The 72,089-nt window shown below is 34.6% G+C and overlaps 1 protein-coding gene across 1 annotated transcript; it reads left to right on the forward strand.

Annotated features, from left to right (window-relative positions):
- The first annotated feature begins 10,771 nt into the window (after window positions 1–10,771).
- LOC131801658 (protein Optix-like) lies at window positions 10,772–53,065 on the forward strand. Its single transcript, XM_059120555.1, has 4 exons — window positions 10,772–11,209; window positions 20,477–20,595; window positions 22,774–23,023; window positions 51,669–53,065. Exons 1-4 carry the CDS (start codon window positions 10,890–10,892, stop codon window positions 52,573–52,575), a joined length of 1,596 nt encoding a protein of 531 aa, XP_058976538.1. The 5' UTR covers window positions 10,772–10,889; the 3' UTR covers window positions 52,576–53,065.
- Window positions 53,066–72,089: the final 19,024 nt, after the last annotated feature.

Raw genomic sequence — 72,089 nt, forward strand, 5'->3', positions numbered from 1 at the left:
GTTAGGATATCAGGATATCATATACAGATCGCATTTATGGTCCGATCCTTACGAAATTTTGCATGGGGATAAGATGATAAGAAGCCTACTCTGTTTGGAGATGATCGCCATATATTTAGGGGTTGAAATGGACCAAAAAACTGCAAAATTGTCAGCAGGTCGTAATTATCGCCCGATCCTCAGGTACATTTGTATGGGGTTACCGGACATTGCAAAAGCCAAGCAGTTTTGGATGGCCATCCAAAAATATTCAATGTGTGAAATAGTTTGCCAATTTTTGTAGACAAAATACGAAAATGTCCATTCCAGTGACTTTTTGGAGAATTCACAAATACCGGAAAGACGCACTTCTGACTATTTCGTTAACGCTGATTTAGTTGAAGAATATAGTCAAATGGGTGTATCTCATATAGATGCGTTTCAGTCAAAAACCAATAATAAATGTTAATCTTTTGCCACTTCTGAGAGATTGTGGGTCTTTGGGAAATATTGGTTCCAGATCTAGGAAGACCATTTACGTGCAACATCTACCAATAAATTGGAAATGAGCAAATTAGTTTAAGTTGCTATTATTCGAAAATTAGAGAACGAAACCTGATGGTTTCTTTTATTATTTGTCACAATATCTTGTGGAATTCTTTCGAGTATCTCGCCTATATAAACTGTATCGTTTATTATAGTGTTGTAGGGTATTCAACGGTCGGCCCCGCTCGACTGTAGCCTTTGCTTACTTGTTATTTAGTAGTAACGCCCAAAATGCATGTTTTTCACTCACTTGTCGACTTTAGAAAAATCCTTTTTTTTTCTTGTCCAAAAAGCTCTTTTAACAGATATTTAATGTTTCAATCAGTTGAAAATATGTTATTAATATTAACATAATTGCAAGTCTATTAAAGCCGAAAATGTGTTATTAATTTTAACACAGTTACGAGTCTATTAAATAAGATGTCTCCACTTTTTTTCTCTTAAGAATTCGAATTGGCTTGTCCGTGCTTAAGGTCGTTCGCAGACAAAAATGTAAATTTTTAATCAATTAAATCATCTCTATTTACGGAAATGTTGCGCAAAGATAGCTGACATTTTATTCGAAGCTAATGTAAATTGATTTTTGCATTAAATAATAAAAAAAAAACTATTTATTTGAGTTTAAACATAAGAAAATAAGCAAAGGCTATAGTCGGACGGGTCTGAACAACACTATAATTTGCCGTAAAGTTCCTGCAGATCTGAAACACTTTTGACTGGAATGAAGATTCTCCAAAAGAAACAACCCCATATCTACTACATAATAAAATCAAATGTTGCACCAAATGCTGGAACCAATATTTTCCAAAAACAGACGATTTCTAATTGTATTTTACGAAACAAATGTTCCAAGTACGTCAAAGACCTTAATTTCAGAAAGAACATAATTTTCACATTTTATTTTCATTTCACTGTTGAAATAATATCACATAGTCCTGCCATAGTTTTGTTTTGGCTTTTGACCTATATTTAAAACCTTTGTCGTGTTAATGGGTATTGAAAACAATATTTGCAATTTTAACTCCTCTTTGTAATTTCCTGTGTCTTCGACAGTTGGCTATATTCGTCAAGGAAATAAACATCAATATAAATGTCAGAGGTGCGCCTTTCAACTAGTTATGATTTTGTTATTTTTTGTTAATATTAAATATTATCCGATGACCATCGAAAATGCTTGACTTCAGCGCTGTTCTAAACTCCAACCACATAAGAAATTCCATGCCTATTGATCCTTAGTTAAGAACTTCAAAATCAAAATTTGTAACATGGAGAAGGAAGCGAGATAGACCCATATTTACTTTTGAGGATCTTCATAGAATCACTTTCTGAGTCGATTTATGCATGTCATGTCCGTCTGTCCGTCCGTCCATGTATTCTTGCGAACAAAATGCAGGTCGCATTTATTATCCGATTGAGATGAAATTTTGCAAACAATATTTGTTTGGACCAAGGACATATATCTTCAACCGATTTCGTGTTAATTTTGCACCAAATGGCTAAGAAAAGTCCAAATGACCTGTATTTTGATACATCCCAAAGAATTCATTCTAGAAGCAAGTACATCAAATTTGAAGAAAATCAGTTCAAATATAGCTATAGCTCCGGTATATACATTTCATCCGATTTGGGATTTTAAGTCCCTTTCATGCGTAATATGCAGCCCAGAAGAATCATCTTTGGTAACAGATATCAGATACAGCTCTGAAATAAATGTATCAAATTTTGTCAAGATCGGTTCAGATTTGGATATAGGTCCCATATATATCTTCAAGCAATTTCGGGTAAATTGTGTACCAAATGGCCAATATCTGTCAAAAAGTCCTGAATTTTGGTACATTCGAATTTAGGCAAGTACAACCGAATTCAACCTAGAAGCAAATGCTTAAAATGTGGTGTAAATCGGTTCAGATAAAGATGTAGCTGCCATTCGTAATATACATTCGACAACAATGATATTTGGGACCAGATATCTTATAAAGCTTGGAATACCTTTGCCAAATTTGATCGAGAACGGCTAAGATTTGGATAATGCTTCCATACATATCCTTAATCCGATTTCAGGTTTATTGTGCAAATAATGGCTAATATAAGCCCAAATGGAGCAAATTTCGGTACGTACGTTTCCATTTTATGCAACTCGGCTGCGATACATATTTTTTTAATATAATTCTTCTCCGAGTGATATCATGCACTCTATAACAAACAACAAACAACTGTTCTAAAGCCAAATGTTGATAGATAGTATGATCTACTTGAAATAAATTCTTTTGTTACGGGAGCTCTACTAAATATGCATAGTGGTGTAGGGTATCATTTTCCTTACTGGTTAGGTTTTTGGTCCACCTAAATTGTTCTACATTTTATTCCTTTCTTCCATTCTAAATTTAGCCGTTTTTTGTGTTATAAGCGGTCTAACTAATATCTCCTTCTTTGATATATGAGATTTTTTAAATGTTGCTATATATGCGATATCTTAGATATGAGCATCGATGTAACGGGTAAAATTTAATTTTTCGGGTATTTGTAATTTTGTTGGAATTAAAAATATTCGAGTTTTAATATAAATATTCGTATTTATTTACTTAAAAGTTATGGTATATTTCACCCGATGACTGTCCAAATTAGTAGGCTTCTGCCCAGTCTTGCAAAATTCCGAGTCGATTGATATATAATTGTGACCTCTGACTGCAAAATCTTAAAAAAAATTCTGTTTTTGGTCCATTTAAATATTTTGTGATTATATCTCCCAAAAATAGGCTTCTGTTCTGACCACAACTGCTTCTCCATGCAAAATTTCGTGAGGATCGTGCCATTTTAGGTGCACTTACCTTATATCTTAATTTTTAGTTTAAAGCCGGGCGTCGAAATTAATAGTTTATTTTGGGTTTCGATTAGAGAATTTTCTTGTTAGAAAATAACGAGTTTGGTCAGATTTTTCGTTTAGTAAGATACTTCCCCAGAAAAGGAAACCTTCTTGTTATAAATACGGCTTTGGATTTCTCAAAATTTCTTAAAGTGATTTATATTATATTATAAAGGTCGTGGTGAGGAATAACCATGACCTTCAGGGTAGACTTATGTTTTCTTGGTACTTTTCCCTATGTCACTTTCAAATCGTTACTATATTGATTCTTAAAATTTAAAGTCCAACCACCCACAATGACTACAAACATACATTAAATACATTTTACAATAATAATGAAAATCAATTTTTGCTCAACAATACTGCGAAATTTAATCAGCTCCCCCACAAATCGCAAATAAAAACAGCAGCAATGAAGCCCTCTACTATCCTTCGGTTTTGATCAAATTAACCATGCCAATGAATGAATGAACGAATGTATCCTTTCGCTGATTATTACACAAAAAATGAAATACAACAATCATTATTATCCTCATTCGTTTCACCGACCGTTGAAGTTCTTTTTTTTTTTTTGTAAATTATATAAACACAACACAAATATTATACAGAAAAAGAACCTCCAAACGTCATGATACAACCACTACTATGTCGAGATTTTCTGCTGCTCAGCTGTGTGTGTGTGTGCGGTTGGTACTCTTTACTCCTTCGAATTGCAATGCAGCGACAGAGAGTCACTCTCCAAAGTCATTGAAGCCAGCAATTCAAGCAGTCATCCAATCATCCATACAATTTTAATGGTGGTAACCAAATACACCAACCGACAGACGGGCGAACGGGCAGGCCTACAAACACTCAACAGAACTAGCATGTCAACCACCAACGAGCGACAACGACTACGGCAGCAGGCCTGGCTCTCAACTGCTTGGATTGTGGTCGCGGCAGCTAGTACACGAAGCTTCTCGCTCACACCAATTATGGCCTGGAAAGCGCGTATTATATATCAACGTAATGTATATACTGTTGTACATTCATACACGCACACATATACCTACAAATATGGTTATATATTCTCTACCATATAAATATAGTACGTGATTTTATATTTATGGCTCATCGCATCGATTTTTGAGCCTTCTTTTGCCACTGCCATCATAATATTATAACTGTGCTCATATTTTGGTCATATCAAACGTACATATGTAATATGGAGCGACAAATGCTTGGAGGCAAATAACAACAAAAAAAAAAGAATTTTTAGCCCGTACGGCATCCATGACGCCTTTCCGTTCCATTGCGTGGTGGGGTATGCATCAATTACGTAAAATATGAACAGAAAAACCAAATCCACGCAGGCAAACTTTTTCTACTTTTCCATTCCTTGTATTCTCCTTCCATGACTTTTTTCATAATCCTTAGGCAGTGGAAAGAGGATTGTTGAATCCGTTTGCCACCATAACCGCTGCTATACGACGCTGCATTTGGTCGGATAATGCGCAACGCCTTAATGGCAACGTCAAATTTCTAGTAAAAGAGGGTAACAATACCCCACCGACCACTTACAGCGTGTTAAACATTTCTGTGCACTTTTGATATGGGGTAGTTGTTACAAAAGCCGAAAAAAAATTATTTTTAATAATACAGTGGGGCAAATCTAAAAAAAAGAGAAAATATCGTGTTGCTATTTTCATGGTTGAACTATAGATATATTGCATATATATATAAAACTAGCTACCTACAGAAAACATACACACACATAAAAATACAACAACGGAATGACAAAAAGTAAAGGAGTGCTCGGCAAGACCAGAATCTGCTCGAAGTTTGCTCCCACTCAAAAACGAGGAAAATATGCCCACTACTATTCGAGCCACAACGAAAAATTGAGTTTGCTTGATATTTTGTTCTCCCAGGGCCGCTCCTGCTCGCATTCGGGAGCGTTTTTTGGGAGTTCTGCTAAAGTGCATATATTTCACAGTGATTTTAATAACGAAATGTGCAATGGTAGCCCTTTTTCCTACTGTATATACCGTTTTTTACCTTTCGTACACCTTATAGTACCATTTACAAATCTAAGATCCACATACTCATAATAATCCTAACAAAAAATATTCTTCGCCGCCATTAAATTTATTTAATTTTTATTATTATTTTTTTATTTTTATTTATATTCAAATTTATCTCTAAATATCGTATCTAAACGCTTCACACTCACAGTGATACCCAAACCAATATTCACAACTCCTGCTCTATTTCAACACTCTATATCAAATTAAGTACATTTCGTACACGTTACAATACACATTTCCAAAATCCCATATCTAAATGCTTCGCATTCACAGTAATCCAAATACGAAAATTTATAACTCCAGTTCTATTCCTACACCAAACCCATATTTAGTACAATCTAGTACTTTTCGTACTTTTTAACATGTATTTCCAAAATTACCCCCAAATCTCAGCCGCGCCGCTCATAAAGTGACCATAAAGTCAAATTTCAGATTTCAAGCCCCCTCCGTCTACCAAATACCAAATATAATACCATTAAGTACATTTCGTATACTTGTAGTCGCATGTCCACAACCACTTCTTTATGTCAACCATACCGTAGGGGTATAATTATTAAATTTTCATAAAAAGTATTAAATTGTACTAAATACTTATTAGTACTAAATATGGCATTTGTACTTAAACTATGACATTAGGCTTCACTGGTGCAAAATACCAGATAATGTGAGGTTTTTGGAAATCAATACTTAACGGCACTAAATATTGTAGGTTACATGGCATGAGATTAAGGGGAGTTTTGTTCTAAAAATTATTAAATACTGCACTGTTTGAACTATAATTAAGAAGCTTTCTTTGTAGTTTTTCTGGTCAGTTGAAGTGTTTCCAGAAACATTATTTTTGAAATTGTACTTTTTGGTACAAACAAATTTACGAAAAGTAACACATATCAGTTTCAAACTCGTACTTTATTAGTACTAAAAGTCCTTAAGTACTAAATACTGTAGTTGTGAAATTGTGCTGAAATAAATACCCACTTTGCTGAAAATTGGCGTTGACTTCTTAAATTATTGTGTGACTGATTCATAAAAAACCTAAATCCTTATACTTTCCATACAACTGGTGCATTTTGAACGAAATATGCAGAGAATTGATATTTTCCATTAAGTTTGCGGTTGACTACAGGGGAGAGAGTTTGGTAAAACCTAGAACTGAATTGTGGTCATTCCTCAAGGGAAAGTTCGAGGAAAGGCGGGAATTTGTCAAATTCCCATTATAGATGTATAGACATTTTTAAAAAGTTTTAAATATAGGGTTGTATATAATCTGAGAGGGCTTTTGATAGGTTTGATGAAATTCATACTGAAGAACAAAATTGACATTAAAATATATATTGAGAATATTTATAATATATTATGGAATAAAGGGGTTGTTTTTGGAAATTCACATTGTAAGTATACGAAAAGTACTGAATAGTACTAAATGTGGTGGATTGGTATAACTAAAAAATTCTTGATATGAGTGAAAGGAGCTGGACTCGTGAAATTAGGTGATGTTATGTTTTTTTTTTTTTTTTTTTGTGTTTTAAACCCGTTTACTATCCTGTTTTTCAATTGGGCCCCGGCTGACACGGTGCGTATGGCCGGCCTTTAATTTTAGTGTTTAATGCATATTTTTAAGAACATTATAAGCTTTATATTAAATTGCATAACCCGTATATCTTGCAATTTTATCAAATTTCCGTCTGAATAAAAAAACAACATGCGCTTCGTTAAAAATATCAGCTCTCACCAGCAGTCTTACACATTGATGCAGTCTTTTGAATCCATTCCTCTAAAAGCTCGATATGCATGACATGAATAAATGATTCCGTGAACACCTATATCAAAACTTTTATGTCCATGCTGCAAGGTATCTAGTTTTGTTTACCTCATAAACTTAAAACTTATGGTATATATTGTTACATAATTATAATGATGTGTGTTTTTTTTTTTAAATTTATCCTTTTTGCCAACAGAGCATTCTGGATTGGTGAATTGTATGAAGACAAACTTTAGGTACCGACTGCTACTGCTACATTAAACGTAGGTATTTGCCAACAATACTAGATAAAATTATGACTTGTTAATTTCTCCAAGAAGTTCCTTTGAAATAATAAATTTATTGTCGTATTTCCGACTAGCATCCCACTATGCAAAAACGAGGTATTCTTTATGTATTATTATTACATTTTTTTAGTTTTCATTTGTAAGCCTCTGCTGTATTCGTAATCCATTAATGAATTATCAAAACGAAATAAAGTAAATAGATCTCGGCCCAAGTTGAATGTAATGTGCCAAATATAATACGATGTGTATACACACACATACACAATTGTACGTAAAGGATATACTACCGTTACAAACACAAGAGCAACAACAATAACAATGGAAACATTGAAACATTGGCAACAATTACAGAAATACGACACGACCGAAAAAGATATTCATCACCATCATCAGCTGCTGTTCCAACTGCTTCTGCTGTTGTTGTTATTATTGTCTCACTGTAGGTTGCCACTGACTAAACGACTGTCAAACAAGATTGCAGGATGGTTGGCTTGCATAGCTCATGAATACAATGAAAGAGGGCAAGGAGAGCTGTGAAGTATTGAAACTAACTCTGGCAAAGTTAAATGGATATAAAATACGGGAAGGCACACTCACACTGCAGTGGCAGCAACAACAACAAGAGCAACGAACATTTTCAGTTGGTATATTTCTCAACAAAACGAAGAAAAAAGAAAACGTTGTTAGTCATATCATTGTATTTAATAATAGCCGAACACATTCAATGGCACACACACCATTGTGTTTTCTAAGAGAAAAGATGGAAACAACAACAAATGTAACAGGAGTCAACTAACTGTGTGCTCACAACGCATTGGGGTTGTAACATAGATGCCCAATGTAATAGTATTGGTGAGAGCGACGAAATAACACTGGAAGAAAATATTTTTCTATTCATTTTATTTAGTCGTCAAAGCACATGTGTGGCGGGTGTCGTAATTTTTTGTTTTTTCTGGGAAATGTAAAATTAATGAATGTACAGGGATCGCCGGGTTATACTATTGCGGGACAAAGGTAATTTTTTAATAAAATTATTGTTAAAATTAAGTTTTTCAAAAACTTGACACAACATATTTCTGACAAACGGCCCATCTGAAAATGGCCTTCCCTTTTTTATAATATATAAACTTATTAAGTTAGATAAACCCATTTTTAAATTCTCCTCCACCATATCTTCATCATTATCTCTATATTGATTTACCCATTCCTTCAACTTTTTTATAAAAATTTTCTTATACATTTTAAATCGTTTTTCGTTTTCTTCCCCCTGCAAACAATTCATGTCTTTATGAACAGTTTCAAAATGTTTTTTTATTATATTTCTTATTTTTTTAAATGTCTTATAACATATAACACATTGCATATCATCAAAAGCATTTTGTAGCATAAAATGCTTTTGAAATGACATCATTGACATATCGCAACAATTTTCAGTTTATGTGTTCACTAACAGCAGTCTCGATTACGATTAAATGTAAATATTACACAGAATTTCTGCCTGTGTAGCTTGTCTCTCCCAGTCATATTTCTGCTTTCCTATTGGTTGATTGGCGATCAAACAAAGGAGCGTAAGAATACGTGTGAGTTGAAATTGCTGAAATCAGCCACTACTGGGCATCTATGGGTTGTAATGAGATTCGTTTTGCTTTGCCTTCATAGAGAGTATGAGGAAAAGAAAGAGATAGTGGCGTTCATGAGTAGTCGAATTTGTGCAATAAAGAGAGAGATAGATAGAATTTTCTTAATTCTAATAGGAAAGAGCCCGGTTTCAAAAGAGTTCTTGTTTACAAATGGCGTTGGGAGTAAAAAGGAGAACTGTATGTGTGAAAGAGATCCAAAGCTGTTGGCTATAGTAAAGAGGAAAATTGGCTACGCCTTTTTGTTTGCTGTTGTTGTTGCTACTGCGTGTGAGTGTTTGAGGTGTGCATGATGATGATATGATGTTGTTTCTTTTTCTGGTTTCACTTGCATCTCCATTTAACAATATTTCAGATTGTATCTGCCATTGGAACGGTGATGAGTTAATTTTAAAATTGAGCGCATCGCTGACACGTCTCTGTTGTGTTTTTTGTGTTCTTTCTTGGCTCCTTCAAAGCAATTTGTTTTATTTTTTTGTGTGGTGTATGAAAGTATATTTCGCCGCGTATAGCGTCGTAGTAGACGAGGTTGTTTATGTGTCTGTGCATCTGGGAATCTACCACAGCCTGGTCCTGTACATAACGGCTGTTCATGATACTCGCCTCGTTTATTGTTGCGAGAAGATACCGCGAACCGTGGTTGTTGGATCACTGAGTGTGTGTTTGTGTTGATGCTGTTTTTTTGTTTTTGGTGGAAGAATATCTGTGTGGTGTTATTATAACGCAAAGGCAACGACGTATCGTATCTTCCGTTCGGTTCATTGTGGCATTTCATATTTAAAACGGTAGTGCGAGCAAGTAGTGGTAGTGGTGGTTGTTGTTATTCTTCCCATATCAATGTGCATGAGTGTGTGTGTACGTAGCTATGTATGTGTCCGTGTTTTGTTGGGAATGATACTCGCTCAATATGGAATAAGCTGCTATACATAACAACATTACAATACGCTACCTACAAAAATAACCGGCAGCTGAATTAGTGACAGTAGCAGTAGCCCCGCTTCAGCGTTTCAACATTTATCCATTGGAGGTTCAGTCGGAGAAGTTAAATTGGCGACGGCGTATAACAAATAACAATAAGAAAAAAGTGAATTTATAATAAAAGAAATATTGTGTTTGTTTTTTACTTGTGGGCTGACTACTTGATTGGATGATATACATACATACCTACCCCCATCTCCCCTGCATCAACATTCGAACACAAAGTTCCCGAATATAGATTTCAAAATATCCGTTTCGCCTGGTGTTGTTCATTGGTAGTTAGCCACTTGAAGCTAGTTTGTGATTATATACGGTGCAATAAAGAAATCACAGCATATTTATTTACGTTTGCGGACCAAAATTGCTAGGAACTCCCGATGGTATTAATGCCTACACTAACCAAAGAAGTAGCTACTTGGTAATAGTGAAAAATAAAAGATATAATGAGTGCAAAACCCAATATGGTATTCCCATGAAATAAATCAATCCACAGTAATGATCAGTGAAAACCAGTTCGAAACAAATGGACAAAGCTCAAGCCAATAAGTCCATAAACGCGAGTGCTTTCAATAAAAGAGAGAAAATAAATAAGGAAGTTCAAACAAGTTCAAAAAAGGAAAAAACAAATTAACTTATTTTTGTTAAATTTTTTCAAACGAAAAACGTACCTCCATTTGTGTGCTCCACCCGATTACACAAACGCCACCAAAATTATTCACATCATCGCTGCAAGTATAGTATGCAAAGTTGTTCACAGTGGATTCAACGAATAAAATGGCCGTTGGACCGACGGAGGGTAAACAACCTCAACCTCCTCAAGAAAATTTCTCACCAGCACCCGCCACCGTACCCATTGTTGCTGCTGCCCATCAAATCATAGCACCCAGTCCCATTTTGGCCATACCGACGCTTGCCTTTTCAGCCGCCCAAGTGGAGATTGTCTGCAAAACACTGGAAGATTCCGGCGATATAGAACGTTTAGCCAGATTTCTCTGGAGTTTGCCGGTAGCGCTGCCCAATATGCACGAAATATTGAATTGTGAAGCGGTATTGAGGGCACGGGCCGTGGTGGCATATCATGTTGGAAATTTCAGGTAAGTTGAGAAGTTCAATTGGAAATGGAAGAATTTTAAATTGGAAATCAAGAATTTTTTTATTTATTTTTTTTGAATTAGAAATATTTTGAATAGGTGGCTTTGTTTATTGATAGCATTGAACTTTTATATACATCACAGTTTTTTTCTGCATTTTTTTCATTCAAACAGTAACTGGCAAATATGCTACAATTTCTTACTCGGTCAAATTCGTATAGTTAAAATAGTAAAGAGAACACCATATTTGTATGTGCTTTCTTTATTTTGACAGTAAATGTTACTGAGTTTTCTGGAACGCAACTCATGTTCTTATATCATCCGTTTGAAACGGGAATTATTTCATGGCCAGCAATCGAAACCTTCTTTCGTTTCCATCTCGAAAGAAAACGAACCTAATTCAAATATCACTTTTTTAAAGCTGCATCCATAATTAAAAAAAAAATTGTTCACCCTTCAAAATTATTCTCTTTCGACAATTCAAAATAATACAATAGTCGTAATCATCTATTTTGAGCATTTTGTGTAATTTGTAAAAATAGACTTTCACTTTAATAGAACACCGAAAGCTATGAGTTTAGACACACCCAATTTAACTCGACTTCAAGACTTTCATTTTTTAGTTTTCATTTTTGATTTCCTTAATTGATTCCAAGCTCTAAAAAAGCATCAGTATTTGACAGAGCTGATGTCGACGTCTATTTGTCCTTAGAGAACTGATCGTCATTAGCCATGCAAAATTTCGAGTAGATCGGACAATAATTGCGACCTGAATATTATATCCCAACACATAGTGTTGTAAGGCGACAAATATTACAAAATGTACCTTTCAATATCGCAAAGTCAAAAAATCTTATTCTTCAAAAAATATGATTAAAAAATTTTGCAAAATATTACAGAAAAACGTTCACATATTAATTTGCATTTTTATGCGATTTTTAAATGTTTAATTCTTTCCTGCCAAAAGGCAATTCTGAAATGGTGAGAATTGTCACCATTTTGTTATATATGCGATACCTTGGATATCAGCATCAATGTAACAGTCAGAAGTGACTTTTTCGGGAATTTGTGATTTCACCGTTAAGTGGAAATTTTCGGATTATTTTTTACATAAAAGTTATGGTCTTTTTCACCCGCTAAATAGTATTTGATGACTATCCAAATTCGTGGGCTTCTGCAAGCCCTAAACTCTCCGCACAGAGTCCACTCTCCGATTTGTAGATTAGTTTTTAGAGCATTTTTTAGAGCATCTAATGGCCTTCTGTTATAATGTTAACCCCACCTCCGTGGAAAATTTCGTGACGATCGTGACGATGACATAATTGTGACCTTTAGAGTGTTTACATTTTGAAATGGACAGACGGTCAGACGGACGGTCGGACATACATAGCTATATCGACTCAGCGACATAACTAGATGGGCGAGTTATTAAGATCCATATATAGTTCCCTATGTCTTGGACCAATATTTCGAGGTGTTATATAATTTTTGGTCCAATCAAACTTATAATAGTCCCAACACATGGTGTTGTAGGCTATAAATATTAAAAAAACTTCGTGTATTTTATAGTTCTTCTTATATTTCGTGAAATACTGAAATAATGTACAATTAGGCGCTAATTTTGTTACCGTGTAACGAATTTTAGTTTTAACTATTTTACAATTAATGACAGTAAAATAGTTATCCTAAAATTGAGAAAGAAAGTTTTGGATAAAACTTTTTTATTGCGTTTTCTACAATTTATCGATTAGGAATTACAGTATGTTTTTGTAAAAAAGTTACTTTTACTCGAATCGTTCGTATTCAAACGTATTCGTTTAAATATGTGTTTTTATAAAAATTGTAAAAACTCTGGACCATTAACTAACAACTAACAGCCAATTTATGTTCCAACCGATGGGTCTTCTCTTATCGTTTTTTCTGACATTTTCGTTTGTATTTTTCGTTACAAAAACCAAAAATACAAGGGGGAAAAGCTTTATTGTGTTTGTTACTCACAAAAAGAACATGCACAACAAAAACCCAAAAATATATATATTTTTATCGCAAAAATTCCAAACGAAAGGTAAAATACTGTTACAAAAACAGGCTGTTATAAACAAACCGAATTATTGCATGTTTTAAAATTCCATTCTACAGAATTCCATTTTTCCCATTTACGTTTTGTTTCTTGTTTTTAATTTTAACTTAAATCATGTTCATTGAATGAAAATATATGAAAACCACAATAAATTTAAATAGAAAAAAGTGAATTTCTACTGTTAAAAAAAAATATTTTTGGGGGAAACCCCCTCAACCCGTCTGAATGTCGTTTTGGTCACAAGATCGAAAAGTAATTACAAGAGAATTTGGACCAGACTTATTGATATTCCGATTTGCTAAAACTTCCGTTTTGCTAAAATTGAAAATACCAGCCTCTATTTTGAAAAGAAGAGATCTTCTTAAAAACATTGTTCAGTATGTTTATCCGAATTATTTCATAGTAAAACGTATACCACCCAATTTCAGTTATTTTAAAAACGCGCCTGCGAGTTTAACGTTTTCGCTAAAAAGGAATTTAGCAAAGAGGAACGTTTTAGTAAGCAGCGAATTGAAATAGCCTAACTAAAATTCATTTTTTTGGATACTGTAAAATCTTGATGCGTATTAGATTTTGGTTTTTGAAAATCTTAACCGAATTATCGAATATTGAATTCCCTTTACATATCAGAAATCGCAGTTATTATATATTAGGATGTTTTTATGCTTTTTATTTATAGTCACAAATTCCACAAAATCTATATTCAAACCATACATACATACATATTACCCAAAATTGACATTAATTGGAAGTTAATTTGCTTCAATTCAACTCAGATACCCCACATCACTACTAAATGATCTTAATTATTTTTTAATCACTTTAAATTTAAACTGAAAACAATATATAAAGAAGTAGAACAAGCAGCGACTTATTCACTTCATCCCAATAAAGCAGCCGGATTGTAATATGATCTTTAAATTTAAAAAATTGAACTCTTTAATGAATCTTTCCTGGTTTTTTGTGTGTGTGTTTCGATTGGGACATATTTAAATAAAGAATGGAGGGGGAAAGTGGATTTTGTTTTGCTTATGAGAAGACAATAAGGAACAAAAACGTCGCGGCACTAAAGGAAGACGCTAAACAAATTAATGAAATGATAATGCAAAAAAACAAAAAAACTACCACAAAAAAGCACATGATGATAATAATGAGTATGAGCGTAACATAAACGACAACGACTAAACTAAATTAATAAACAATGTGATTAATTTATAAATTAACATCATGGCATGGCATACCGCAGGCATACAAATAACAATGGTTTTCTTGGCAATTGCGGAATTGTTTTTCAGCAATTAGAAATATAACACCGAGAATTGAAAGGCTGATCTCTTTTTATGGAAATCATACAGTTGTTGTTATTTTTTTAAAACCAGCAGCCACAAAATCGGGCTGAGGTACGGAAAGGCTTCCGTTAACTTGTTTTCTGCAAAAACGCAAAAACTAAAAAAAATAATATCATATCAAATTACAGGAAAGGAATTTATGCATCAACTTCGTCCAAATTACTTCTTTGGGTTTAATAAAAAATTTAGTTTTTATAAAAAAAGCAGTAAACAAAATCAAAATTCTTTATTAATTCAAATGGGGTTTTATATTACCCATATTAAAAAAAAATCAAAACCTACATGAGTATGATTGTTTATATTTGGCCAAATAAAAAATTTGTATTTCTTGGAATTGATTATATTTTGTAAATTTATTAGAAAACTTCTTGACTTGTTTCTCAAGTGCTAATCAAAAATATGTCAGAAACAGAATGGTGCATAAAATTGTGATTGATTTTTATTAACTACCCCCGCAAATAAGGGATGTCTTTCTTTCGTTGTATTTCCCTTTATTTATTTTATTATCCTTGGTCACAAATATAATTGACGGGTGTATTTGTGACTTTTATAAGAAAAGTCTGGTACTATTGAATTTGCATGATCAACGACTATTTGAAAAAATTGTATATCCTGAAGAGGAGATATTTAAGGAGACATTATAGTAGGTAGTGTGTATGTATTTAAAACGAATAGTCGCATAGGCAAGATAAAAAACTGCAACAATGTCAAACGCCATTATTTTTTCCTTTTTATTTTTAAATTTAATTGAATGAGACCAAAAAATGTCGGAAATAGAATCAAATTTTAGAATAAGTTTAGATTTGTTCGAATTGGCCACCTTTGGCACGAATTATAGTCATCAAACGGCCAATGAAACCGTCACACGCTGCCCGAATGTTGCTCTGCGGTATTTTGGCCCATTCCCGGCGAAGCGCTTGCTTGAGGTAATCGACATTTCGGTATTTTTTAGTGCCAACCTTGCTTTCCAAAATACTCCAGACACAATAGTCTAACGGATTGGTATCCGGAGATTTGGGTGGCCATTGTGCGCTAGAAATGAAGCGAGGAACCTCATTTTGTAACCATTCTTGGGTGGCGCGTGCTGAGTGCGATGGTGCTGAGTCCTGTTGGAGTGTCTAAGGTCTGCGGTAAAAATGTTTGCGTGCCCAAGGTTTTAATAAACCATCCAGAATATTTTCGCTATCATATTCGGCATTTATTCTGATGCCACGGTCGATTAATACGAGCGGAGAGCGACCATCGGCTGTTATGGCGGCTCACACCATCACCATGACCCGCGCTTGAGTTTAGGTGGCCAACCGAAGGTGCACATTTTCAGCTGACCTCTTTGGCAATAAAACACGATCATGTTGTTTGTTTACAAACTGCTGGTTGCAGTTTTTTTTATTTCAACCTGTATGTCGACGTCATTATGTAAAAAATGATAAAGAAAATAAAGGAATTAAGTTCGGCAGGAACAATCTGTTAATGTGCCCCGCCAGGAAATATTTAGGTAGTTTGTAGGTAGTATATGAGTAGTTCAATAATTAAATTCATTTCAAAACAAGTAAGCAAAGGCTACAGTTGAGCGGGGCCGACCGTTGAATACCCTACAACACTATAATAAGTCATACAGTTTATATAGGCGAGATACTCGAAAGAATTCCACAAGATATTGTGACAAATAATAAAAGAAAACCATCAGGTTTCGTTCTCTAATTTTCGAATAATAGCAACTTAAACTAATTTGCTCATTTCCATTTTATTGGCAGATGTTGCACGTAAATGGTCTTCCTAGATCTGGAACCAATATTTCCCAAAGACCTATAATCTCTCAGAAGTGGCAAAAGATTAACATTTATTATTGGTTTTTGACTGTAACGCATCTATATGAGATGCAGACATTTGACTGAATTCTTCATCGAAATCAGCGTTAACGAAATAGTCAGAAGTGCGTCTTTCCTGTATTTGTGAACTCTCCAAAAAGTCACTGGAATGGACATTTTCGTATTTTGTCTACAAAAGTTGTGCGTGAGGGTCGGGCGATAATTACGACCTGCTGAAAATTTTACAGTTTTTTGGTTCATTTCAACCCCTAAATATATAGCGATCATCTCCAAAAAGAGTAGGCTTCTATTCTGACCATCATCTTATCCCCATGCAAAATTTCGTAAGGATCGGGCCATAAATGCGATATGTATATGATATACTGATATCCTAACTACTTAGTTTTGTTAGCTATAGAAATATTACCAAATGTTTAATTCAAAATGAAGATATGCCAAAAATATGACAAAACTGAAAAAATATGAGAAAATTTTACAAAATCAATATTTTCATCTTTAGAGAGATATTTTATGCGATTTTTTTAGACGTTTTTTCTTTCCTGCCAAGAGGCCATTTTGAATTAATGAGAACTGTGGAAATCAGTTCAGCCGTTCTCGACATATAACAGATCTTTCAAGCATATCTTCTTTGATAGACATATATATCGCACATATTTTGCTATATATCCGATTTGTTGGATAATAACATCAATGTAAAGATCAGAAGTAACCTTGTCATGGCTTTGTGATTCCGCCGGGATTTAAAATATTCGCGGTTTAATGAAAAATTTGAAAATTTTCAACATAAAAGATATTTTACCCGCTAAATATTATCCGATGACCACCCAAATTGGTAGGCTTCTTCCCTGCCCGAAACTCTAGCTACATGAGAAATTCCGCGTCGATTGGTCTATAATTGCGACCTTTTTTCAGTATTTGGTCCATTTCAACCCCTAAACATTTGGCGATCATCTCCAAAAGAAATAGGCTTCTATTCTGACCCAAACCCCACCTTCGTGCAAAATTTCGTAAGGATCGGGCCATAATTGCGACCTGTAGCGTGATTACAAATTAACATGGACAGACGGACGGACGGACATACATAGCTAGATCGGCTCAGCTCGGCGAGCTAGGAAGATCCATATATACTTTCCTATATGGGAAACCAATATTTCGAGGTGTTACATAATTTTTGGCCCAATCAAACTTATAATATCCCCAACACATAGTGTTGTAGGGTATAGAAACAAGTAAGCAAAGGCTATGGTCGTGCGTGGCCGACCATGTGATACCCTAGAACACTTTATGTTTACATCGGTTTTGGAAGGTTTCGTTTTTGAAATAACGTCCTCCGCTGCGTTGATGTGTATTCGAAATAAATTCAACGAAAGTTGTGGTCAATTTTATTCGCTAAATATAATCCAATTGTTATACAAAATGCTCAACTTCTTCCCTGTCCGATTGGATTTCAATTGTTACCTATAGAGGGACTGCACAATCACTAAAATTTAAGTTTTTTGGTCCATTTGAACCCCAGAATGTACATCTTCGAAAACAATAGGCTTTGAATCCGTTCCTTACTTTAATCCCATGCAATATTTCATGAGGATCAGACGACAATTGCGACCTGTATTTAATACCCTCAGCCCATAGTGTTGTAAGGTGTAAACAAACTTTAGAAAACGTACGACTTAAAATTATAATTCAAGATGAAGAAATCGCATGCGATAAGAATTATGATATCATTAGGTAAAAAAATTTTGCAATTTTCAAAAAAAAAAAAAAAAAAAAAATGAAATCTATTAAAAATTCTGTTAAAATCTTAAAAATACCAAATGTAGCCATTGTATTAGGGTCTATACGACGACGTGGTCCTGCATAGGCAACTTTTGTCATAAGCCATTACAATATTCATAACAGCATAAACATAGGAACTTCCAGTACCAAATATTGGGAGTCATCTCTATATTTATTTTTTATATCTATATTATCATGTCCGACGAAGCCCATTTCACATTGAATGGGACCGTAAATAAGCAAAATTGCCGTTTTTACGCCACTGAAAATCCTCAGGAGATTCAAGAAGTGCCTCTTCATGACGAAAAAGTCACAGTTTGGTGCGTCGTTAGTGCGAAAACGGTCATTGGGCCGTTTTTCTTCCAAAATGAAAATGGCCATGCTGTTACCATCAATCAGGAGCTTTATCGCGACATGATGACCAATTTTGTGATGCCGATTATTCTGGTTTCAACAAGACGGCGCTCTACCGCACACAAGTCGCATAACAATCGATTTTCTGAAGAATTTGTTTCCGGGCCGTTTGATGTCGTAAAGTGGTGATTTGGACTGGCCACCGCGTTCGCCCGATTTGACGCCGCCTGACTTCTTCTTGTGGGGATTTTTGAAGTCAAAGGTTTACGTTAACAAGCCAAGGACCGTAGAAGAGCTCAAGGACAACATTCGTGAAGGAATACCCGCTATTCCGGCCGAAATGTTGGCAAAAACGATGGAAAATGCAGCAAAAAGGGCACAATACGTCATCAACGCCAGAGGTGGCCATTTGAGAGATATCATATTCAAAAATTGATGTAAACAAATCTACTTGGAAAAAATTAATTAATTGCCAACCGCCAAATTTTTATTTTTTTCTTTGATTTAAAAAAAAAAAAAAAAACATGGGTCCGTCGAATATGGGCAACCCTGTATAAATAAATGAAGAATAAATATTCTGGATTAAATTTTATTATGAGGCAGTACAATAAAAAACATAATCAGTTTTTGTGCAAATTCCACCTTCTTCCACACTTTTGGAGATTTTCGGAGTTTCTGCATTTTAGGTATATTGTGTCTACGGCAGTATTGCAGATAAAAATACGAGTAATACTTTCGCAGAAAACCTAAAGCGAGTAAACAAAGGGTTATTTTTGGTTTCATAAGAATATAATTAAGTATTTCCTTCAAACGGGAAGTCAAGTCAAAATATCCCAAAATAATTGTTTGTTACAAAATTCTACTGTAGGTCCTGGAAGACATCAAGAGTGTAAATTTTACCTAAAGGTCAGGAATTCATATATAATAAAAACATATTTTAGGGTTAAAGCCTCACTTTTTGTGGCTTTGTTCAAAAATCTGTAACATAACATAGTGGCATCAACGAAAAAAATATATTATAAATCACAATTCGCCGCGTGTAGAAAAAAAATTTTTTTCAAAAATCGATTTTGGTGTTTAAATTAAATTTTGAGTTTTAAAAATGTATGTTTTCCATTGGCTGGCTATTTCGTAAAAGAACGAAAGAGTGTTAGGTCAATGTTTGTCTATAATTTAACCAAGCCTCCCTAATTATTTTTTGTTTCTTTTTCAAAAAGCCAACCGATGACTTAAGCCAGAAAAAAACTTCTTCCACGATTTCTCACCTTAGATTATAAATAGTTCACCTACATTGAAAATGTTTTTTTAAGAATACAAAAATAAATTTTACGAGCGATGTTATTTTTTGAAATTTTTGGATACATTTACATTTTTTTAAATTTATGTAACAATTTTCAAAAAATAACATCGCTCTAGAAAATAAAGGCAGCATACGATTTAAATGAAATTCCAAATATCAGGCTAAGGGTGGGAATACATAAAGCGCCTATTTGGCTGTTGGTTGGCCTCTTCGTAGAGGAATAAAGGAGTTTTAGGTTGACTTAGTTGGTTTGGGGCCTAGGCTTCTTTGTTAATTTGCGAAGAAGCCAGCCGATGACTTAAGCCAGCCAAATAAGCGCTTTATGTATTCCCACCTTAAGATCTGTTCTGCGATAATTTGATATATAAGTTTGCCTGGTACCTCTTTCCAAACGATCAATATTTATACAAATACCCTAAATCCTAAGTGTAAGTGATAGAAATATCTGTGTATCTGTATTTTGTGCTTAACTTCTCACCGAAAACAACCCTTCATGTTTGCTTTATTGAAATACCAATGTAAAATATATAAAAGTTTTAAATTGTAATCATCTAACTTTTTATTTTTCTTTTTTCGTCGCAGGGAACTTTATGCAATAATTGAAAATCATAAATTTACAAAAGCTTCATATGGAAAATTGCAGGCAATGTGGCTGGAAGCCCATTACATTGAAGCGGAAAAATTACGTGGACGATCGCTGGGTAAGTAAAAATCAGAACAAAAGAAAAATCTTTTAAATTGCAATAAAATTTAATATTTAAAGAAGAAAAAAGTTGTAGAATAGCTCGAAGGGAAAAAGTAACAAGTAAGCAAAGGCTATAGCCGTGCGGGGCCGACGATGTGGTGCCCTACAACACTACTATATGTTGGAAGCGGCCTTATGTCCAAATCCATTTTAGAAGATTTCGTTGTTGAAATAATGTCGTATGGGCCTGCCCTGATGTTGCCCTTAGCTTTTATGACCGGAGGCATTTAGCCAATATTTACGCACTCCGCTGTGTTGTTAGGTTTTCAAAACAAATTCATACGAAGGTTGTGGTCCATTTTACAGCTTAATTTTATCCAATTGTCATCCAAAATACTAGACTTCTTCACTGGTTTTCAATTGTGACCTGTAGAGCGACTGCAAAATTGGGAAAAATTTATTTTTTTTCCATTTAAAGCCCTAAATGTACATCTTCAAACAATAGGCTTCAATTCTGACCCTTACCCTACCCCCATGCAAAATTTCGTGAGATTAAACGATAATTGCAACCTGTATATAATACCCACAACACACAGTGTTGCGGTGTGTAGAAAAACTTTAGAAAATGTACAATTCAAAATTGTAAGTCAAATTGAAAAAATCGCATGCGATAAAAACTATGACGACAATTTAGAAAAAAATATTCACTTTTTTATTGTCATATTTTTACGCGATTTTCTTAAATTTTATAATTTTCTGGCAAGAGACCATTATCAAAGCGGAATATATATAACATATATATTGTACCTATTTTGCTATATCTTGATTATCACCATTACTGTAATGGTCAGAAGTGACCTTTCAATGTCTTTGTGATTTGGCCGGTGTAAAAAATATTCGCGGTTTAGTGGAAATTTTCGTATTTTTTCACATGAATGTTATGGCTTTTTACCCGCTAAATATTGTACAATGACCGTCCAAATCGGTAGGCTTCTGCCAGAGCAACATCAGGAATTTTTTGTTTTTGGTCCACCTCCAAAACAATAGGCTTATATTGTTACCCTAACCCCACCTCCATTTTCAATTTTGTGAGGATCGGGCCATAATTGCGGCCTGTAGCGGGATTAAAAATCACCATGGACAGACGGTGAGATAGGAAGATCCATATATAGTTTCCTATGTTGGGGAGCAATATTTCGAGGTGTTACATAATTTTTGGCCCAATCAAACTTATAATACCCCCAACACATAGTGCATAAAATGGTGTTTTTCAAAATTTCGGTAGGAAAATTTTGCTAAATATTTGCTGTAGTTGAGTTCTCAAAAATGTTTTTTTTTTTTTTTAATAACATCAATTAATAAAATTATTTAAAATTTAATAAAAATTTTTTTTTTTGGTTTTGAAAAAAAAATCAGATGTGATTGCGGTGAATAAAGATATAAAATTTTACTCAACTTTATTCAACAGATTTGAGGCATTTTGAAGAATGAAGCTCAAATATGTTCGATAGCGACAATGGGATTTTGTATTAAATATTTTATTCGGTTTTCACGTACGAATTTCTGTTCCCCACATTCTTAAGTTATAGAACTCTTGTTTCTACAGCTACAACTTTTCTGAATGTAGTTAATGAAAATTCGCATTGGTGTTATTTTGGAACATTTCTAATTTATTGGGGGTTTTTATAAATGGTTATATCATAGAAACAAATGGGAAATGTGTTTCACCAAGATCACAAATATTCTCGCGTAGTTTTTTCGTACGAATAATTATTTTAAAGACCTAAATTCTTTCAAAATTATTACTTTCGAAATAGAACATATGATATATATTCCTTTATTAACCTTATACACATTTTCTTTTTTGCATTAACATAAAATAAAAATGTACATTATGGGGAAAATTTTAAAGGAATATTTATTCGTTATTATCCTGTTTATCTGTATGCTGAAAATGCTTTTTTGGTTAAAGTATGCCGTTTTAGACAGGGGATTCCTTTGCATTAAATTTTATTTTCTTACGTAAGACATAAGCATAAATTTTAAAGGAAATAATGTAAAAAAATCCTTGAATACAAAATAAGGGTAAAGCAGGCCAAATTTAAATTCCTTTGCTAATTTCGTTTATTTGTTTTTGTTTTAAATTTTAAATAATTAATTTCTTGAATTTTTTTGGTTTTATTTCTCGCTATAGGTCCCGTCGACAAATATCGCGTAAGGAAAAAATTTCCCTTACCACCGACAATCTGGGATGGTGAACAGAAAACACATTGTTTCAAGGAACGCACGAGAAGTCTCCTGCGTGAATGGTACCTACAGGATCCATATCCGAATCCAACGAAAAAACGTGAATTAGCCAAAGCGACGGGACTTAATCCCACTCAGGTGGGTAATTGGTTTAAAAATCGTCGTCAACGTGATAGAGCGGCGGCCGCTAAAAATAGGTAAGTGCCAAAGAAAAGCAAATCGAATAATAATAACAATATAAATACAATATTTTCACAAAGAGAAAAATCCATTTTTGCAGAAATATCGGGGATTTTTAATTACAAACAATTTTTATTTTTTAATTTCAACTCTCAAATTTTATCTCTTGTTTTGGACGAGTTCTAAATTGTATATTGTATATGCTCTAAACTATATAACAACATATTTAGTCCTCTTGACATTTTCCACAAATCAAATTGTCTATTTTGCAATGAAATTATTAGAACATTTTCAGCGAATTGGGTAAAAGTTCTAAATTGTTCAAATATGTATGTTCTTAAACAAATATGTATGTTTTTTATACCCTACACCACAAGGTGGTCAGGGTATTATGTCTTTGTGCATTTGTTTGTAACAGGCAAAAGGAAACGAGATAGACCCATAGTTCCTTTTGATCATGTGCATAGAATCACATTCTGAGTCGATTTATGCATGTCCGTCCGTCCGTCTATCCGTCCGTCCGTCCGTCCAACCGTCCGTCTGTCCGTCCGTCTGTCCATGTATTTTTGTAAACAAAGTACAGTTCGCATTTATTGCCCTATCCAGATGAAATTTTGCACAAATCATTTGTTTGGCCCGAGGACGAATCCTATTGAAATTGGAGATAATCGGTCAAAATTTAGATATAGCTCCCATACATATCTTCGTCCGATTTGCCTTTTATTGTGCACCAAACGTGTAACATCAGTCCGAATAGTATGGAATTTGCACGTACGATCAGATTGGACCTCAAAATAAGTATGCCAAATTTGATCGAAATCGGATCAGATATAGCTATAGCTCCCATATGTACTGTTCATCCGATTTGTCATATTTGTTACCCACAGCCGTAATATGCACTCCGTAACAACGATATTCATGATCTAGAATAATTCTTACTGAAGTATAAAGAGGGCTTTTTAGCGGACTGGTTATATTTTAAATTAACAGTAAAAAAGCAAAGACATCATTTGCAATTTTAGTACATAAATGTTGGAATGTAATTTTCATAAAAACTATTGTGCCTAGATATATGGATTATTCCGATATGAATAGTGAAATTTTGAGTAGAATATTTCCTCTTTTGAACCACCTAAAAGGAAATTTTATATTACTTTCAAGCTTCAACTCGAAAAAAGTTCAAGGAAAATTTTTCTACCAAAATATTTTTTGTATAAATGCACGAATTCCGAGGAATCTTTATTCGAAAATTTCCAAAAGTGTGGAAGGGGGGGAACTTGCCATCCCTTCGTTAAGGCTAATTTGCGATGTAAACTTTCAAATTCAAAATACGATGCAGGTTTCTTTTTTTTTAGTTTTACTTTCAAAATTTGCTTGATATTCCCGTACCCAGAATCTCTCCAGAAATCTCCAAATGACTTTTTTCAAAAATGTTCACCAAGAAACATTTAAAAATCAAAAATCGATAAACGAATACATTCAATGAATAATTTGGATTTTGTCGTAGGTAAAAGTCGAAAAGTATAAAAATGCATTTTAGCTCTTAAACGAGTATCCCTTGATACGGGCAATGCGAACACGTGAACCTGTGTAGACAATTTTCTATCATGGAAGGTTATATCCATTACGAACTCCAAACACAAATTTGAAACAATTCTGGTAGTGACACAAATCAAAAATACCAAATATCGTGAGATAGAATTATATTGGGTTTTTAACAAAACTTGGGCATAGGTGTACAGTTTTCTGCAAGGACCCTTTCTTTTGGGAACACAAACTGCTAAAAAATCTGCAACAAAGTCAAACGCCATACTTTTTACATTTTTTTTAATTTATTGAATGAACGCAAAAAATGTCAGAAATAGCATCAAATTTTAGAATAAGTTTAGATTTGTTCGAATTGGTCACCTTTGGCACGAATTATGGTCTTCATGGACGGCCAATGAAACCGTCACACGCTGCTCGAATGTTGTTCTGCGGTATTTTGGCCCATTCCCGGCGAATCTCTTGCTTGTGGTGATCGACACCTTGGTATTTTTTGGTGCCACCATTGCTTTCCAAAATACTTCAGACGTATTGGTATCCGGAGGTTTTGGTGACCATTGTGCGGTGGAAATGAAGCGATGAACCTCATTCTGTAACCATTCTTAGGTGGCGCGTGCTGAGTGCGATGGTGCTGAGTCCTGTTTGAATGTCCAAGGTCTGCGGCCAAAATGCTTGCGTGCCCAAGGCTTTAATACACCCTCCAGAATATTTTCGCTCACACTGGAATAATTGTAACAACTGTTGGATGAGTGGCTTAGAAATGACAGCAGTCAGAAGTTGGTTGCAGTTTTTCATCTCACCCGCTATAACAAACATGGATATATAACCCATTTTCAATGTCAAAGATTATACGGGCCTAAAATGAATTTGAGTGAAAATTTGCCTATCTAATTCACTCCGTTCGGACTCTGATTTCCACAGTCGGACAGACAGATAGAGGGACATGACTAAAACGACTTAGAATCTTATGTTGATCAATAATATAATTTTGTAGGGTGATCAATCCTCCATGTATGATGGAATGTTTGTTATGAAATAACCCAAAAGTACATATTTAAGATTTTGGCAAAATCCGTTCATATTTGGATATAGCCACCATATATATCTTCAACCGAGTTCATGAGATAAATTTGTATATATAAAGCTGAACTCCGCATAGAATTAATCTCTAGAATTTGGTGAAGATCGATTCAGATGTAGCTGTAACTCGTGTATGCATGGTGCTGCCGATTTGAGTTTTAAGCTACAGAAAGCCGTAATATGCTACCGATATCAATGATGTTGGTAGGAGACATCATATAAGTCATAGAAAAATCTCTGAAAATTTATCAGAAAATCTGTTCAGACTCATAATTTAATTTGTTAAGGTATATAATCGGTCCGCCCGACTTTGATCTTTTCCTTACAATTGTTTTCTATTACAAAATGTTTTATATTACCTCTTCCGCTCGTCTAAGTTTTATACTTGTGTGTATTTTATTTTGATATATTACCTGATTAATAACGTTGGAATTTTCATGAAAATGTATAGCATTTCGCTCTGCTATTAATTAACTGCATACGTTATGGCCATTTAACCCACAACGTTGTGTGTTGCACGATTTGCGTTCATATGATCTCGAATTCCGACAACAGCAAAAACAACAACTGAAACAAGTGTTTCTCTTTATTGGGTCCCTAACTCTTCACCATTTCCCAAAACACAAACAAGCGCTACAATGTGAAACCACAATAAAGTTTGTTAGGAATTGTGTGTGGTTTGGGGTTTTGAAAATGTGCTCTTGTTGTTGTTGCTGATATTTCTCATTAAACCCAAACTGAGAACAAACAAAAAAAAAAAAAAAAAAAACTCTATCATCATATTTTTTCACATGTGATATACTTATGATGGATGGATGGATGGCTGTTGGGATTGATGTTCGGCTGGCAGGCAGGCTGGTTGTTTGGGAGAATGTCTCACAGATGATAAAGCCGACAACGTTGGTGGTAGCGACAGCGGCAGTCGCAATTCGCTGTTATTTCTTTTTTTTCTTCTTAATAACCAACACTCATTTCGAGTGGACACAAAAAAAAAAAACACAATTGTGGACGGACATTTTCCCCTTCGACTAGAAAAGCCGGGTATTTATCCAACCTATACGGCGTTGTTATTGTAACCGGATATCATTAACTTGTAGGTAAACTGATACCTTAAGCCAAGTCATTACAACCTCTAAATCAAGTCAAAACGTTTTAAAACATTTGCATTTTGCCCCAACTGCCTGTGGAGGTCCCGTTCCGTTCCGTCCCTCTCTCTGACTTGAGATACATTTCCAAGATCTAGTCTATCTATGCACTTCAATGTGTCAGCTCCCTGTTCCGCCTCTTACTTGTGCTGCCACCACCATGACACGTTTCGTCCGTCGTCGTCGTCATCGTTTCATTTCATTTCGTTCGATCGCCACCACATCTATCTCTACTTAAGTTTTTGAAATCGTACGACATGCCGCCTTGTCGCTGCTGTGATGTGGTGGCAAAGACCCCGTCCGTCCATTGATCGGTTTGTCCGTCTGCTGCTGTTACTGAGATAACTTTTCAAGCTTTTCCGTTTCATTGATCTCAAGCCGCCGCCGCCGTTCACTCGCTCATTATTTATCAAGCCGTGTTGGGTAGGCATATCGACAACCACATCGTCATAGGTTCATTTGCAAAAGTTACTTACACTTACGCTCACTTCAATGAAGTTATCGCACTAGCCAGCCGCCAAGCTATGGATCGGCAATTATTTTTGTTTTTTTTTTTCTTGCTTTTTTGCGAACTGTTCGGATTTACCATAAAAAGGGTTTACAATTACATTAAACATTATGCTGTATTTGCGGTCTATTAGATGCAAAATCTAGCCACATAACGCCGCACACACCGCTGGTAGCCACATTAAATAAAAATGACCGCTTCAATTTTTGTTGAGGTTCTTTAAACTGGCCGGTCGAGATTGTCAGGTCATAGACGGCAAAAGAGAGGATGGGGGAGAAAGGTTTACTTGGAATAAAAGGTAGAATAATTTGCTGTATTTATTAAGAATAAAATTCGACTACATAATTCTAAATCTTATCTAAATGCCACGAATTCATAAATATTAAAAACACATTTTAGGGTTAAAGTCGTATTTCATGTGAGCTTATGCAAAATTCTGCACCTCGTTTTAGAAGGAAGAAGAACCAAAATTGACTATTTTTCATGGTTCATATTATGTACACAAATTTCCTTTGCTCGGACACCAAAATGAAATTTGATCTAGAATCCTTCAGATTTTGGTTTAGAATGGAAACATGTTAAATTAAAAAAACATAATTATTTTAGTTATAATATTTATATTTCAATTGTAGTTTAACCTATTAATCCGAGATAAATCGTTTATTCTGACATATATAGTGAAATTATATGTAGAGTATTTTTCTTTCAATACTTCCTGCATAAAAAACAAGTAAGCAAAGGCTACAGTCGAGCGGGGCCGACCGTTGAATACCCTACAACACTATAATAAACGATACTGTTTATATAGGCGAGATACTCGAAAGAATTCCACAAGATATTGTGACAAATAATAAAAGAAAACCATCAGGTTTCGTTCTCTATTTTTCGAATAATAGCATCTTAAACAAATTTGCTCATTTCCAGTTAATTGGTAGATGTTGCACTTAAATGGTCTTCCAAGATCTGGAACCGATATTTCCCAAAGACCTATAATTTCTCAGAAGTGGCAAATAATTAACATTTATTATTGGTTTTTGACTGAAACGCATCTATATGAGATACAGACACTGGAATGGTCATTTTCGTATTTTGTCTATAAAAGTTGGCAAACTCCTTCACACATTGAATATTTTTGGATGGCCATCCAAAACTGCTTGGCTTTTGCAATGTCCGGTAACCCCCATAATTACGACCTGCTGACAATTTTGCAGTTTTTTTGTCCATTTCAACCCCTAAATATATGGCGATCATCTCCAAAAAGAGTAGGCTTCTATCTGACCCTCATCTTATCCCCATGCAAAATTTCATAAGGATCGGGCCATAAATGCGATCTGTATATGATATCCTGGTATCCTAACTACTTAGTTTTGTTAGCTGTAGAAATATTACCAAATGTTTAATTCAAATGAAAATATGCCAAAAATATGACAAAATTGAAAAAATATGAGAAAATTTTACAAAATCAATATTTTCATCTTTAGAGAGATATTTTTATGCGATTTTTTTAGACGTGTTTTCTTTCCTGCCAAGAGGCTATTCTGAATTAATGAGAACTGTCGAAATCAGTTCAGCCGTTCTCGACATATAAGAGATTTTTCAAGCATATCTTCTTTGATAAACATATATATCGCACATATTTTGCTATATATCCGTTTTGTTGGATGTTAACATCAATGTAAAGATCAGAAGTAACCTTGTCATGTCTTTGTGATTTCGTCGGGATTTAAATATTCGCGGTTTAATGAAAAATTTTGAATTTTTTCAACAAAAAAGATATGGTCTATTTTAGCCGCTAAATATTATCCGATGACCACCCAAATTGGTAGGCTTCTTGCCAGCCCTAAACTCTAGCTACATGCGAAATTCCGCGTCGATTGGTCTATAATTGCGACCTATAGAGCAAGTGCAAAATCAGGAATTTTTACAGTTTTTGGTCCATTTCAACCCCTAATTATTATGCGATCATCACCAAAAGAAATAGAGTTCTATTCTGACCCTAGCCCCACCTCCATTCTAAATTTCGTGAAGATCGGACCATAATTGCGACCTGTAGAGTGATTACAAATTAACATGGACAGACGGACGGACGGACATACATAGCTAGATCGACTCAGCTCGGCGAGATAGGAAGATCCATATATACTTTCCTATGTGGGAAATCAATATTTTGTGGTGTTAAATAATTTTTGGCCCAATATAATACCCCCAACACATAGTGTTGTAGGGTATAAAAATAAATTGGTAAGAAAATTTTTAAAATATTTTGACTTACTACGATGCCATTTTTACCAAAACTTTGTATTGTTATTCGTATTAATAACCAGTAAAGAAAGTCCTAAAGTCGGGCGGGCCGATTTTATGATACCCTGCACCACTTTGCTAATTTAGTTGAGCTCCACTTAATAATTAAAAGTTTTTATGGGAGAATTCAATCATACACGCTATGATTATAATTATAATTTAAAACTCAAAGGGCTAAATATGCCGAAGCATTTGTATCTTTTAAATTCGGACTTGTATTGCCCATTTGGTGCGAAATTAATTTGAAATCGGATAAAAATATATATGGGAACTATATCCAAATCTGAACCGATCTCGATAAAATTTTGTAAAGATATTTCTGAGCTGTATTTGATATATTTCCTTGAATATCGTTGTTACGGAGTGCATATTACGGCTGTGGGTAACAAATACAATAAATCGGATGAACAATATATATGGGAGCTATAACTATATCTGAACCGATCTTCACCAAATTTGGCATACTACCTTCTAGACTAAATTCCATCGCATTTGGACAAATATTAGATGTTTGCTGCACAATAAATGGTAAATCGGACGAAGTTATATATGGGAGCTATATCCAAATCTGAACCGATCTCGATAAAATTTAGCAAAAGTATTTCTGAGCTGCATTTGATATATTTCCCCAAATATTGTTGTTACAGAGTGCATATTACAGCTGCGGAGGACAAAAATAACAAATCGGATGAACAATATATATGGGAGCTATAGCTATATCTGAACCGATTTCGAATTTGGCATACTTATTTTCAGGCCTAATTTGGTTGTATGTGCAAAATTCCATAATATTCGGGCTGATATTACACGTTTGGTGCACAATAAAAGGCAAATCGGACGAAGATATATACATTTTTACCGATTATCTCCAATTTCAATAGGGTTCGTCCTTGGGCCAAACAAATGTTGTTTGCAAAATTTCATCTCAATCGGATAATAAATGCGACCTGCATTTTGTTCACAAGAATACATGGACAGACGGACAGACAGACGGACGGACGGACAGACGGACTGACATGCATAAATCAACTCAGAAAGTGATTCTATGCAGATCATCAAAAGGAACTATGGGTCTATCTCGTGATTCTATGCAGATCATCAAAAGGAACTATTGGTCTATCTCGTTTCCTTTTGCCTGTTACAAACAAATGCACAAAGACATAATACCCTGACCACCTTGTGGTGTAGGTTATAAAAAGTAGTGAAATAACTGATTGACTGATCCAGAATCAATGCCTAGACGAAACGACAGAGGCTAGAATTTTGGAGTGTGGGCATGTGATAAGGCTTTTTTGGAAATTTGTAATAGAGGGGAACGAAAAGTAATAAAATGTACTAAAAATCGGATACTTTGTATTGCACAAACGGAATGAGGTAGACTTCTGAAATTTGGAATGAGAATCGCTGATGGAGTACATGATGAATGTCCCAAAGAGTTTTTGCAAATTCCAACTTAAAGGTTACGAAAAGCTATAGAATAGTACTAAACTTCTAAAATGGTACTGGTAATGGTGTGGACGGATAGAGTCAAAAACTAAAAAGAAGTTTGGTATACGAATCAAGGTTAGAAAGTAAGTTTGAAATATGGAGGTTGTATTGAAAATGTGTACTATGTGTGCGAACTGTACTAAATGGTACAGTTTAGCTTAGGGTGAACGGAAGAAGTTGGAAATTGGCATTGGGGTCCCTATTGGTGGTAGGTTTGTGACTTGTACTTTTCGTGTAAGCGGTAGAAGTGCACGAAAAGTACTAAATAGTACTATATTTGGTATTAGGTGGACTGATAGTGCTTGAAATCTGAAAATTGATATTAGAGCGGCTGTTCATGTGTAGCCTGGACATATGGAGATGGTTTCGGAAATGTTTATTATAATTGTACGAAAGGTGTTGAATTCTAAAATTTGACATTTACATTATGTTTGGGATTTGCCGGTTTGGGATTTGCCAGTGGTTTGGAAATGCTCATTTATACATAAAATACTAAATTTAACTAAATTTAGTATTGGGTATAAGGATAGGGCTGGAATCCCCAAATTTGATATTGAAGTCTCTGTTGGTATTAAGATATGGAGGTGGGCTTGGAAATAGTACACATTTTACGAAAAATACTAACTGTTACTATATTGGGTATTGGGCGAAGGGATGGAGCTAGAATCCTGAAATTCGACACTTTTTGTGTCTGTGGTTGAGAGAAGGAGCTGATTTTGGATTAGCGTACAATAATTCTACTAAATTTGGCTATGAGGGACATTACAGAGCTGAAACTGTGAAATGTGATATTGTCACTGTTGGTTTTAGTGTTTACATATGGAGATGTAGAAATAGTTTTAGACAGAAAAATTTGATTCGGGCCCATTTTGCAATGGTTTTATTAAAATCCCCCTCGACAAACTTCAAAATGAAAGAAATTTAAATAATATATAAAATCTCCAAAGTTTGAAAATTTGGTTAGTTTTGATTAAAAAACGTCAAACTGAAAAATTGTACATTTGAGTACTAAAAAGCGTTAACACGAACTATTGGAACGAATGTAATATTTTTTAGTGAAGTTTTTGCTAACGAAGTAGTGTGCACGTGTAACAACTGAAGACACTTCGGGTAAAAATGTTATCTTAGTCCGAAAGTTTAAAAAAATATGGAAGAGGGTGGCACTTACCCCCTCTAATTAGCGATGGAAATTTAAAGTAAATTATATTAAAATGTTCAATTTCTGTGGAATACATACTTACATCACTTTTGCGGGATATATTATATGTGGACAAACATGTTAATCTTTTAAAAACTTGATTTTCTCTGAAATAAAAGAATAAAATTGAAAAAATTGAACATTTTCAAATGCAATTTTGAAATAGTTTTATTTATTTATTTTTTATACCAATTTTGAAGTAATAATTAATAAATCAATTCGGACTGTAAGAGAAAAGTTAAAAAACGCATAGAATTCTGAAAAATACATGAAATTTTTATTTGAATTGATACTACGGCCCATATAATTTTGACTGCGACTGTGCTTTAAATTGGTCATTCGCTTAATACAATTTTGGTATACTCTTTCCAACACTTCTGGTCTGGTATCTCAAGAATTTATGCTTCAATGTTCTCTTCAAATACGTCAATTGAAGCAGACTCGTTTGCGCACATGTGCTTTACTAATGCCTTACAAAAAATAGTCTAAATGCCTTAAAATCCACGATCTAGGCGGCCAACGTTAAAAAAATGTTCATTGAAATCGCCTCTTGCTTTTTAGCAAAAAAGTTGGATATCATCTCACGGTAGCGCTCACCATTCGTAGTTACGTTACGATTTGCAACATTTTTGAAGAAGAGGATCCCATAAGCCCATAAACCGCGCTAAACTGAGACTTTTTCTGAATGCATTTGTAACTTTTGCAATACTTCTGGCTGATTCAAAATCGAGCCAAAAATGAACTTCGTCGCTCGATAAACTTTATTAACAGAGCACGCATTTTAATAATAAAATTCTATGGTTTCCAAGCATTGTGAGACGATTTTTGGTTAAAATTATAGAACAAACTGAATATGTTTGACAGTGAAACTAAATGCAAACATTCTTCAGATTTTGAACCGGTGTTGCCAAAAAGACAATACATGATATGATTGCATCACGATATCGAGATAGGGACATAAAAAATCATATTTGTGCCATTACCTTTTTTATTAAACGAGCGATGTATATTGCATATTACAAATGTACAGTTAGGGTTTCAAGTTATCTGTTTTTTTTTTTTCAATTTCATCTAAAACAATAGCTTTTACTTTTTATTCCGTTCGCTAGCAACTATCAACAAAAACCTTATTCATTTTTCCAAAGATGATCATGATGAGGCATTTAAGTGTCCGAATGACATGGCAAAATAAGTTTTTGCGCAAGTATCTCTTGGTATCGTTTGCTACTTTTTGCAAACTGTTACCAGACAGTAACCGTGACGATGGGGATGCGTTGTTGTCTGCTGCCACCTTTTTAAAATGCGCACATGCGCAATTATATTAAGCAACACGGCAATTCAAGCCGGGAGAAGTCAACCGAAAACGGGGCAGCCAGTAAACCATTGGCTTTGGTGTTGGAGTGGCATGAAGTGGTCGTGTATGTGAACCATCATCATGATCATCATACAACTATTTACTACTTGATGCTATAATACATTCATCTTGGGATAAACTTAAGTCACAAAAAAAACGTTTCATCAACAGCCGGGAAAAAATGCAGGGAACAGCTGAAAAACATTTAACATTTCACAACCAGTTCAATTTAATGTCTGAGGTGAAATAGTGTTTATTGAGTTAAGAAACATACGTTATTTTTTCGTTGCTGTTCTCCAACTTCCATCCCCAATGGACGTGGGCTCATTCATGAGTCTTCTCATAGTGGTTCCTCTCTGATGGTAACTTTGCCATTAAAACTGGTTACAATATGAAATTCAGAAGCTTTTTGTTGTAGGCTATATTCCCGTGTATGGCCGATCTTTTGTAATGGTTTCATCAGGTTTCTTTGGCTGCTGCTGTTGCTGAATGGTGGTAAAGGAGGATCATTAGTCGAATAATGATTGTGATTATAGTTTTAATGGTGGCAGCGGCGGCAGTGTGGCCCAATCCAACAATGCATTCACTCACTCACCAGCTAGCCAGAGAAGCCATTAACACCAAATAAAACAGATTGGATAGCCGACGAACCAACCACGACAGAGCATTGCTTTTAAGTCTTTTATATTTACTATGTTCGAACGGAATGTATCATGGGATAGCCAGTGAGCTCCATGATTTTTGCCTTATCATCCCATTATTAAACTGGGCATTATGCACTTTTTTCTTATCTTCCTTTTCCATAATATTGGTCAGCGTTTTTTTTTTTTTTCATTCTAAAATCACAGTGGAGAGAGATACCCCAATAATATTCTGGAGTGTGCATCCAAAGGTGATTATTCGGCACTCACTAACTCCTTCCTAGTTTTCTTATTGATTTTTTCATTGACTTTGGATAGGTGGGATTTTTTTCCTTTTCTTATGTCAGGGTATTCCATAATATCTCCGGAAAAAGGCCAAAGCCAAAAACACTTGAAATTCGTTAACAACCTGGCTACTACTTACCAGCTATTGTAACTCCCAATATATATGCATTGTATATCTTTTTTTTTTCGAGTAGTAGTGAAATTATACATAATTTTGAAGTGCACATCTTTGATGAAGAATGCATTTTATTTTTCTCACGGATATAGGCAACAAATGCCTCTGGAATGCATGCATGTACATAAATATTGATGAAGGATGATGTCTAACAAATTTTAAAAAAAGAAAAACACTTGAGATTTTCATTGATCTCATGTGAAATAACACAAAGCAATTATCAATTGTCTTTCTAATTGGAAGCCAACCAACCTGTGTTGGGCTACCGAAAAAAAATTTGGCTATGAAAATAACTGTGGGAAATACATTAAAATTCAGTTTGAAGTTAATTTAAATATTCAATGCATGTGAGAATAAAATCCAATGGTTTCATGTGTTTAAATGTGGACAAGGGGAATACATTTGGTTCTACAATGTTTCTCAATTTAAGAAAAACAATTTTCCACCGAAGAAAATATTCAATCTCTAAGAAGAGATTTTTTTCTTTAGAAAGAATGCTTCGTTCTCTGTGGGCGGATTTATTTTCGGAATTCTATTTTCCTGAGTTTAAGAAGATTATATTTATATTCTCATAAAATCAATCAAATCCTCAATATTTATGTTGAAAACGATTATTCCTGGCAAAATATCTCAGTTTTTGAGGACAGATTTTTATTCCCTCCAACACTATGTGTCGGGGGTATTATAAGTTTGATTGCGCTAAAAAGTTTGTTTGTTTGATATATGCCGAGCTGAGACGATCTAGTTATGTAGGTCCATCCGTCCATCTGTCAAATTGTAATCACACTATTATTACCCGATTGTCACGAAATGCTACATCGGGTGGGGTTGATCAGAATAGAAGCTTAACAGACCAATCGACTCGGAATCTTGTATAATGCAAGAGTATAGGGCTGGGCAGAAGCCTCTCAATTTGAGTGGTCATCAAATAATATTTAGCCGGTGAAATACACCATAACTTTTCTGTAATAATTACTAAAATTTGCATTAAACCGTCCGATTGTCATGGGGTAGGGTTAGGGTCAGAATATAAGACTGTTGTTTTTGGAGATAATCGCAAAGGTGTTTAAATGAACCAAAAATCGACACGAAATTTTGTATTAGGATGGTGAAATGTAATAATGACATAATCCTTTTCATTACATCGAAAATTATAATGATTTTTTTAAAGTTCAATTATATATCCATGTATTATGGTATTACATATTCGCCCCCGCACTGCTATAGAATTTGCTTACTTGTTATCTATGTGAAAAACTATTGAGTCTAAGTTTAGGTACTCTTGGCTGTGTTGTCTATTATGTTCAGCATCTAAGTAGAAGAGACATGGAGAAAAGCTTTAATGAGAGCTATATTAGTAAGAAACCAGTAAAGAAAGTCTTCAAGTCGGGCGGGGCCGACTTTATGATACCCTACACCACTTTGCTAATTAAGTAGAGCTCCACATAACAACTAAAAGTTTTTTAGGAGAATTCAATCATACACGCTATGATTATAATTATAATTTAAAGTTCAAAGGACTAAATTCGGAATTGTATTGCCCATTTGGTGCACAATTAATTTGAAATCGGATAAAGATATATATGGGAGCTATATCCAATTCTGAACCGATCTCGATAAAATTTGGCAAAGATATTTCTGAGCTGTATTTGATATATTTCCCTGAATATCGTTGTAACGGAGTATTACGATTGTGGGTAACAAATATAACAAATCGGATGAATAATATATATGGAAGCTATAGCTATATCTGAACCGATCTTCACCGAATTTGACATACTAGCTTCTAGACTCAATTCGGCCGTAAGTGCCAAATTCCATCCCATTTGGACAAATATTAGACGTTTGGTGCACAAAAAAAGTAAATCGGACGAAGTTATATATGGGAGCAATATTCAAATCTGAACCGATCTCGATAAAATTTTGCAAATGTATTTCTGAGCTGTATTTGATATATTTTCCCAAATATTGTTGTTGCATAGTGCATATTACGGCGGCGGTGGACAAAAATAACAAATCGGATGAACAATATATATGGGAGCTATAGCTATATCTGAACCGATTTCGATCAAATTTGGCATACATATTTTCAAGTCTAATTTGGGTGTATATGCAAATTCGGGCTGATATTACACGTTTGGTGCACAATAAAAGACAAATCGGACTAAGATATATATGGGAGCTATATCTAAATTTTGACCGATTATCTCCAATTTCAATAGGGTTCGTCCTTGGGCAAAACAAAAGATCTTTGCAAAATTTCATCTGGATCGGGCAATAAATGCGACCTGTAATTTGTTTACAAAAATACATGGACAGACGGACGGACATGCATAAATCGACTCAGAATGTGATTCTATGCAGATCATCAAAAGGAACTATGGGTCTATCTCGTTTCCTTCTGCCTGTTACAAACAAATGCACAAAGACATAATACCCTGATCACCTTGTGGTGTAGCGTATAATTAACTTCTTCTTGTATATTACTATACAAGCCAGTAAAGAAAGGACACCCAACACCGCGATGCATAATAAGTAGAGCTACCTGTAACAAATGACCATAGGGAGTTTTTGAAACCAAAAGGAACTAATATATGGTATATATATGGTCCTAAAGGAACTAATATATGGTATATGTGACTTGGTTGAAAATGATGTGTGGAAAATTTCATATCAATCGAACAATAAATGCGACCTGCATTTTGTGGACAAAAATATATGGACAGACGGACGGACATCCATAAAAGTTATTGTATGAGGGTCCACAAATGTCTATCTCGTTTCCTTCTCCATGCGCAAAAGACATAATACTCTGACCACAGTGTGTTTTAGGGTATAAAAATCGTATATCGAAAGTGCACCCATTCTGATTTTCGCTTCTTCAAGGTTTGATGGTAGCCCATCATATTTAAATAAAAACCGCGTATTCCAAAATAAAATTAATAATAATATATTCTTTAGAATAAGTTTAGATTTGTTCGAATTGGACACCTTTGGCACGAATTATATCCTTCAAACGGCCAATGAAACCGTATTTTTGAAACCTCATTTTGTAACCATTCTTGGGTGGCGCGTTTTGAGTGCGATGGTGCTGAGTCCTGTTGGAATGTCCAAGATCCGCGGCCAAAATGTTTGCGTGCCCAAGGCTTTAATACATATTCAAGGATATTTTTGCGATAACATTCGGCATTTCTTCTGATACCACGGATTATCAATACGAGCGGCGCGTGACCATCGTCTGTTATTGCGGCCCACACCATCACCATGGCTGGCGCTAGAGTTCTGGTGGCCAACCGAAGTTGAACATTTTTAGCTGACCTCTTTGGCAAGTAAACGCGATCATTTTGTTTGTTTATAAACTGCTGGGCAACGAACGTTTTCTCATCTGAGAAAACCAAATTCGGCAGTTCACCACTTTCGGCCAAGCGAAGCAACTCTTTAGCTCTTTTGAGTATATTTTATTCCTGTTGCGGTATTAGATCTTGCACTTTTTGGAATTTCAATGATTTTCCCGCGAGCTCATTTTTTAATATTTGCCGAATGGAATATTGCGATATGTTCAGCTCAGGAGCCATTTTTCGGCCACTGCGACGACGGTTTCGATCAAGTCGTTTCTTTACTTTTCGAACCATTTCTGCTGATGTTGCTTTTTTCGATATGAATACGAATGATACCATATTTCATAAACATTATGTAAAACCTTTGATCAGTCATCCACTCCAAATATCTCTATACAGCTATTTAAATTTAAAATAGCAACAACGAAATTCACATATGCTTGACTTGTTTCCTTTTTACAATTTTCAATGTCATCCTCTTAAAAAATGTTTCAATTTGAATATCCCCCTTTGTCTCTATCATTGAGTTATGGTCTTATTTGATTTAAATGTTTCAATTTCTTCTCTTTGATATCTTGCCAAGAAAATTGCCAAAATACTTAACTACTCATCACAAGGGTGAGGAGAAACGGAGGACGACGAAAATTGATATAAACAAATTTTGACAAATAGCTAAAGTAAATATTTATATAAAAGCCTAGAAATGCTGAAATTCAACCCTGGCAAGTCTGGCGACAAAAAAAAAAAACGTTGAACCTAATGAACTTGAATTGAATTGTGTGTGTGCAAAGCAACTAAAATCCTCTTCGAAAACCAAGAAAGTAAAAGGCCAACGATTTTAAATGGGAATTTTGTCAACAAACCGTACAACAACAACGAGAACAACAAAAACAAGGACAACAACAACAATATTTAAATATAATCACTAAACGAGCAAAACATGCCGGAAAATGCACAACAAACATTTACAGTCGGAAAGAACATCACCATCCCCTATTAACGAAATGGCCTGTGATTTCCCCACCTCCGGATAAAAGTAACAATGGCTTAAATAACAATTGTTTATTTAATTTTTCGCGCTTCATTTGTAACGTATTTTTCATGAATGAATTTCTAAATTCAAAAATATTTCAAAAGAACATCCCTTAAGCGATATTGTTCACTTTAAAGATTTTTCCTCTTCTCAAAATCAATGGCAACTAGAAGTACTTTAAATTTTATTTGCATATTGATTTGATAAGTGTTGGCCGAAAAAAGGAGACTGTATCTATTTATATGTTAGAAGAGGAAAAGAGTGCGTGTCTGGTGTCCATTTTTATGGAAAGTGTGTTAATTCCCCAAGGGCTTTTAACAATTTTGTTTGTTGTTGTTACTGCTGGTGTTTGAACACTTGTTAAACTCATTCATTGAACAACCATATCCGTTTATACTTGTGAACCTTAGTTCTGTTGTTATTATTTTGCTACCAAGTTTTTACACCAAAAAAGAAAAAAATGAGACTCTTGAAGTTTAACTTTTAACAAAATACGGTAGTACTTTATTTTGTCTGTTGTTGTTATTCTCTTTCTGCAATGGATATAAATAAATACAAATTTCATTTATCGAACCACTCGAGGTGAAAAGCTGACGAACATGAACTTGTTATCACATAATAAAATTTAAGTGTTCTTTTTTATAACCAATGCCCCAAGGGATAGCAATGGTTGGGGAGAGGTAGGGAGAATGAAAGAGAGTTATGGGTTTTTTTGTAAACTAGTATTCGATTATTGTTTTGAATAGGTTATTTAATAGGAAATATCAAATGAAAAAATCCCAGTCAATTTAACAGTAGTTGTTTGTCATTGTTATCAAAACATTTTTTTTAAATGGAGGTATACACTTTTGAGGATGGTATTTCATGGATACAGTGGGCTTTTGGGGAAAATAAAAGCGAAAATGCTATCAATTTTATTCGTACCTGGCCCCCTACCGATTTGGTTACCCTTCGGACATATTTTGTACATTTTAAATGGAAATGATAATTTATGGCCCCGTCTGACCTGGGTTCTATCAGCGGGTAGTAAGGTTAGATGAGAATTATTAGAGATTCTATGTGAGATTTTTTATTCTGTTAACACGATTTTTAGTGGTTTAATTTTTAAGATCTTTGTACCCACATCAATAGAGTGTAAAGTATATACAGGGTGAGATAAAAGACTGCAACAAAGTCAAACGCCATTATTTTTATATTTCTTTTGTTTAAATTTTATTGAATAAAAGCAACAAATGTCGGAAATATCATCAAATTTTAGAATAAGTTTAGATTGGTCACCTTTGGCACGAATTATGGCCTTCAAACGGCCAATGAAACCGTCACACGCTGCCCGAATGTTGCTTTGCGGTATTTTGGCCCATTACCCGCCATGCGTTTGCTTGAGGTGATCGACACTTTGGTATTTTTTAGTGCCAATATTGCTTTCCAAAATACTCCAGACACAATAGTCCAACGGATTGGTATCCGGAGACTTTGGTGGCCATTCATTCTTGGGTGGCGCGTGCTGAGTGAAATGGTGCTGAGTCCTGTTGGCTTGTCCAAGGTCTGCGGCCAAAATGTTTGCGAAACCAATGCTTTCATATACCCTCCAGAATATTATCGCGATAATATTTTCTTCCACATTTCACCACATCAGCAACGTCGAAGTGTTCAGAAAATACAGAAGACGCTGCTTTAAATTCTAACTGGCAAACTTTACTCCATTCTGCCTTCGACATTTCATTCTTTTGAACCGAAAAAAGTGTACCCCTTCCTGGAACCTCCTTCTTTCTGTATATTCGGCAAATTCTCATTTTCAAAATTCAAGCGTTTGCTTGAGGTGATCGACACTTTGGTATTTTTTAGTGCCAACATTGTTTTCCAAAATACTCCAGACACAATAGTCCAACGGATTGGTATCCGGAGACTGTGGTGCCCATTGTACGATGGAAATGAAGCGAGGAACCTCATTTTGTAACCATTCTTGGGTGGTGCGTGCTGATTGCGATGATGCTGAGTTCTGTTGGAATGTCAAAGGTTTGCGACCAAAATGTTTGTGTGCACAAGGCTTTAATACACCCTCCAGAATATTTTCGCGATAATATTCGGCATTTATTATATATTTAGTCGATTGATACAAGCGAAGAGCGACCATCGTCTGTTATGGCGGCCCACACCATCACCATGGCCGGCGCTTGAGTTTTGGTGGCCAACCGAAGGTGCACATTTTCAGCTGACCTCTTTCGCAAGTAAACGCGATCATTTTGTTTGCTCAAAACTGCTGGACAACGAATGTTTTCTCATCGGAGAAAACCAAATTCGCCAGTTCAACACTTTCGGCCAAGCAAAGCAACTCTTTAGCTCTTTTGAATCTATTTTCTTTTTGTTGTGGTGCTTGCACTTTTAATATTTGCCGAATGGAGTATTGCGATATGTTCGGACGCAGGTTTCGAACTATTTCTTCTGATGTTGCTGTTTTCTTCCGTCCACTTCCTTGACGTCGGGCTACGCTAGCAGTATCACGGTAAGAAGCGATGTTAAGAGACATAGAAGATTTATTCACATTTATATGCTGGAGTGCTCTAACGATAGCCACTTGTGGTTTTCCAGCCAAAGGAGGAGTGGCGTAGAAATGACAGCAGTATGAAGTTGGTTGCAGTTTTTTCATCTCACCCTGTATATTTTTGATCAGCATAGAATTCTATGTCGATTTAGCGATTTCCGCCCGTCTATCTGTCTGCCCGTCAGTTGAAATTTCGCTAGCCTCTAGGTAGGTTGATGAAATTTTACTCAAATACGTATTACGTCTATAGGACTTTTGGTATTGAAAATGGGTCATGTAGGTCCACGTTTTTTTTGGTGTTTTGGTGATTTTAGCGACATTATTCACCGGAAATGTTTCAAATTTGGTATTTTTAGTTCGCAATGAGTACTACAGCCTATGACAGAAAATTGTCTGTGCAAATCCACGTCTCCATATAACGGTACCTCCGAATATTCCGTATTTTGATGATTTTAGCGACATTATTTAGCGACATTCAAGTTTCGCATTTGAATATTGCAATGGTTTATGTCAAAAGTTGCCTGCGCAGGTCCACGTCGTCGGCTACATTCGCTATTTTTAATATTTTAACATAATTTTTAACGGATTTTATTTTTTTTCGAAATTGCCAAAATCATTCCAAATGTTGGAGGGTATTTAAAGATTAGCCCGGCCGAACTTATAGCTATTTTATTTGTTTTTTCCTTAAATTCTCTAGATGCCAAACAGAGAGTTTCCACATATATCCAATGTTGTTCCTTCTACATCCCACTGTCATTCATATGAGTTCAATCAAAACCCCAAACAATATCATCTTGTCTTGTAATTGATTTCCATTTTCAAGTGGACATCCGTTTAGATGGCTATAACAACAACTGGATGCTTGTTCTTTCGTTATTCGTGAAGTCGGTCGGTCATCTATACGGACATCAAACACTTGAATCAATCAACTTTTTTCTCTTGGCCATCACACAGCTTCACAGAAAAAGGAAATAATGAGCGAATGATTTCAGGTTTTTTGGCCTGACTTGGTTGAACGGCTCGCAGGTTAAAAATGAAACATGCCAAAGCCATGCAAAAAAAAAAAAAAACAGAGTAAAACACGATATTCACAAATCATTCACCTCGTTTAATTTTAGTGATGTTGGTGTTGTAGGTTAATTTTACTTTTTTCGCAATCGCCAATAATGTGAATCACATTGATGGACACGTGTTATACATAAATGAAACTCCATAAACAAATACAACATTGTTGGCTACAGTATTTTTTCTTCCAGTACTTGCTTTCATCAGAAGCACTTGTAAGTAATTCCCAGCTGTTTAATTTCGAAATGAAGGAACTACTGTGAAAGCTAGAGAGATAGATCTGGGGGCAGTCATATTGCTTTTTCTTCAATTAAATTGCTACTTATGGCTCGTGTTGGCAATATCGTATACATGATTTATAAACACCAGCGGCACTGGCACAGCATCAATGACAATAAAAACGCCAAAGGAGAAGAAAAAAAGTCACGTTATAAAACCATATGTCTTTCGTTTAAATTAAATATTGTGTGTGGGCAGTACTTATGAAGCTCATGATGTCGACAGCCAAGCAGCTGACAATGATGAATGCGTGTGAATTACCGCTTCTGTATCACATTGTCTGTTATTATTCAGCCTTATTATATAGGTATATGGATACACACACACACATACATGTAAAAGAGCAATGCAATATCGGAAATTAAATAAAGGTGCCGCCATAATGAAATCCAGCATCCGAAACAGTTAAATGGATGTGTCCATTAAATGTATTGTACAAAGAGAGGCGGCGTATGTTAGACACCTAATCATATTTATCACTCAAGTTTTAAAAATGTACATATATTTTTATTTTATTATTGTAAAGACCATGGGACATCAGTCTGAAATATTGAATCAAGAGCATGAACACAGATAGTGACATAACCAGAAATGCATTTCAAAACTATATTGGGGGTCTATAATTTTACCATTTAAAGTTTACAAAATATGCCAGAAATTCAAAAAAAAAAACTTCACAAGTACTCGGTCTCACGGTTTGGAATGGACCCCTTAAAATTATGTAGTATTACTTTGGGGAGTAAAAATCTTAAATCAGTTTTTTTTTAATTTTGCAATAAAATGTTTTTCCTTCTTTTTTCGAATCATTGGCGGTTCTTAAACCCCTTTCTTAAATCCTATTCTATATACTTTTTATTGAGAACAATGGTGGCTATCAGAAAAACTCTCCTTGGCATAACTCTTCATCAAAATTTTCCTTAGAATCGTATGAATGCCATAAGTAGCCTAAAACTCTTAAAAAAACTTCAAATTATAACGTGTCACACGGCTACAGGGGGTTATTCTTCATTTCCTTTTTATTTCAAGGTTAAAACTATGGTAAAAATCGTCATCCTCACACTGCCAATGGTATCAGTTTACTTAATCCTTAGCACACTTTATTGGATCATGGGGTAATTCAATGAAGTATAGGGAAATAAAAAAAATGATATTGCAAACCAAGATATGATATTTCACCACAAGCAAAAAAAAAAAAAAAAAAAAAAATACCTCAGCCAAAATTAATTTTGAATGAACCGTTGCGTTTCTTTTAAAAATTAACTCCTGCTGCTGCTGTTTTTAAAGTTGTTCGCTTTTTCAATAAACCAAAAACACGCTTGAATGAAATAAACTTTCAGATATTTTCCACTCAATTGAATAAACATTATCGTTTACTGGTCATCATATTCTTTTCAAATAAGGTATCGCATTATAAGAAATCCAAAAAAAAAAATCAGATCCATGAAATGGGTATTGGATTACCAGTTGGATTTTTTTAGAAATTAAAAGAAAAAGGGTTCAATATATTTTTTGCGAGTGTGTGCGATATAATTTTTTTTGTATGTCTCAACTTCAATTCGGTTGATTTTAATAGGTATGTTTTTGTAATACGATCCACTGGCACCTACCTTAAGTGACACATAATTATATGACAATATAGGTATATGTTGTTGTTATTGCCGCCAGCAGGAGCATTGCTTGAATGGCTCATATTATTATTTTTATTTGTTTTTTCGTCGTATTATTATAGGTCTTATGACATTTTGCCATTGAAATTCAATGCTTTAGAAAAACTCTTAATCGGCTCATGTCAGCCGTATTATAATCCAGAAAAAAGTCGTCGCATTTCTTTAACAAAGGCAAAAAAAAAAAAAAAAAAACAATCACGACATGGCCTCAGCCAGACACTAATGTAGTAGTCGTAGTTAGGGAACGGATGGTTGACTAAGCTGACAACTTCATAAGCCCACATATAGACCAAAGCATGGATTCTGATAGCCAGCTCACTGGCTGCTGTATCCATGGAGGTATAAGTTGCTATGCAAAATTCAAAATAAACAAAAACCCAGTAAAAACTTTAAATTGTTATGTGGAGCTCTACTAAATTAGCAAAGTGGTGTAGGGTATCATTTTTGTAAACAAAGTACAATTCGCATTTATTGCCCTATCCAGATGAAATTTTGCACAAATCATTTGTTTGGGCCAAGGACGAACCCTACTGAAATTGGAGATAATCGGTAAAAATTTAGATACAGCTCCCATATATATCTTCGTCCGATTTGCCATTTATTGTGCACCAAACGTGTAATAGTATGGAATTTTGCGCATACAACCAAATTAGAAATGAAAATAAGTGCGCCAAATTTGGTCGAAATCGGTTCAGATATAGCTATAGCTCCAATATATATTGTTCATCCGATTTGTTATTTTAGTCCTCCGCAGCCATAATATGCACTCTGTAACAACAATATTTGGGGAAATATATAAAAATCCAGCTCAGAAATACCTTTGATAAATTTTATTGAGATCCGTTCGGATTTGGATATATCTCCTATATATAACTTCGTCCGATTTACCATTTATTGTGCACCAATCGTGTAATATCAGTCCGAATAGTATGTAATTTTGCACGTACGATTAGATTGGACCTGAAAATAAGTTTGCCAAAATTGATCGAAATCGGTTCAGATATAGCTATAGCTCCCATATATACTGTTCATCCGATTTTTCATATTTGTTACCCACAGCCGTAATATGCACTCCGTAACAACGATATTCAGGAAAATATATCAAATACAGCTCAGAAATATCTTTGCCAAATTTTATCGAGATCGGTTCCGATTTAGATATAGCTCCCATATATATATCCTATTTCAAATTAATTGTGCACCAAATGGGCAATACAAGTCTGAATTCAAAAGATACAAATGCTTCGGTTTAATTATACCTTTGAACTTTAACTTATAATTATAATCATAGCGTGTATGATTGAATTCTCCCATAAAAACTTTTAATTGTTATGCGCAGCTCTACTAAATTAGCAAAGTGGTGTAGGGTATCATAAAGTCGGTCCGCCCTACTTTAAGACTTTCTTTACTGGTTTTACTTGTTATTGTGTTTGTATCAGAGAATATTACTACTCCAAATTTTCTTCAACATAATCCTATGTGAATGACTCAGCACCGGATAACATTTTTGTTGTCAAACACTCTGTTTGATTTATTCGTAAATGATCTTGTTCCAATTCCAACTCAAATTTTCAAACTGGAGTAACTGGAGTCGGGAGCGATCCTGTACGAAACAAACGAATCGACCACTCCACATGCTACACTATGCGAATGTGGTGCGGGTCTTGTTGTCTAATATAGCAAAAGATTTTAACAAAATCAAAATAAAAATTTCGTTCGACAGCTCTCGGTACCTTCCTTTTCATTTGATCTGAATTTTGAAAAGAAAATATATTTTTCAAAACTTGAATGAAGTCCATTTTCGAACTTAGTTCTCCTCCTCCTGTTATCTGTTCTCAAAATGAGCAACAGTTTTAAATTACTACGTTATAAATTTACTTCGTTTCAGAGAGACTTAAAAACCGTAGTCCTAGTCGTAGTCCTATTAGGTCGTAGTCGTAGTCCTTTTAGGTCGAATTCACATAGTTTCATGAAATATATAATTATATCCTCAGTCATATGGCTAGAGAGGATATTAATCATGTGATTCGTGCCAAAGTCGAAATAACAGTTTTAGACCGTGACAAAGAGACCTAGTCTAAACCAGTTTCAGGACATTTGAAGTCGATCTAGCGATGTCCGTCCGTCCCTCTGTCCCTCCCTAATTTCAACTCTTATAAAATGTGATGTAAGACGATGCCTTCAAATTACACGAATGCCAATATTTTTATAAACCCCTCTCCTTTTGGTACCTCACCCACAAGGGGTCAAAATTTTGAATATCCATGAATCTCATAAAAAAACAAATTAACATCCGATTCCATTCGGACTTGGTACACCTCAATATTTCCATCATCACAAGATCTGTTAAAAAGATGGTGGAGATCAGATCATTTCTCCTGGTACCTTCCCCATAAAGGGTTCAAGATTTTGAAAACAAAACTCTCAAAGAAAGCGGAATAAGAATCCAACTCTCTTCAATATATATCTGCGAACCCCTTCTCGTACCTCACCCACAAAGTGTCAACATTTCAATATTTTTAACTGTCATAACTTTCGAAACATGTCAGCGACAACTTGATACATCAAAATATTTCTCTCAACCAGAAACCTGAATATGGAATTTATGATTTCTCATAAAATTGGATCTAAATGTTAGATTTTATTTTCTTTCTACCATACCAATATTTTTATCAGTGGTAGATGAAGTATGAAAATGAAATACTTCGGTCGACTCACGACCTCACGACCTGCTACCTCAGTCACATTTTAACATTTTTTCAAATTATTACATATCTCATATATATTGAAGGGAGTAACCAATATAGTCCAAACCTGGTACGCCACAATATTTTTTTTTTTCATATTTATTTAGGTCCGATACGAAATTTTTGAACAGTTGTGGTTTGTGTCCATTTCTTCAAATTTTTTAACACAGAGATTTTCTGAATTTTTCAAAATTTCATTATTCAATTTCATCATTGAAGATAGCTGTTCACATACGCCATCATCGGATTACTGCTGCTTCTAAAAAAAGAACATCAAGCCAATGCGTTTTCCAAATGACTGAAAGGGGGTTTGGATGTTTGTGTTATTCACAATTTAATTCGAAAATCACTTAGTTATCAAATGATATCGTTTAAATACCACAATGCTTAACAAAATTAAATGTTTCACACAATTCGAAATCACATAACAATGGCCGGCATTTCACGAATTAATCCATTGTTCTGATCAAATGAAATGGGTCAATTTCCTGCCGTGACAAAAAAATAAATATATTTCAAAATGTATATGATGAAAACAGGGTTTTTTAATTAACCGAGTAAGTAGCATGGCACTTACCTGCAATTTATTATTAGGTTTTTAAAATTTAAAAGTAAATCAACAGTGGATGGAATTTTGCGTTAGATAAAATTTATAAGAAGGATATTTAAAGAATTATTTTTTTAAACATCTGTTTTTTGGGTGATCGTTTATTTTCAAAAACGATCACCACTAGCATAACTGAAGATCTATAACTCAGAGGGTCACTTCTATTTTTAGATTGTCATCCCTCTCAGGACTGAATATAAACATATATTTTCCCTTAATAGATATTTGTTGAAAAAAATAAGAAATTTTCGTATTCGACAGTACTAATCTCACAGAACGAAATATATCGATTGATTACAAAATCTCTCTCTTACTCTCTCTCCTAAACGAGGTATCATAATTTCTGGTTTTACGAACAAAGTTCACAAAAACATTTACTTAGAAAATTCCAAGATGAAATTCCATTATTAAAAACCGAATTCCATAAAAATGTTCATTCTCTATCTCTTTCCCACACACACAACAAGATCGTTTCTAGTTTTATGAACAAAGTTCATAAGATAAAAAAAGTCAAGTCAGAGAAAAGAAAACATCTATTGGAAATAATCATAATTTCTGGTTTTACGAACAAAGTTCACAAAAACATTTACTTAGAAAAGTCCAGGATGAAATTCCATTATTAAAAACCGAACTCCATAAAAATGTTCATTCTCTATCTCTTTCCCACACACAAAACAAGAGCGTTTCTAGTTTTATGAACAAAGTTCATAAGATAAAAAAAGTCAAGTCAGAGAAAAGAAAACATCTATTGGAAATAAAAAAAAATGTGCAAGAAGTCTAAAGATCATCATTAAAGAAATTACCGCCTGAGGTCACCTTACAATGACATTTTGCCATTTAATTATGATGCTTTTCTCTTAGTCCAAGCTTAATAAAATTACTCAAAATAAAGTCTTCGAAGGGGTCAGTTAGTTTACGGCGCATTTCTTTTCAAGAAGATATTAAGCAAAAAGATCAAAGTAGACATGTGATCTCTGCAACCTCACTAATGATTAGTTAAACGTTTATTAAGTAAGCGTTTTGCCACAATGTCTGGCAAATAACAACTTACGTTTTTAACCTACAACAACACCACGCCGTAAGACATCGCTAAAGAAATATAGTCATCATCAGGAGAAACAATATTACGGATGCTGTGAAGCTGGCGGCAATTGCCACCTTTTTTTCGGGCACCATAGAAGGTGATATTTTTCTTGATGATGGTGGTGTTGGTGATATACAGCTCCTTTCACCTCACCAACACCACTGGGATTTCCTATCTTTTATACGATGTAGAGTTTTATTTTCTTGATCATTATTTGATGTTGTGAACTTTACTAATGTCGTTCATTTATCTTCGAGACACGCTGTGGCTCATTCACTCACTCGCCATCGCCGCAACAGCAGTTGTGGCAAGTTAATGTGATGGGTTGGACCATAACAATAATACACCTTTGGTTGTCGGCATCCAGCTGATTCGCTTACATTGTCATAATTATCTCTCGGTTTACTCGTTTAGTTAAAAATGTTAAACGTTTCGTGTTCGCGTGTATGACGGACAACAACGAATGACCACCGGACTGTATGACACAGCCATGGAGTTGAAGAGCTAGAGAAGATTGGTGGCCCAAAATGAATCAACAAATCCCATCATTCATTTTTTGTTTTGCTTTGGAATATGTATGGTAAAGTGTGATTTGAAACGACAGGCTTTGCGGGACTTCAGTCAGTCACCATTTAGAAGGAGCTCGTGTGATGTAGCGTGTTGCGGTTATTGTTACTTCATACCTCCTTGGTAGCGGCAAAACATTTAGCATTTAATGTACGTGTTGAGTGATTAATGGTGGTCAGATTTCAAATGTACAAACATCAGTTATGTGAGAGAATAAAAGTAAGATGTCATGGGTTCGATGATATAACATGGTATGAGAGGAACACTTAGAGAAAAATTTAAAAAATGATAAAAATAATACATTCTCTTTGTGTTTTACTCTCTTCTCGAATTCGAGTTGTGTACTTTATTCTTCTATCACTGGAATTAAAGCGAGCACGCTTTGCTCGTTTTTGAGTGTTAGTAAGAAAATATTCTAATTTTGCAGAGAACTTTTTTTAGGTTACCTTATACCGCTGTTTTATTTGTTAGTATGTGCATTTTTTCAACACACATCCCTAAATGAAACAAATTGAATTGGCATTGCCACCAATATCTACCAACAAAGTCTATGTAGTGTGGTTGTTGTTGTGCATAAAATCTGCTGTTTTTTTTCTTCTTGGCCTTTGTACACGATCTACTCTCTTATCCCCGATTTTCACTCGATTTCACTGTTAGAGTAAACACTTACTCTATTTCGAACGTTTTGACTCCAACTTGTATTTTTCAAATAGGAGTGCACCGCCACAGAACATAAAAGAGCGAATAGAAAACTTCTTGTAAAATTCGTAGTCTTCGGGCATTCCTGTTCTCAAGTATTTTTCTCTCGAGAGTAAAATTGAGCTGTGATAAATTTCACCTTCATTTCACCTAAATGGTATGATCGAAGAATTAAAAAATCCTGCAATGGAATGGAAATCTGATTTTCTGAAAACTTTTCTAATGTAACATTTATTTCTTTAATATTTGTTTTTTTTTTCACTTAAAAAATAAATTCTTTTAACAAAGAGAAATAACATTTTTTCGTTTATTGTTGGATGTGTACCACTCTGACAACTCCATCAAATTAAATCATTAATTAATACACACATCAAACCCTTCTACTAAAGATACAGAAGATATTCCTGCATTTTAGATGTAGCTGATGTCAGAAAACTCTTATTGACAATTAATAAATTTTTCCTTTTACTTCTCAGCCGAAAGAATCATATATCTCATTTCAAATGTATTGCAAAACATTTTCTCCGTGTATTTTTCCATAGATTTTTTTTTTCAAAGTTGCACATACATATATATGCGGCAAATCTTCAAAAGAGGTTAATCAGTCAAATTGCTGGCTATCATAACACAAATTCATGGTAGATGATAAATAAATTGAGATGTAAACGGCCATTTTCGAGACTAATCGTTTATTTCATCTTTCACCTAACCTTCAAAGAAATGTTGTTTTGTCTTAGATGATGCCATCGTGGCTGGCAAAATGTTGGTCGCTCCATACCCCTTCCCATCTCTTTTCTGTAGTATTTGCAATGTTTCTTAACTAAGCATTTAATATTTCCATCAGGCATAACTAATTTGAAGTCGGAACCTCATTACGTTACAAGGGAGGCTTTATTTTAGACCTTGACTTGGAAGTTGATTTTTAGGCTACATTTTTTCCCATCGGCCTAATGGACCATCATCTGATTGAAGTGATTTTTTTTATTTTGTCTAAAGTTCATCAATAACGTTGAGATTAAAGTGGATGGTAACACTGAATGGCGTGTCTGTGATATGAAAGATCCAGTTTGTAATTGTACAGCTCAAAATCACAGCTGGCTACAAATTTAGTATTATGGGAATTTGTGATATTGGTTTAATGTGATTCAGATATTGTAAAGTAACGGGTTGTTCTTATTGATATGAAAATGAGCCTTCTCCCTCTCACACAAGAAACCAGAGTGGATTACTTCAAAATATATCTCATCTTTTGCAAAAAGAATATTACCAAATTTTCATCTCTAAAAACAATTTCTCCATTTCTTTTGTTTTTAGATTACAACATAATCAAAATTCCGGTCTCGGCTGCAGACGTCGACCCGATGGTGCCCCCTCACCAACACCCTCAGACACCTCCGACTCTGACATATCGCTGGGTACCCACTCTCCGGTACCGGGTAGTTTACATTTGCAACACAGCCCCGGTTCAACTTCGAATGGCGCCAACGACGAAAGTCTCAGCATTGATGATGATAAACCACGAGATCTGTCAAATTCACTGTCGGGCAGTAATTTACCAGCATATCCCAGCGCTACATTGCCACCCTCATGTTTGCCTTCGTTTAAACTGGATGCGGCCGCCACAAGTCTTTTCAGTGCAGGATATTTGCAAAGTTTTGCCAACTTTAAAGAAATGACCCAACAGTTTCCCATACAACCGATGGTGATAAGACCACATCCACAGCTGCCGCAAGCTTTGGCTGCCATGAATGGGGGTAATCATTTGCATCCTAATTATGCCTCGGCGGCTTATGTTGTCGATTGTACGTCGCCACAATCATCGCATCCACCAAAAATACGTGTCAATTCACCGGAAAAACTTAATTTGACTGCGAACAGCATAGCAGCAACACTGACGGCGGCGGTGGCCCATCATCCGCACCATCAACATCAGCAGCACCCCCACCTCCAACAGCAGCATATTCACCAGCACCACCAGCAACAGGCAGCAGCGCATCAACACCCACCTACAATAACAATTCAAAATCAACGTGGCAGCAGCAGTAGCCCCAGCAGTGTATCCTCGGCAACAGCCTCCTCGGCGACAGCGTCGGCAACGTTGGCCACGGCCTCGGCAACAGCGGTAACAACGCCCTATCATCACAGCTCGCAATTTTTACATCGCCCATTTTCTCCATCGCCCGATATTGTAAAGCACAATAGTGCTCCGGAGATAACATGATGATGTCTAAGCACCAGAGTCTAGTGCAAGGACACACAGAAGGAAAGGAGGCGGTTATGGCAACAGAAGGTGGTATTACGTACAATTATGTAAAAAAGTTTAAAAAGCAATCAAATGTTAGGCGTTAAATAATGCAAAGAAAAAAAATAACACACATACACAGAAAAACGATGGGAAGGGGGTGGTGCATGTAACAGTGCGAAAAATACAAATTTACCATTTGAATATACAATACAAGAGAACAAAAGCAAATTTTCTCCTTTCTGTTTTTTAAAATTTTGAAAATGTAATCATTTAGCGTGTATTTTTTGATTCGAAAGCCAAACATAACCTATAATTTGAGAATTAGATGGTGGAAGGGAAGCACGTGACCGTTTATCATCTTGGAAGGGAGGAAAGGGAGCGGAAATGCTAATATTTTACATTGTTTGCCAGCCGCAAGAAAAGAAAACACGAACCTAAAGTAAAGTTACGATTGTAAAGCAAAAAAAAAAAAAAAAACCAGTAAGGAAAGCTCAAAAGTCGGGCGGGGCCGACTATATGATACCCTACACCACTATGCATATTTAGTAGAGCTCTCGTAAAAAGGTTTATACAGGGCATTTCAGAGCTCTATGAGATATTTGGTACAAAATCAAAATCTATCTAATTCTATCGTGCATTTTACGAACTATAGCTATCTCTGAGCCGGGTTTCTCCAAATTTTACGTATTAGCTTCTAGACTGAATTCGGTCTTATGTACGAAAATTCAGGTGATTTGGGCTGATATTGACCATTTAGTGCACATTTAACCCTAAATCGGATGAAGATATATATGGGAGCTATATCCAAATCTGAACCGATTTTGATAAAATTTAAAACAGCTATTCCTGTGCTCCAAAAAACCTGGTACCAAATATCACGGTTGTGGAGTGAATATTTCGAATGTATGGGACTAAAACACTAAATCGGATGAAACATATATATGGTTGCTATATCTATATCTGAACCGATTTTCACTAAAATTGATATACTTGCTTCTAGGCTGAATTTGGTCCGATGTACTAAAATTCAGTCCATTTGGACTTATATCGGCCATTTGGTGCACAATTAACCCGAAATCGGATGAAGATATATATGGGAGCTATATCCAAATCTGAACCGATTTCGATAAAATTACAAACAGCTATTTCTGGGTTGTATCTTATATCAGGTACCAAATATCATTCTTGTGGAGTGCATATTACGAATGTGAGAGGCTTAAACACCAAATCGGATAAAACATATATATGGGAGCTATAGCTGTTTCTGAACCGATTTTCTCCAAATTTGTGGTATTTGCTTTAAGGCTAATCTCGGTCACATGTGCCAAAATTCGGGCCATTTGGGCTGATATTGGCCATTTGGTGGTCAATTAACCCAAAATCGGATGAAGATATATATGGGAGCTATATCCAAATCTGAACCGATTTCGATAAAATTTAAAACAGCTATTTCTGTGCTCCATCTAATACCTGGTACCAAATATCACGGTTGTGGAGAGCATAGTAGGACTGTGAGGGACTTAAAGATCAAATCGGATGAAAGATATATATGGGAGCTATAGCTATATCTGAACCGATTTTCTCCAAATTTGATATACTTGCTTCTAGGCCGAACTCGGTTGGGTGTGCCAAAATTCAGGCAATTTGGACTGATAGTGGACATTTGGTGCTCATTTAACCCGAAATCGGATGAAGATATATATGGGAGCTATATCTAAATTTGATCCGATTCTCACCAATTTCAATAGGGTTCGTCCTTGGGCCAAAAAATATTGTTTGGAAAATTTCATCTCAATCGGATAATAAATGCGACCTGCATTTTGTTCACAAGAATACATGGACAGACGGACGGACGGACGGACGGACGGACGGACGGACGGACGGACGGACGGACGGACGGACGGACGGACAGACGGACGGACATGCATAAATCGACTCAGAAAGTGATTCTATGAAGGTTCTCAAAAGTAACTATGGGTCTATCTCGTCTCCTTCTCCATGTTACAAACAAATGCACAAAGACATAATACCCTTACCACTATGTGGTGTAGGGTATAAAAAGAAAAAAAAAATATGTGAGATTTTAGAATTGAGCTGTCGCCAAGGAATTTCAGAACATTTATAGATCAATTATAATTACAACACTATTTTCAAATAAAGATAAAGATCCATTTTCATAGAGATTATTCAGAACATGATGAGTACTTTTAAGAATAAATAAAAATCAATTGGAAAAACAGTTCGGCAATAAAATTCTCATAACGGATCCATGCCCGTTTTTTTTAAGCAATTAGGTCGTTCACCTAGTTTCTAGACTTACACAATTGTTATTTGAAAATTTTATTTGTAATGAAGGTTTATTTTGTGTTTTCATTCGAGTCGTTATGCTGAAACTGACTTTTACTATATTTATTTAGTTCAGGTCCAAATTATGAATTGACTTTGAAAATGATTGACAAATGAGATAAAATCTTGGAAAGACTGATGAAAATTTAGGAAATTTTGGAGCCACTGTCGAGTAAGATGTTTCTTGCAAAAAGTTGAAAAAGTCCTTGGAATAGGATTCTGAGGATTGAATGATTTTCAATTCAAGCCGTATTTTATAATGTCTCTAAATATACAAAAAATGTTCCTAGGTGCAGTATGTATTTTGAACTCTTTACAACATTCAACATCGACTCACAATTCGGTACAACAGTTCCGCCTTATTATATATCGTGGATATTATAAAAATAGTGGGTGATATCCTAATATATACCTGTAGACCGTTTCTCTCTCTTCTAATTTATGGGAACTATTCCCGTAAAAAGAAATATAGAAACAACTTTAGGTGATTATGGATTGGGAACGAAATAATTAAAAATTAAATTAAGAAAAATTGATAAAACTAACCAAGAATAGAATTTTTGCTGATTCTATAAGTCGATGGAACGGAAATCCGACTTTTTTCTACCGAAACGTCAAATTAACGGAAAGTCGATTTTAAATCGGTTTTGAGGGCCGTATTTGCTTATGTTGGCTGTTGGCTTATGTTGGCTTTCCCATACATTCTTTCGTTCTCAACATTTTTGGTGCCCAGAGTTTTTTAATGTACCTGTAAATAGGGTTGTGAGGGAGATTGTATACCAAATCTAAGAAGCCAAAACATCAGAAAGAAATACAAGAACCTGGCAAATTGTGTATGCAAAAACACCAGAAGCATCCCTTACATGGAAAGAAAACAACCATAACATAAAAACTAGGAAAGTACTCGGACAGAGTCAAATATGCTCTATTTGAAAGAAAATAGTGGTATTGAAAAACAAAACAGACTCTTTTTATTTGTTTCTACTTCTAGTCTCATTTGGAAGTATTGATCACTAGTAACGTTAACCACGACATTGTTCATTTTTATTTTTAAAAATATATCAGCTTTTTTTTAATTTACAACAGATGGATGGCGGACAAATTGTTCTATACCATATTTTGGCATGTAAAATACTTTTAACTCCCTTCACAGTTATATGTTTTAGTGGTAGAAACAGACTCCATATATTTCCGTTTTATATATTTAGTTTTAGAAGTTAATTTTGTAGTCTAAAATCTCCACACATCATCTATCTGAAAGTTCTTTGGGAGATCATCCAGATGCATTGATTCATTCAATCGACTCACACAATAACAGCAATAAGTTCGTCTTATAAATTACGTCTTCAAATTTACACGTCTTGATGTTTGCCTTATAGACATCTCAGTCTGAGTTAAGATCTGTCCAGTGCTTTTCTTTTAGTTACAACATACAATTTTCCATTCTACATTCATTGATTATACTCATAGTTTTTATACATCTGGCCTTGGGCTACTTTTATTTTTTTATGAAAATAACATATTCTAATATTATTATTTTACAAGAAATATATTTTTATAAGGCATCCCTATTTTTTAATAAAATGCAAAGAAAATTTCACCCACCAAATAAACAAATAATAATCAGAGAATGCATTTCAAATATTCCCTTTTTCCTTCATACCAAAACTCGCACAACTAGTTTAGAAAAAATACCACAGCACTACATAACATTTCATCCTCCAACACCCCCTTCCCAACTACCTACAAAATATAAAACAAAAACCTAGTTAAAAGAAAATTATATCCTATACCCTTCTATTTGTCAAATAATAAAAAAACGATATAAATCCTACAAAATATATTTTGCTTATTTCTAAACATAATTTAAGAAAAATAAGTAATAATATTAAAAATGAACAAGAAATTAATTAATGATAAAATGTAATACATCAGCAATGATTTAAGTACTTTGTATATTGTATTCTATAAGGCTATTCACCTAAAGTTTATCTATTTTTTTGTACTTTGTTTTTTTTTTTTTATTTTTTATGAAAAAATTGTGTCTGGCTTCGCATCAGAATATCAATTTTGTTGGTAACTTATCATTTTAGTATCGTTTCTGTATTTCTTTTAAAACTTTCTTTTTTGAGTGTATTCAATTGTAAATAGTTTGTAAGATTACCTACGAACATGAATTATCGAACATAGAAAAACATAAAAAATTAAAATTATATATATTTAGTTAATAGAAAGCTTATTATTAGAATGCAATAAAAAATAATAACTTAAAAATAAATCAGTTAAACTATACAAATATATATATATATAAAAATATTTAAAATATATCTGAAATGTGTTTTTTTTTTCGACAATATCCTCCACTTTAATTTTTGTGAACAAAAATTGGTTCAACACGGCCTGATAACGTAAGTAATCGTTAAATGTACATTTAACTGGGTGGTGAAGCTTTTTGTACAGAATTCTAAAACCTGGACTCAATTGAACATTGTTGTTTTTAAGATTTCAAAGAAGTCAAATGACACACCCTTCAATTTGAAAATTATCCTAGGATCTCGAAAAAAAAAAGTAAAAAAGATGTAAGTTCGGCCGAAAATTTTATGTCTTAGTACGGAATATCCGGGTTACCGCTATATGTGGGCTATACCATGACGTGGACCGGCATAGACAATTTTCCGTCATAGGCTGTAATATCCATTACGAACTTCAAATACCAAATTTGAAACAATTCCGGTGGATAGTGTCGCTAAAATCATTAAAATACCGAATATAGGGAGGCACCATTATATAGGGCCTATTCCAAAACGTAGACCTACACAGACAATTTTCTGTCATAGGCTGTAACATTCATTATGAACTTCAAATACCAAATTTGAAATAATTCCGGTGAATAGTGTCGCTATAATCATCAAAATACCGAATATCGGGTTTTACCGTTACAGGGGGGGCTATATAAAGACGTGGACCGGCACAAAAAATTTTCTGTCTCAGGTTGTAGTTATCATTACGAACTTCAAATACCAAATCTGAAACATTTCCGGTGAATAATGTCGCTAAAATCATCAAAGTACCGGATATCGGGAGGTACCGTTATATGGGGGCTAAAAAAAGACGTGGACCTGCACAGACAATTTTTTGTCATAGGCTGTAATATCCATTACGAATTTCAAGTACTAAATTTTAAACAATTCCGGTGAATAATATTGCTAAAATCATCAAAATACCAAAAATAGGGAGGTACCATTATATTGGGGCTATACCAAAACGTGGACCAATATGACCCATTTTCAATACCAAAAGTCTTACAAAATTAAATTTGAGTAAAATTTTATCAATCTACTCCATTTCGTACAGAAGCTACAGTGATTTCCACAGACGGATAGATGGATATCGCTAAATTAACATAGAATTTTATGCTAATCAAGAATATATATACATTGTGGGGTCTAAAATTTATATTTCCAGATGTTACAAACGGAATCCATACTATGGTGGATGGTATAAAAAGAAGCTAAAAAGTAGCAGTCGATTTTGCAGACAATAACCGTTTATTAGCATATACAGTGTGAGATGAAAAAAAACCAACTTCAGACTGTAGTCGTTTCTAATCCACTTAGTTTTTAAAATTATTCCAGTGACAGCTAATTATATTGTTTACAAGCGTACAAAAGCATTTTGAAGAGAATTATCCATAAAAAAATTATTCGTGCTGGAATTCAAGAGTGATGGTGTGATTTCTTTATATTTGACTGGAAAACCACAAGTGGCTATTGTTAGAGCTCTCCAGCATTTTAATGTGAATAAATTTTTTGTGTCTCGCCCGTTACCGTGATACTGGTAGCGTAGCTCGACTTCAAGGAAGTGGAGGGAGAAAACAGCAACATCAGTAGAAATGGTTCGAAAAGTAAAGAAAGGACTTGATCGAAACCCGCGACGCAGTGGCCGAAAAATGGCTCGTGAGCTAAACATATCGCAATATTCCATTCGGAAAGTATTGTATATAAAGCCATTGAATTTCCAAAAAGTGCAAGAACTTACACCGCAACAGAAAGAAAATAGACTCAAAAGAGCTAAAGAGTTGTTTTGCTTGGCCGAAAGTGTTGAACTGCCGAATTTGGTTTTCTCCGATGAGAAAACATTCGTTGTCCACCAGTTTCTAAACAAACAAAATGTTCGTGTTTACTTGCCAAAGAGGTCAGCTGAAAATGTGCACCTTCGGTTGGCCAACAGAACAAACATTTTGGCCGCAGACCTTGGACATTTCTACAAGACTCAGCACGCGCCACCCAAAATGAAGTTACTCGCTTCATTTCCAGCGCACATTGTCACCAAAATCTCCGGATACCAATCCGTTGGAGTATTGTAAGCAAGCGCTTCGCCAGGAATGGGCCAAAATACCACAGATCAACATTCGGGCAGCGTGTCAAGGTTTCATTGGCCATTTGAAGGCCATAGTTTGTTCCAAAATTTGAATTTCCGACATTTTTTGCATTTCATTACAAAATGTAAAAATTATGGCGTTTGAGTTTGTTGCAGTTTATTTTGTCTTACCCTGTATTTTGGCTTGTTTCATGATTATTCGAAATGTTGACCCTTTATTGGAATGGCGCCGTAAGAAAATATTGAGTAGTGCAAAAAATACTTATTTCCAGTTTTATGTGATTAATTGGGAATTAGTTGTGAAGGAGGTACCAAAAGAAGTGAACAGACATATTCCATATTTACATTAGATCTATGGATGATACAAATAATAGTTTAAAAAATCGACGACTCTTTGTGGGGGATGTACCACAAAGAGTGGGTCGCTAAATTCCATATTCACATAAGATATAATGTAGGTGAAGGTATTGCGTAATCGAAGTAAGAAGAATAATTGCATAATTATTTTGTTTTTTTATGCGACTTGACACATTTAAAGTTTTGACCCTTTGTAGGGATTGAGTCGAAAAATTCCATATTCACATCAGATTTCGTGTTAAGCGAAAAATTGAGATGAATTTACTTTAAAGAGAATCACTAACTTGTTTCGCATGTCACAAGGGTAATAAGTACTCAACATTATTACCATTTGTAGTTGAGATACTTGAAGGTACTGGCCGCTATATCCCACCTTCCCACCAAGTTTTGTGTATTGTACATGCAATCGAATAGGAATACAATATTTTAAATGCATACCTAAATTTTTATTGAACACTTATTCAGATTATATTCAGAATACACAGTAGTTTTAGCTTTGTTTTTGAAAAATTAAATTTAACGTTTATTATTTCACTTTACGTTTAGAATTCTTGAACCCTTTTTCATGAAATGTAATAATTTCGACGAAATTATTGTGTATGAAATTTACAATTTTAAATGAAACTATATTAGAGAGGGTTCTCTTTCTATTCCCACTATCAAGAAATCTGTTTTTAAGGTTTGAAAGTAATTGGTGTAAGTAAGTTATAAAAACTATTAATTTATAATACCCTTCAGGGTCGGAGTTGGGAATGTTAGATCTATAATTGTGTGTTCTTTCTCTTCTCGTCTATGTTCAAGTTTATAGTTTAAGGAAACGGGAACAAATTAAGTGTAACTTCTAATAAACGTAAACTGATTAGAAGTGCTACTAAAACATACAATTTTCATATCCTATTGCGGAAATTCAAAGCATCACTGTAACTTATAAATATAAAACTGTTCATCTATATACATAAGAAAACAATAATGAACGGCTTATGTATGTCCAAAAGAAAAATGCTAATTATGTGCAAAATAATTATGCAAAGGCTATAGTCGTACGGGACCGATCATGTGAAATCTCACAACCCTATGATATATTGGTTATATAATTGATATTTTTTTAAATAATTCGATTTATAATGGTTTTGTTTTTTATTTTTTTTTTATTTTCAATTGAAAGCTTATAAGATTTTGTCATTGTTACTCTTGGAATACTCCTTTAGCTCCAACTCTTTGACCGGTTTTTGACCAGAGCTTCGCGCAAGTTTTTTCCTCTCTAATATATATTCAAAACAAATTTTAATAAGTAAAAAAGCAGTAAGTTCGGCCGGGCCGAACTTTGAATACCCTCCACCATTTGGAACGAATTAGAAAATTTTCAAAAAAATAAAATCCATTAAAAATTCTTTTAAAATTTTTAAAATATCTAATATAGGAAGGTGCCGATATCTTCCTATATTCCGAAAGACAAATCTATGTCGGCGTGTAAAGTACTCACAAGGAACTCCTTGTGTGGATTTTCAGAAAATTCCATTGGAAAAAGTGGCTAAAATCATCAGAATACGGAATATAGGGGAGTACTGTTATATGGGGGATATACGATATTGTGGACCTATACAGACATTTCCGTTTCAGGGGTAAAGTGCTCACAAAGAACTTGATTAATTTGGCTAAAATCATCAAAATACCGAATATCGCGGGGTATCGTTATATGGGAGCTATACGTTATCGTTAACCTATATAGAGAATTCTCTGTCGGGGGGTAAAGTGCTGACAAAGAACCCCTTGTGTACAAAGAACCCTTTGTGACTATTCCGTTGAAAACTACTAAAAACATCAAAATACCGAATATCGGGGGTACCGTTATATGGGGGCTATACGATATCGTAGACCGATATAGACCTGCCTGCAGACAAAAGAGAGATCTGTGCAAAATTTTAGCTTTCTATCTTAATTCGTTTAGACTGTAGCGTGATTACAACAGACGGACAGACGGACAGACGGACGGACAGGGCTAAATCGTCTTAAAATTTTACGCTGATCAAGAATATATATACTTTGTTGGGTCTAAAATGATTATTTCGATGAGTCACAAACTGAATGACGAACTTAATATACCCTCCATACTTTTTTTGGTGGAGGGTATAAAAAATATTCTTCAAAGAAATCAGTATCAATATAAAGGTCACTGTCGCGACTTGGCTAAAATCATAAAAATACAGAATTTCGGGAAGGGCCTTAGAAAAACGTCGACTGTGTAGACAATTGTCTGCTACACTGCACTATGGGGCTGACGGCATGCTTTTGAGGCAAAAAATAATTTTTTTAAAGTGAGTCGTTTGAATAAAAATTAATGGAATTATGTTCATAACACTTTCAAAACCTTGAAAACAAAAAATTGCAATCTGGCAACAAGTCAGGGTCTTATACAGAGTTGTCAAAGATGACATATTTTATTTTCACCATATCCTGACACTTCAACTTAATCAAACCGTATTATTGGCGATAAACAAAAACTGATTACACAGGAGTTTCGCGCAAGTATTTGGGAAGCAATATACATGTGGATGCGTCCAGAAATTCACTACATTTGGGCTGATATTTGCCATTATTTGCACTACAAACCTTAAATCGGATTAGGGATATATATGGGAGATATATCCAAATCTTAGCCGATTTCGATAAAATTTGCCAAAGATATTTCCGAGCTCTATAATATATCTGGTACCAGATATCATTGTTGGACTTAAACACCATATCGGATAAAACATATATATGGGAGCTATAGCAATATCTGAACCGATTTTCACCAAATTTAATGTACTTGCTTCTAGACTGAATGGCTAATATCAGTCCAAATGTGCCAAAATACAGAATAAATTTTAATACAATTTATACCCTGCACCACAATGTTGTGAAGGGGTATTTATAGTTGGTTTCGCTCAAAATGCATGTAACGCCGACGAGCTAACCCTATTAACTATATGCGTTTGTGGAACCGTCCATTAAAAATTGTAATGAAGCCAGCAATTATAGATCAGTTGTTATCAATGTTTTCATATCTTCATTTCTCGTTTATTCCCATTGATGCCAGTTTCACCAACAGAAGAAAAAATTGTACATACGGTTAAAACTACTTAGGAAATGTCGCCTTCATTACGTCAATGAATCTGAAATCTTTTGGGGCGTTTATCATCAAACTGAGTACTATCGATTCCATTTCAATTTTTCCACAACCCAGACAGACAGTAAAGTTATAAGAAAATTTACAGCGAAATCGGAATTCGGAAAAACAAAACTTTTTATTTTTTTTATTAAGTAAAAAAGCATCTAAGTTCTGTCGGGCCGAACTTAATACCCTCCAACATTTGGAAGAATATTGAAAATTTTCGAAAAATACCGCTCAAGAAAACGTGGTTCTGCACAAGTAATTTTCTTTTGTCATCGGCTGTAGTACCAACTACGAACTTTAAATACGAAATTTGAAGTAATTCCGGTGAATAATGTCGCTAGTATAATCAAAATACCGAAAGGGGGGGAGCCATTATATGTGGGCTATATGAAGACGTGGACCTATATGGACAATTCTCTGTCATAGGTTGTAGCACCCATTACGAGCTTGAAATACGAAATTTGAAGCAATTCCGGTGAAATCATCTAAGTACCGAATATCGGGAGGTGTCGCCATATATTGGCTTTACGAAGACGTGGACCTGCATATGCAATTTTTTTGTCTTAGGCTGTAGTATCAATTTCGAACTTTAAACCGAAATTGAAAACAATTCCGTTAAAAATGTTACTAAAATCATTAAAATACCGAATATCGGAGGGTATCGTTATATGGGGGATACATGATCGTGGACCTATATATTGTTCCAGGGGGTAAAGTACTCAAAAGGAACTCCTTGAGTGACAATTACATTGAAAAAATTGGCTAGAATCATCAAAATACCGAATATGGGGGTACCGTTATATGGGGCTATACGATATTGTGAACCGATAGAGCCCATCTTCAAACTTGATCTGCCTGAAGACAGAGGACTGATTGACGTGATTACAATAGACGGACAGGCATGGCTGATCATTACTTTGTGGGGGGTCTAAAATTATTATATCGATGAGTTACAAACGGAATGGCGAACTTAATATACCATCCATACTATGTATGGTGGATGGAATAAAAAACCAAACTTGGGTTACTATTATCTGACGATCGCAATCGAATTCAAATTTTGTTCCAATGATAGTATTCATACAGTTTTAGGGGTTAAAAAAATTATTCGTGGAATTGCAAACATAATTTTATATCATATAATTCCTTAAAAAAGAAACTCAAATTGATTACGATGAAGATCATTAGGCTGATGATCTCTAAAAATAACATATTTCCAGGAAATCCTACTTTCTGAAATAACAATTTTGCAAATCACTTGAATTCAGATCCTCCGTCCTTAGGCGCCATCTACAGTCCAAGTGTTTGTTTAGCAGATCCGTTGTTGTATTTTCTCTCCAAACACAAAATATCAATTTCTGTGTAAACACAAATGACGGCAATGCTGCCAAGGCGAACGGCAATGACAACATTTGCTTTTCTAACAAACAACATGCAACGGACTGTTGCACGCTGACTACTCCTGCTTGGTTGGCATCTTTCCTCAGGAAAAGTATCAACAACAGAAGAAGACAACTGTTAGCCCAATTTTCTTGAAACTACAAAACGCTGGCGCCATCGATGACACGTCCGGCTCTAAAGCAAACGATGATGCACCACAAACAACCGATGGAATCTACCAACAGGCAAATCCGGCAAATGCATTGTGACCGAGAGACCGACCGACCACCAATGCCAACCACAACAAAAGCGCAACGTCAAGCTGATGCTTGTGAGATATCCATTTTTGTGGGTTGGTTTTGTTATTTCTGAATATGATGATGTCCTACTTGAGTGGTTTACTTAGCTGCCATATGAAAATATAAATGACAAGCGGATAACCAAGAACGCAAGAACAGTGGGACAGACAGAAACACTAAATGTTGTTGTTACAACATCTTAAGAAAATATTTAAAAACAAAACACAGAGTATTGTTTAAAGATCATATCGGATGATCATTCGGCATTTTTACATGCCTTCCCATTAACCCCAAAAGTAACGCCAGCTGAAGTCAATTTAGCGTTGGTCAGGGAGGAGAAGATGGCAAAGGGAAACTGAAAAACTGCCGATCACCACAAATGGAGAGATTAACATTTATCCAGGGACAAGGATAAGATTGGTGTTTGTCATGTTTTGTTGGCATCTTGTGGTTGTTTTGTAAAAATTATAAATATGCAATTTACACATACATAGGCTCAGAATTGTGAAAGCCAAAAGTGACAAGTCACTGTCAATACTTGCATTAGTCAGTTGTAACCTAACTAGGAGCAAATAAATGTTAAAGAGGTCATTTAAACAGATGCATTTACAAGTATCTTAGTTTTGTCAAACATCAAGTAGAACTTGTTTCCAGCTCATAAATGGGTACAAGATAGACTTAGAGATTTGAAAATATGCCTTGAGAGGAATTCTTAAAGCTTCTCTTAAGTCGTATTAAACATTCCATTTTTTATTGAAAAAATATAAGAACGTCGTTCAAACCTTCTTTAAACAGAGGACTTCGCATTAGTAAAGTTTTATAGGTTATTGAATAAATGTTTTAGTATTTCCCTAATTTTATGCTCTACTAGCTAAACCCTGTGCGCTTCACTACCCCTTTTGATTTTATATGCATTCAAAATTTGATAAACAAAAATATGTTGATGCATTAAAATAAATTCTAAAAATTAAAAAAAAAAAATGTTATAATACTTTAATGCGTAAATAAACAAATAGCTCGGTCTACCAACGAACATGACAGGAACCATGAGAAAAGCAGGAACATGCCAAAATTAGTCCGAATATACGAAGGGTTTGTACTTAGGATTTATTAATTTCATAGCAAATGACAAGCGTGCAGGAAACTGCAATTTTTAGAAGTTGGGTGGCATTTCTGTTGCAATTAGAGAATTCGAGGTTGAAACATACTTCCCCGTAATAATCGTATCCTCAATTAAATTGGTGTGTAATTTTTTACTGTTACCCTAATACCATAGCAAAGGCGTTGTGACCTTCTTAATAAAATCATACTCCAATCAGAACCGATATCAATATAATTTAACAAAATTTACTTTTACACCAAATTCCGTCACACCTTCTATATTTTATTGGTACATAAAGTACGTGAAATCGGCCGTAAATATATATGGGAGCTATATCCAAATCTTAAACGGTTTCTAATTAATTTGTCAAATTTATTATTGTAACCAAATTCCGCCACACATTCTGAATTTCATTGGAATCGGTTATATATATCGCGTTTGGTGCATAACATACATGAAATCGGTCGAAATATATGGGAGCTATACCTCAACCGATTTCAATATAATCTGAAAAAAAATTGGTACCTAAATTTCCGACCGAATTTGTTTGCAATCGGATATACATATCGTGATGGGTGCATCAAATATGTAAAATCGCCGAAAATATATATGAGAGCTATACCCAAATCTGAACCGATTTCAATATAATTTGACAAATTTATTTTTGTACCAAATTTAGTCACTCATGCCGAATTTCATTGGAATCGGACATACATATCGTGTTTGGTGTATCAAATATATGAAATCGGTCGAAAATTATATGGGAGCTATATCCAAATCTGAACCGATTTCAATAAAATTTGGCAAAATAATTTTTTAGACAAATTCCATCACGTTTTCCAAATTTCATTCAAATGTGTCGTACACACCGTGTTTATTGCATCAAATACATGAAATCGGCTGTAAATATATATGGAGCTATATCAATACTGAACAGATTTAAAAAAAATTGGGAAATTTATTTTTGTTTCAAATTTCGTTACGCATTTCAAATTTGGGCACTATATCTGTAATCGATCAGTAGATATGTGCATATAAAATCTAAATTTTTGGGAGGTACTTCCGATTCTGATGCTTTATCTCTAGTTCCAAGTGGAATTTCAAAAATTTATATAGCCTATGTTACTTTCCGGCGATGTTGTAGTATACTTGGAAATTTTCATGAAAATCTCTTCAGCCGTTTAAAAATCCATTACTTACAAATAAAAAAACAAACTTACAAGCATTTTCCTCTTTTATAAGTATATAGATTGCACATACGTAGCCAGAAATTCCTTCCAAGATCATTTCAGGGGGGCCCAACATATATCAAATCAACATATATCAAATAGGATATCTTAAGGGCAGCACCCTAAATGTGTATTTTAATTACACCTCGAACTTAATGCAAATATTCGTAGCGATCTCATAGTCAGACAGATATTACCAAAATGCAAATTTCTGCATTCCCAATAATTATAACCCCATGCCATCTACACTATTAGCTTCTCCAAAACAACGACAGCTATATACACAAAGACATAAAATGGTAAAGACCTGACAAAATGCATTCTGAAAAAAATGGTTTGTGGCTATACTATCTTGAATAACAGCTCACGACAGGGGCATATTAAATTAAAAATCCCAATTATATAAAAAGTGACAAATAAACATTTGAATGATCCAAAAATCTGTTTCAAACTTATATTCCATAGACTTTCCCAATTAATTACATATTGCCTTAGCGGTTTAAATTGCCTGACATTGGTAATTATGTTATAATTTTTTAAGAGCATATGAAATTTTACAAGGAAAAAATATATATCTTTTCACGTACTGATCAACGGTGGCACAGGTAATAATTCTTCCATATTTACATCGAGTAACTGTTATTTCTCCCACAAACGGTAAACATTTAAAAAATCTTTATATAAAAGAATATAAAACAAGTTAAATATTATCAGTTACTTGTATACCGTCAGCCAATGTACGATTATGTAAATATGTTCTGATGTTTGTTACGATTATTCAAAGTGTTGGCCTTCTATGGCGTAGGTTCCGAAGGAATGTGCCAATATTGACCATTTCGTATTGGACCTATGATACAAATATCGCGACGGTTTGGACTATATCGATTACATCCTTTATTTTATACTAGCTGGCCCGGTCCGCGTTGCAGGCCCGTACATTTAGTCTATAATGCATATTTTTAAAGCCTAATAGAACACAGATCTCAATTATGTAAGCCGCACAATTTTTGTTATAAGTAAAATAACTCCATAGTAATTTCTAAATAGAAATAAACATTCATGGCAAAAATTATAATAGATAAGCACCCACCGTCGGTTTTAAATATTTTTCAGCCACAGGGTTTAATTGAGTGTTAAAAACCTATATGATATAAAGGGTGTTTTTTAAGCTAGATAGAACTTTAAATTGTAAAAAGTAACACAAAAAATTAAATTTTAATGACACTTTTTTTTATTTGTTTCAGTATACTCTGACAAGTCATCATGAGAGACCATTATATGCGTCGTTCTTTCGCCGATTGGGCTCTAGAGCACTTGGCAAATGAGCCGTTGTTTTATCGCAAATTGTGTTCAGCGATGAGGCGCATTTTTGGCTTAACGGGTTTGTTAATAAGAAAAAGTGCGGCATATGGAGTGAGACCAATCCACAAGAGACCCTACAGACTCCATTACACCCAGAAAAATGCACCGTATGGTGCGGTTTTCACGCTGGTGGCATCATCGGACCTTATTTCTTCAAAAATGAGGCCGGAGCTCGCGTTACGATCAATGTAGATCGTTACCGCACCATGATCAATGATTTTTTGTTTAAACATATCGATGACATTGATCCGGAGGAGATGTGGTTTCAACAGGATGGCGCTACGTGCCATACGGCGAACGCAACCATCGAATTATTGAGATCAATATTTGGCGATAAGTTGATTTCGAGAAGTGAACATGTCAATTGGCCTCCAAGGTCGTGCGATTTGACACCTCTCGATTATTTCCTGTGGGGCTATGTGAAGTCACTGGTTTATGCTGATAAACCAGCAACAATTGACGCCTTGGAGGCCAGCATTGTTCGTGTTATTCGTGACATACGTATTATTCGTGAAAAAGTGGCAAAAATTGGACGTCCAGAATGCACTTCGTCAAGAACAGCCGCGGTGCCCATATGCCCGAAATCATTTTCAAATGTTAATGTCACGTATTGAACTTTCGAATAAAAACAAAATTGATTAAAATTTATTTTTTGTATTATTTTTTTGCAATTTCAATTTCTATCGGACTTAAAAAAACACCCTGAAGAACATATATAATAGTACCATGTGGAAACTCAGCTCAATTTTTGGTACTGTAAAGAGCTTAGCAACATTTTCCATTCTGTAACTGTAATTTGGGATTTGTATTTAAAACGTTTAGAATACCGTGCTGTGTGGTATTTAGTGTTGTCCACCTCATAATTTGGGGCAGAATGATTTCGGAACAGTCAAAGACAAGTACTCTTCTACACCCATTACCGTAAGAATAATTTTAATTTCATGTTTCTGCCACAATTTCCGACTGAAAACGTTTAACATTTCGAAGTTTATGTCATATAGACGTACATCCCAAATCTACGTTCCCAACCAATATTCTCTTGTGGGTTACAAATTCGATAGAATATAAAATTTTCTTTTCTGACAATACATTGTTTGGGAAGGTGGCCTTGAAGGAGTAGGAACTATACTCAAATAAATGTCTATAAGGACAATTATCTGTAAAACGATTTTCTACCCCAGAGTAGCCTAAATACAATTTTTTAGCCAAATCAATTGATGAATGTGGTCAAGACCAAGATAGTCTCTACTCCGAAAATTTCATGAAAAGAGGTTTTCTACCCCCTTAGAAACAAAGATGCCAAATAAAGGTCTAAAAATGAAAAGAAGATGCCCAAGACCCCGAAAATTACTTAAATCATATGATGGTTATACCAAAACATTATCATTATTTGCCAGGAAGGTTTCTTCCCAAATTATCAACCTTTGCTGAAATGACTAAGAAAATATGGTTAAAATGTAACTATACTCGAAATCGGGCTGTACCCTTAGCCGAGAGTTATATATCATGACCTGCGAAAGCGATTTAAAATATTTGAAAGTTTAGGAAGAATTTCTGGAAGGATATAAATCCTGTTTTTACTATATGTTCAATTCGCTCTATCATTTTGCACCCTTTATATTCGGTATTTCACTGATTGCAGTCCCAAGGAATCACATATTTTTAGGTTTTCATTGGACGGATTATTGTCATATGAAAGAAGTAGGATGTACGTAGGTCACACATTTAATTTTTAATATCATTCATTCAGAACTCAAAATAATAAAAAAAATGTTCACTTCAATATAGTGTGCCAAATTGAAAAAAAAAAATCACACCAAAAAGATTTTTTTCAATCACTTTTTGATTGGCATATTTTACCGCGATTTTTTGCCAGGATACCATTCTAAAATTGTATGAATTTTCAATATGTATGAATTTGTGAAAATAATTCTTTATTTTGTTTACAAAAAATCTATTTAATCGTACATTATATAAAATTTACAAAAAAAGAAAAGAAAAATAATTGAAAAAGAAAAATAATGTTCACTTTGTTCGATGATTTTTTACTGCAGGAGTTTAAAGGTCCTTGCGATGTTTGTCAATAGAATGTATTATTATTTTAAAATTCGATTCCATTGATTTTTTTCGATTTTTTTCCCGATTTGAGAATTTTTGCAATGAAATCTCTTTTTTCGTGATTTGTTAGCGATTTTAAAAAAGTAATTATCTTTTAACTTTGGTGTGACCGCGTTAAGTTATTTCGATATTATATATTTCGTTTCGCCACCACATAATTCGGTACTACACTTCCATGTAACCCGCCTTCAATTTTAGTTCTCATGAAATCAAGTCAATTAAATAAATTGGTATTAATATTCGAATTCAAAAATAAAATATAACAAGTAAAAAAGCAGTAAGTTCGGGGTTCAGTTTCAGTAAGGCCGGCCCGAACTTTGAATACCCTCCACCATTTGGAACGAATTAGAAAATTTTCAAAAAAAATAAAATCCATTAAAAATTCTTTTAAAATCTTTAAAATATCTAATATAGGAAGGTGCCGATATATGTGGACCTAAAAAGACAAATCTATGTCTGCGTGTAAAGTACTCACAAGGAACTCCTTGTGTGGATTTTCAGATAATTCCATTGGAAAAAGTGGCTAAAATCATCAAAATACCGAATATAGGAGAGTACCGTTATATGGGGGATATACGATATTGTGGACCTATATAGACAATTCAGGGGTAAAGTGCTCACAAAGAACGCCGTGTGTGGATTTTCAGACAATACGATTGGAAAATGTGGCTCAAATCATCAAAATACAGAATATCGGGGGGTACCGTTATATGGGAGCTATACGTTATCGTTAACCTATATAGAGAATTCTCTGTCGGGGGGTAAAGTGCTCACAAAGAACCCCTTGTGTACAAAAAACCCCTTGTGACCATTCCGTTGAAAAATATGGCTAAAAACATCAAAATATCGAATATCGGGGGTACCGTTATATGAGGGCTATACGATATCGTGGACCTATATGGATAATTCTCTGCCGAGGTATAAAGTACCCACAAGGAACTCCTTGTGTGGATTTTCAGACAATTCCGTTGAAAAATGTGGGTAAAATCATCAAAATACCGAATATCGAGGGTACAGTTATATGGGGGATATACGATATCGTGGACCTATATAGACAATTCTTTTTGAGGGGGTAAAATGCCCACAAGGGACTCCTTTTGTGGAATTTCAGACAATTCCAATGAAAAATGTGGCTAAGATCATCAAAATACCGAATACCGTGGGGGTACCCTTATATGGGGACTATACGATATTGTGGACCTATATAGATAATTCTCTGCCGAGGTATAAAGTACCTACAAGGAACTACTTGTGTGGATTTAAAGACAATTCCATTGAAAAATGTGGCTAACATAATCAAAATACCGAATATCGGGGGTACCGTTATATGGGGGCTATACGATATCATGGACCGATATAGCCCATCCTCGAACTTGGCCTGCCTGCAGACAAAAGAGAGATCTGTGCAAAATTTTAGCTTCCTATCTTAATTCGTTTAGACTGTAGCGTGATTACAAGATCAAGAATATATACACATTGTTGGGTCGAAATGATTATTTCGAAGAGTTACAAACGGAATGACTAACTTAATATACTCTCCATACTTTTTTTGGTGGAGGGTATAAAAAACACTACAAATGTACATTAGAAAAAGGTAAGTCAAAATGAAAAAAAAATTATGCAAAATAAAACATTGCTATTGTACATTTCAAAAGTCAAAATGAAAATGTTAATATATCACATTTTTACGCGTATTTTTTCTTCTTCCTTCTGCTTTCCTGTTCGTCCAGGAGACAATTCCGAATTTGTATGAATCGCTA

Source organism: Musca domestica, unplaced genomic scaffold (genome assembly GCF_030504385.1).
Source record: "Musca domestica strain aabys unplaced genomic scaffold, Musca_domestica.polishedcontigs.V.1.1 17, whole genome shotgun sequence".
NCBI lineage: Eukaryota > Metazoa > Arthropoda > Insecta > Diptera > Muscidae > Musca > Musca domestica.

Excerpts from the sequence above, each read along its gene's own strand:
- LOC131801658 (XM_059120555.1), top strand. The coding sequence starts at position 10,890 with ATGGCCGTTGGACCGACGGAGGGTAAACAACCTCAACCTCCTCAAGAA. Across the intron at positions 11,210-20,476 it reads TATCATGTTGGAAATTTCAG|GGAACTTTATGCAATAATTG; the intron begins GTAAGTTGAGAA and ends TTTTCGTCGCAG. Across the intron at positions 23,024-51,668 it reads GCGGCGGCCGCTAAAAATAG|ATTACAACATAATCAAAATT; the intron begins GTAAGTGCCAAA and ends TTTTGTTTTTAG.